This window comes from Carcharodon carcharias (genome assembly GCF_017639515.1).
Source record: "Carcharodon carcharias isolate sCarCar2 chromosome 39 unlocalized genomic scaffold, sCarCar2.pri SUPER_39_unloc_8, whole genome shotgun sequence".
In the NCBI taxonomy this organism is placed as follows: domain Eukaryota; kingdom Metazoa; phylum Chordata; class Chondrichthyes; order Lamniformes; family Lamnidae; genus Carcharodon; species Carcharodon carcharias.
The window spans coordinates 1,290-72,026 of NW_024470847.1; the positions used below are offsets into that span (position 1 = coordinate 1,290).

The 70,737-nt window shown below is 51.1% G+C and overlaps 5 long non-coding RNA genes across 5 annotated transcripts in view; 2 read left to right on the forward strand and 3 right to left on the reverse strand.

The window, feature by feature from the left end:
* Nucleotides 1-20,837: 20,837 nt before the first annotated feature.
* Nucleotides 20,838-24,480, reverse strand: LOC121275000. The gene is made up of 2 exons (XR_005942339.1): nt 24,300-24,480; nt 20,838-21,313 (listed from the first exon to the last, which is right to left on the reverse strand). It is a non-coding gene; the product is annotated as an uncharacterized LOC121275000 (long non-coding RNA).
* Nucleotides 24,481-34,012: 9,532 nt separating this feature from the next.
* On the reverse strand, nt 34,013-37,561 carry LOC121275002. The gene is made up of 2 exons (XR_005942341.1): nt 37,475-37,561; nt 34,013-34,488 (listed from the first exon to the last, which is right to left on the reverse strand). It is a non-coding gene; the product is annotated as an uncharacterized LOC121275002 (long non-coding RNA).
* An 8,329-nt stretch (nt 37,562-45,890) lies between these two features.
* Nucleotides 45,891-50,524, reverse strand: LOC121275001. The gene is made up of 2 exons (XR_005942340.1): nt 50,362-50,524; nt 45,891-46,366 (listed from the first exon to the last, which is right to left on the reverse strand). It is a non-coding gene; the product is annotated as an uncharacterized LOC121275001 (long non-coding RNA).
* A 1,966-nt stretch (nt 50,525-52,490) lies between these two features.
* Nucleotides 52,491-55,601, forward strand: LOC121275005. The gene is made up of 2 exons (XR_005942342.1): nt 52,491-52,520; nt 55,126-55,601. It is a non-coding gene; the product is annotated as an uncharacterized LOC121275005 (long non-coding RNA).
* A 13,963-nt stretch (nt 55,602-69,564) lies between these two features.
* Nucleotides 69,565-70,737, forward strand: part of LOC121274999 — a 3,412-nt gene continuing 2,239 nt past the window's right edge. The window contains exon 1 of the long non-coding RNA XR_005942338.1: nt 69,565-69,755. This is a non-coding gene — a long non-coding RNA (uncharacterized LOC121274999). The remainder of the gene's footprint in view (nt 69,756-70,737) is intronic.

Genomic DNA, 70,737 nt, shown 5'->3' on the forward strand with positions numbered 1-70,737 from the left:
GATGGTCAGTAATGAGGGAGTGCTGCACTGTCAGAGGGTCAGTACTGAGGGAGTGCTGCACTGTCAGAGGGTCAGTACTGAGTGAGTGCGGCACTGTCGGAGGCTCAATACTGAGGGAGTGCTGCACTGTCAGAGTGTCAGTACTGAGGGTGTGCTGCAATGTCAGAGCGTCAGTGCTGAGGCAGTGCAGCACTGTCAAAGTGTCAGTACTGAGGGAGTGCTGCACTGTCAGAGGGTCAGTACGGAGGGAGTGCTGCACTGTCAGAGGGTCAGTACTGAGTGAGTGCGGCACTGTCGGAGGCTCAATACTGAGGGAGTGCTGCACTGTCAGAGGGTCAGTGCTGAGGGTGTGCTGCAATGTCAGAGCGTCAGTGCTGAGGCAGTGCAGCACTGTCAGAGGGTCAGTACTGAGGGAGTGCTGCACTGTCAGAGGGTCAGTACGGAGGGAGTGCTGCACTGTCAGAGCGTCAGTACTGAGGGACTGTCACACTGTCAGAGGATCAGTAGTGATGGAGTGCCGCACTGTCAGAGGGTCAGTAATGAGGGAGTGCTGCACTGTCAAAGGGTCAGTACTGAGGGAGTGCCGCACTGTCAGAAGGTCTGTACTGAGGGAGTACTGCACTGTCAGAGTTTCAATACTGAGGGAGTGCTACACTGTCAGAGGGTCAATACTGAGGGAATGCTGCACTGAAAGAAGTTCAGTACTGAGGGAGTGCTGCATTGTCGGAGGGGCAGCAGTGAGAGAGTGCCGCATTGTCAGAGGGTCAGTACTGAGGGAGTGCTGCATTGTCAGAGGGTCAGTACTGAGGGAGTGCTGCATTGTCAGAGGGGCAGTACTGAGGGAGTGCTGCACTGTCAGAGGGTCAGTACTAAGGGAGTGCTGCATTGTCAGAGGGGCAGTACTGAGGGAGTGCTGCACTGTCAGAGGGTCAGTACTGAGGGAGTGCTGCACTGTCAGAGGGTCAGTACTGAGGGAGTGCTGCACTGTCAGAGGGTCAGTACTGAGGGAGTGCTGCACTGTCAGATGGTCAGTACTGAGGGAGTGCTGCACTGTCAGAGTGTCAGTACTGAGGGAGCGCTGCACTGGCAGAGGGTCAGTACTGAGGGATTGCTGCACTGTCAGAGGGTCAGTACTGAGGGAGTGCTGCACTGTTGGAGGGTCAGTACTGAGGGATTGCCGCACTGTCAGAGGGTCAGTACTGAGGGAGTGCTGCACTGTCAGAGGGACAGTGCTGAGGGAGTGCCGCACTGTCAGATGGTCAGTGCTGATGGAGGGCCACACTGTCAGTGGTTCAGTACTGAGGGAGTGCTGCACTGTCAGAGGGTCAGTACTGAGGGAGTGCTGCACTGTCAGAGGGTCAGTACTGAGGGAGTGCTGCACTGTCGTTGGCTCAATACTGAGGGAGTGCTGCACTGTCAGAGGGTCAGTACTGAGGGAGTGCTGCACTGTCAGATGGTCAGTACTGAGGGAGTGCTGCACTGTCAGAGTGTCAGTACTGAGGGATTGCTGCACTGTCAGAGGGTCAGTACTGAGGGAGTGCTGCAATGTCAGAGTGTCTGTATTGAGGCAGTGCAGCACTGTCAGAGGGTAAGTACTGAGGGAGTGCAGCACTGTCAGAGGGTCAGTACTGAGGGAGTGCCGCACTGTCAGAGGGTCAGTGCTGAGGGGGTGCCGCACTGTCAGAGGGTCAGTACTGAGGGAGTGCTGCACTGTCAGAAGTTCATTCTGAGGGAGTGCTGCACTGTCAGAGAGACAGTACTGAGGGAGTGCTGCACTGTCAGAGGGTCAGTACTGAGGGAGTGCTGCACTTTCAGAGGTTCAGTACTGAGGGAGTGCTGCATTGTCAGATGGTCAGTACTGAGGCAGTGCTGCACTGTCAGATGGTCAGTACTGAGGGAGTGCTGCACTGTCAGTGGGTTAGTACTGAGGGAGTGCTGCACTCTCAGAGGGTCAGTACTGAGGGAGTGCTGCAATGTCAGAGGGTCAGTACTGAGGGAGTGCCGCACTGTCAGATGGTCAGTGCTGAGGGAGGGCCACACTGTCAGTGGGCCAGTACTGAGGGAGTGCTGCACTGTCAGAGGGTCATTACTGAGGGAGTGCTGCACTGTCAGAGGGTCAGTAGTGAGGGAGTGCTGCACTGTCAGAGGGTCAGTACTGAGGGAGTGCCACACTGTCAGAGGGTCATTATTGAGGGAGTGCCGCACTGTCTGAGGGTCATTATTGTTGGAGTGCCGCACTGTCAGAGGGTCAGTACTGAGGGAGTTCTGCACTGTCAGAGGGTTAGTACTGAGGGAGTGCTGCACTGTCAGAGCGTCAGCACTGAGGGAGTGTCGCACTGTCAGAGGTTCAGTAGTGATGGAGTGCCGCACTGTCAGAGGGTCATTATTGAGGGAGTGCTGCACTGTCAGAGGGTCAGTACTGAGGGAGTGCCGCACTGTCAGAGAGTCAGTACTGAGGGAGTGCTGCACTGTCAGAGGGTCAGTGCTGAGGGAGTGCTGCACTGTCAGAGGGTCAGTGCTGAGGGAGTGCCGCACTGTCAGAGGGTCATTATTGAGGGAGTTCTGCACTGTCAGAGGGTCAGTACTGAGGGAGTGCTGCACTGTCAGAGGGTCAGTACTGAGGGAGTGCTGCACTGTCAGAGGGTCAGTAGTGATGGAGTGCCGCACTGTCAGAGGGTCAGTAATGAGGGAGTGCTGCACTGTCAGAGGGTCAGTACTGAGGGAGTGTTGCACTGTCAGAGGGTCAGTACTGAGGGAGTGCTGCACTGTCAGAGGGTCAGTACTGAGGGAGTGCTGCACTGTCAGAGGGTCAGTACTGAGGGAGTGCTGCACTGTCAGAGGGTCAGTGCTGAGGGAGTGCTGCACTGTCAGAGGGTCAGTACTGAGGGAGTGCTGCACTGTCAGAGGATCAGTACTGAGGGAGTGCAGTACTGTCAGAGGGTCAGTACTGAGGGAGTGCTGCACTGTCAGAGTGTCAGTACTGAGGGAGTGCTGCACTGTCAGAAGTTCATTACTGAGGGAGTGCTGCACTGTCAGATGTTCATTACTGAGGGAGTGCTGCATTGTCAGATGGTCAGTACTGAGGGAGTGCTGCACTGTCAGAGGGTCAGTACTGAGCGAGTGCCGCACTGTCAGAGAGTCAGTACTGAGGGAGTGCTGCTCTGTCAGAGGGTCAGTACTGAGGGAGTGCTGCACTGTCAGAGGGTCAGTACTGAGGGAGTGCTGCACTGTCAGAGGGTCAGTACTGAGGGAGTGCTGCACTTTCAAAGGGTCAGTACTGAGGGAGTGCTGCAATGTCAGAGTGTCTGTATTGAGGCAGTGCAGCACTGTCAGAGGGTCAGTACTGAGGGAGTGCAGCACTGTCAGAGGGTCAGTACTGAGGGAGTGCTGCACTGTCAGAGGGTCAGTATTGAGGGAGTGCTGCACTGTCAGAGCGTCAGTACTGAGGGAGTGTCGCACTTTCAGAGGGTCAGTAGTGATGGAGTGCCGCACTGTCAGATGATCAGTAATGAGGGAGTGCTGCACTGTCAGAGGGTCAGTACTGAGGGAGTGCTGCACTGTCAGAGGGTCAGTGCTGAGGGAGTGCCGCGCTGTCAGAGGGTCAGTACTGAGGGAGTGCTGCACTGTCAGAAGTTCATTCTGAGGGAGTGCTGCACTGTCAGAGGGACAGTACTGAGGGAGTGCTGCACTGTCAGAGGGTCAGTACTGAGGGAGTGCTGCACTTTCAGAGGTTCAGTACTGAGGGAGTGCTGCATTGTCAGATGGTCAGTACTGAGGCAGGGCTGCAGTGTGAGTGGGTCAGTACTGAGGGAGTGCCGCACTGTCAGATGGTCAGTGCTGAGCGAGGGCCACACTGTCAGTGGGCCAGTACTGAGGGAGTGCTGCACTGTCAGAGGGTCATTACTGAGGGAGTGCTGCACTGTCAGAGGGTCAGTACTGAGGGAGTGCTGCACTGTCAGAGGGTCAGTACTGAGGAGGTGCTGCACTCTCAGAGGGTCATTACTGAGGGATTGCCGCTCTGTCAGAGGGTCATTATTGAGGGAGTTCTGCACTGTCAGAGGGTCAGTACTGAGGGAGTGTCGCACTGTCAGAGGGTCAGTAGTGATGGAGTGCCGCACTGTCAGAGGGTCATTATTGAGGGAGTGCTGCACTGTCAGAGGGTCAGTACTGAGGGAGTGCCGCACTGTCAGAGAGTCAGTACTGAGGGAGTGCTGCACTGTCAGAGGGTCAGTACTGAGGGAGTGCCGCACTGTCAGAGGGTCATTATTGAGGGAGTTCTGCACTGTCAGATGGTCAGTACTGAGGGAGTGCTGCACTGTCAGAGGGTCAGTACTGAGGGAGTGCTGCACTGTCAGAGGGTCAGTAGTGATGGAGTGCCGCACTGTCAGAGGGTCAGTAATGAGGGAGTGCTGCACTGTCAGAGGGTCAGTACTGAGGGAGTGTTGCACTGTCAGAGGGTCAGTACTGAGGGAGTGCTGCACTGTCAGATGGTCAGTACTGAGGGAGTGCTGCACTGTCAGAGGGTCAGTACTGAGGGAGTGCTGCACTGTCAGAGGGTCAGTGCTGAGGGAGTGCTGCACTGTCAGAGGGTCAGTACTGAGGGAGTGCTGCACTGTCAGAGGTTCAGTACTGAGGGAGTGCAGTACTGTCAGAGGGTCAGTACTGAGGGAGTGCTGCACTGTCAGAGTGTCAGTACTGAGGGAGTGCTGCACTGTCAGAAGTTCATTACTGAGGGAGTGCTGCACTGTCAGAAGTTCATTACTGAGGGAGTGCTGCATTGTCAGATGGTCAGTACTGAGGGAGTGCTGCACTGTCAGAGGGTCAGTACTGAGCGAGTGCCGCACTGTCAGAGAGTCAGTACTGAGGGAGTGCTGCACTGTCAGAGGGTCAGTACTGAGGGAGTGCTGCACTGTCAGAGGGTCAGTACTGAGGGAGTGCTGCACTGTCAGAGGGTCAGTACTGAGGGAGTGCTGCACTGTCAAAGGGTCAGTACTGAGGGAGTGCTGCAATGTCAGAGTGTCTGTATTGAGGCAGTGCAGCACTGTCAGAGGGTCAGTACTGAGGGAGTGCAGCACTGTCAGAGGGTCAGTACTGAGGGAGTGCTGCACTGTCAGACGGTCAGTATTGAGGGAGTGCTGCACTGTCAGAGCGTCAGTACTGAGGGAGTGTCGCAATTTCAGAGGGTCAGTAGTGATGGAGTGCCGCACTGTCAGATGGTCAGTAATGAGGGAGTGCTGCACTGTCAGAGGGTCAGTACTGAGGGAGTGCTGCACTGTCAGAGGGTCAGTGCTGAGGGAGTGCCGCGCTGTCAGAGGGTCAGTACTGAGGGAGTGCTGCACTGTCAGAAGTTCATTCTGAGGGAGTGCTGCACTGTCAGAGGGACAGTACTGAGGGAGTGCTGCACTGTCAGAGGGTCAGTACTGAGGGAGTGCTGCACTTTCAGAGGTTCAGTACTGAGGGAGTGCTGCATTGTCAGATGGTCAGTACTGAGGCAGGGCTGCAGTGTGAGTGGGTTAGTACTTAGGGCGTGCTGCACTCTCAGAGGGTCAGTACTGAGGGAGTGCTGCAATGTCAGAGGGTCAGTACTGAGGGAGTGCCGCACTGTCAGATGGTCAGTGCTGAGGGAGGGCCACACTGTCAGTGGGCCAGTACTGAGGGAGTGCTGCACTGTCAGAGGGTCATTACTGAGGGAGTGCTGCACTGTCAGAGGGTCAGTACTGAGGGAGTGCTGCACTGTCAGAGGGTCAGTACTGAGGAGGTGCTGCACTCTCAGAGGGTCATTACTGAGGGATTGCCGCTCTGTCAGAGGGTCATTATTGAGGGAGTTCTGCACTGTCAGAGGGTCAGTACTGAGGGAGTGCTGCACTGTCAGAGCGTCAGTACTGAGGGAGTGCTGCACTGTCAGAGGGTCAGTACTGAGGGAGTGCCGCACTGTCAGAGAGTCAGTACTGAGGGAGTGCTGCACTGTCAGAGGGTCAGTGCTGAGGGAGTGCTGCACTGTCAGAGGGTCAGTGCTGAGGGAGTGCCGCACTGTCAGAGGGTCAGTACTAAGGGAGTGCCGCACTGTCAGATGGTCAGTACTGAGGGAGTGCCGAACTGTCAGAGGGTCAGTAATGAGGGAGTGCTGCACTGTCAGAGGGTCAGTACTGAGGGAGTGCCAACCTGTCTGATGGTCAGTACTGAGGGAGTGCTGCACTGTCAGAGGGTCAGTACTGAGGGAGTGTTGCACTGTCAGATGGTCAGTACTGAGGGAGTGCTGCACTGTCAGATGGTCAGTACTGAGGGAGTGCTGCACTGTCAGATGGTCAGTACTGAGGGAGAGCTGCACTGTCAGAGGGTCAGTGCTGAGGGAGTGCCGCACTGTCAGAGGGTCAGTACTGAGGGAGTGCTGCACTGTCAGAGGTTCAGTACTGAGGGAGTGCCGCACTGTCAGAAGGTCAGTACTGAGGGATTGCTGCACTGTCAGAGTGTCAGTACTGAGGGAGTGCTGCACTGTCAAAGGGTCAGTACTGAGGGAGTGCTGCAATGTCAGAGTGTCGGTGCTGAGGCAGTGCAGCACTGTCAGAGGGTCAGTACTGAGGGAGTGCAGCACTGTCAGAGGGTCAGTACTGAGGGAGTGCTGCACTGTCAGAGGTTCAGTACGGAGGGAGTGCTGCACTGTCAGAGCGTCAGTACTGAGGGAGTGTCACACTGTCAGAGGGTCAGTAGTGATGGAGTGCCGCACTGTCAGAGGGTCAGTAATGAGGGAGTGCTGCACTGTCAAAGGGTCAGTACTGAGGGAGTGCTGCACTGTCAGAGGGTCAGTACTGAGGGAGTGCCGCACTGTCAGAAGGTCAGTACTGAGGGATTGCTGCACTGTCAGAGGGTCAGTACAGAGGGAGTTTTGTACTGTCGGAGTGTCAGTACTGATGGAGTGCTGCACTGTCAGAGTTTCAATACTGAGGGTGTGCTACACTGTCAGCGGGTCAACACTGAGGGAATTCTGCACTGTCAGAAGTTCAGTACTGAGGGAGTGCTGCATTGTCGGAGGGGCAGTAGTGAGTGAGTGCCGCATTGTCAGAGGGTCAGTACTGAGGGAGTGCTGCATTGTCAGAGGGTCAGTACTGAGGGAGTGCTGCATTGTCAGAGGGGCAGTACTGAGGGAGTGCTGCACTGTCAGAGGGTCAGTACTGAGGGAGTGCTGCATTGTCAGAGGGGCAGTACTGAGGGAGTGCTGCACTGTCAGAGGGTCAGTACTGAGGGAGTGCTGCACTGTCAGAGGGTCAGTACTGAGGGAGTGCTACACTGTCAGAGGGTCAGTACTGAGGGAGTGCTGCACTGTCAGATGGTCAGTACTGAGGGAGTGCTGCACTGTCAGATGGTCAGTACTGAGGGAGTGCCGCACTGTCAGAGGGTCAGTACTGAGGGAGTGCTGCACTGTCAGAGGTTCAGTACTGAGGGAGTGCCGCACTTTCAGAAGGTAAGTACTGAGGGATAGCTGCACTGTCAGAGTGTCAGTACTGAGGGATTGCTGCACTTTCAGAGGGTCAGTACTGAGGGAGTGCTGCATTGTCAGAGGGGCAGTACTGAGGGAGTGCTGCACTGTCAGAGGTTCAGTACTGAGAGAGTGCCGCACTGTGAGAGGGTCAGTACTGAGAGAGTGCAGCACTGTCAGAGGGTCAGTACTGAGGGAGTGCTGCACTGTCAGAGGTTCAGTACGGAGGGAGTGCTGCACTGTCAGAGCGTCAGTACTGAGGGAGTGTCACACTGTCAGAGGGTCAGTAGTGATGGAGTGCCGCACTGTCAGAGGGTCAGTAATGAGGGAGTGCTGCACTGTCAAAGGGTCAGTACTGAGGGAGTGCTGCACTGTCAGAGGGTCAGTACTGAGGGAGTGCTGCACTGTCAGAGGGTCAGTACTGAGGGAGTGCCGCACTGTCAGAAGGTCAGTACTGAGGGAGTGCTGCACTGTCAGAGGGTCAGTACTGAGGGATTGCTGCACTGTGGGAGGGTCAGTACTGAGGGAGTGCTGAACTGTCAGAGGGTCAGTACAGAGGGAGTTTTGTACTGTCGGAGTGTCAGTACTGATGGAGTGCTGCACTGTCAGAGTTTCAATACTGAGGGTGTGCTACACTGTCAGCGGGTCAATACTGAGGGAATTCTGCACTGTCAGAAGTTCAGTACTGAGGGAGTGCTGCATTGTCGGAGGGGCAGTAGTGAGTGAGTGCCGCATTGTCAGAGGGTCAGTACTGAGGGAGTGCTGCATTGTCAGAGGGTCAGTACTGAGGGAGTGCTGCATTGTCAGAGGGGCAGTACTGAGGGAGTGCTGCACTGTCAGAGGGTCAGTACTGAGGGAGTGCTGCATTGTCAGAGGGGCAGTACTGAGGGAGTGCTGCACTGTCAGAGGGTCAGTACTGAGGGAGTGCTGCACTGTCAGAGGGTCAGTACTGAGGGAGTGCTACACTGTCAGAGGGTCAGTACTGAGGGAGTGCTGCACTGTCAGATGGTCAGTACTGAGGGAGTGCTGCACTGTCAGATGGTCAGTACTGAGGGAGTGCCGCACTGTCAGAGGGTCAGTACTGAGGGAGTGCTGCACTGTCAGAGGTTCAGTACTGAGGGAGTGCCGCACTTTCAGAAGGTAAGTACTGAGGGATAGCTGCACTGTCAGAGTGTCAGTACTGAGGGATTGCTGCACTTTCAGAGGGTCAGTACTGAGGGAGTGCTGCATTGTCAGAGGGGCAGTACTGAGGGAGTGCTGCACTGTCAGAGGGTCAGTACTGAGAGAGTGTTGCACTGTCAGAGGGTCAGTACTGAGGGAGTGTTGCACTGTCAGATGGTCAGTACTGAGGGACTGCTGCAGTGTCGGACCGTCAGTACTGTTGGAGTGCTGCACTGTCAGAGGGTCAGTACTGAGATAGTGCTGCACTGTCAGAGGGTCAGTACTGAGGGATTGCTGCACTGTCAGAGGGTCAGTGCTGAGGGATTATCGCACTGTCTGATGGTCAGTAATGAGGGAGTGCTGCACTGTCAGAGGGTCAGTACTGAGGGAGTGCTGCACTGTCAGAGGGTCAGTACTGAGTGAGTGCGGCACTGTCGGAGGCTCAATACTGAGGGAGTGCTGCACTGTCAGATGGTCAGTACTGAGGTTGTGCTGCAATGTCAGAGCGTCAGTGCTGAGGCAGTGCAGCACTGTCAGAGGGTCAGTACTGAGTGAGTGCTGCACTGTCAGATGGTCAGTACTGAGGGAGTGCTGCACTGTCTGAGGGTCAGTACTGAGGGAGTGCTGCACTGTCAGAGGGTCAGTACTGAGGGAGTGCCGCACTGTCAGAGGGTCAGTACTGAGTTAGTGCTGCAATTTCAGAGCATCAGTGCTAAGGCAGTGCTGCACTGTCAGAGGGTCAGTACTGAGGGAGTGCCGCACTGTCAGATGGTCAGTACTGAGGGAGTGCTGCACTGTCAGAGGGTCAGTACTCAGGGAGTGTTGCACTGTCAGAGGGTCAGTACTGAGGGAGTGCTGCACTGTCAGATGGTTAGTACTGAGGGAGTGCTGCACTGTCAGAGGGTCAGTACTGAGGGAGAGCTGCACTGTCAGAGGGTCAGTGCTGAGGGAGTGCCGCACTGTCAGAGGGTCCGTACTGAGGGAGTGCTGCACTGTCAGAGGTTCAGTACTGAGGGCGTGCCGCACTGTCAGAAGGTCAGTACTGAGGGATTGCTGCACTGTCAGAGTGTCAGTACTGAGGGAGTGCTGCACTGTCAGATTGTCAGTACTGAGGGAGTGCTGCACTGTCAGAAGTTCATTACTGAGGGAGTGCTGCACTGTCAGAAGTTCATTACTGAGGGAGTGCTGCACTGTCAGATGGTCAGTACTGAGGGAGTGCTGCACTGTCAGAGGGTCAGTACTGAGGGAGTGCTGCACTGTCAGATGGTCAGTACTGAGGGAGTGCTGCACTGTCACATGGTCAGTACTGATGGAGTGCTGCACTGTCAGTGGGTCAGTACTGAGGGAGTGCTGCACTGTCAAAGGGTCAGTACTGAGGGAGTGCTGCACTGTCAGAGGTCAGTACTGAGGGAGTGCCGCACTGTCAGATGGTCAGTGCTGAGGGAGGGCCACACTGTCAGTGGGTCAGTACTGAGGGAGTGCTGCACTGTCAGAGGGTCAGTACTGAGGGAGTGCTGCACTGTCAGAGGGTCAGTACTGAGGGAGTGCTGCACTGTCAGAGGGTCAGTGCTGAGGGAGTGCTGCACTGTCAGAGGGTCAGTGCTGAGGTAGTGCTGCACTGTCAGAAGTTCAGTACTGAGGGAGTGCTACACTGTCAGAGGGTCAGTACTGAGGGAGTGCTGCACTGTCATAGGGTCAGTACTGAGGGAGTGCTGCCCTGTCAGATGGTCAGTACTGTGGGAGTGCTGCACTGTCAGATGGTCAGTACTGAGGGAGTGCTGCACTGTCAGTGTGTCAGTGCTGAGGGAGTGCTGCACTGTCAGATGGTCAGTACTGAGGGAGTGCTGCACTGTCAGATGGTCAGTACTGAGGGAGTGCTGCACTGTCAGTGGGTCAGTGCTGAGGGACTTCTGCACTGTCAGATGGTCAGTACTGAGTGAGTGCTGCACTGTCAGATGGTCAGTACTGAGTGAGTGCTGCACTGTCAGAGTGTCAGTACTGAGGGAGTGCTGCACTGTCAGAGGGTCAGTACTGAGGGAGTGCTGCACTGTCAGAAGTTCATTACTGAGGGAGTGCTGCACTGTCAGAAGTTCATTACTGAGGGAGTGCTGCACTGTCAGATGGTCAGTACTGAGGGAGTGCTGCACTGTCAGAGGGTCAGTACTGAGGGAGTGCTGCACTGTCAGAGGTTCAGTGCTGAGGGAGTGCTGCACTGTCAGAAGTTCAGTACTGAGGGAGTGCTGCACTGTCAGAGGGTCAGTACTGAGGGAGTGCAGTACTGTCAGAGTGTCAGTACTGAGGGAGTGCTACACTGTCAGAGGGTCAGTACTGAGGGAGTGCTGCACTGTCATAGGGTCAGTACTGAGGGAGTGCTGCCCTCTCAGATGGTCAGTACTGTGGGAGTGCTGCACTGTCAGATGGTCAGTACTGAGGGAGTGCTGCACTGTCAGATGGTCAGTGCTGAGGGAGTTCTGCACTGTCAGATGGTCAGTACTGAGTGAGTGCTGCACTGTCAGATGGTCACTACTGAGTGTGTGCTGCACTGTCAGATGGTCAGTACTGAGGGAGTGCTGCACTGTCATATGGTCAGTACTGAGGGAGTGCTGCACTGTCAGATGGTCAGTACTGAGGAAGTGCTTTTTCCGTGATCCCTCTGATTCCCCGTTGAAATTCAAACACCCTCCCAGATAATCTCAAAATGCAATTGGAATCTCCAGGTATTTACTTGCACCTTGAACCTAACACCCACCCCAGACAATCTGACCTCGTTCATCCCCTCCCTGGGTAATTAAGTCTCATACCCACCAATACAGACACCCAGCATTCTGTACAGAATAACAAAATATTCCCCCAAAATGATTCAAAAATAACACTCATCATCGCACCTCCCTGCTTAACAAAAAAATCAACCATCATAGTCCCAAAAAGATGCTTTCATTTTCCTGCCCATTTCTGATTCCTTCCGACCCCTAACTGTACACACGGGGCTATTACACTCTAGTGTCCATGTATTAACCCTGAACATATACACACAAGCCTTTTGTAAAAATAGGTTTCATTCCTGTCCATTCTCCATTTACCAACAGCGAAGTTCGTTTGAACTTTAACTGATTCATTCATGGGATGTGGGTGTCGCTGGCCTGGCCCAGAATTTATTACCCATACTAATTGCCCCTTGAGAAGGTGGTGCTGAGCTTCCTTCTTAAACCGCTGCAGTCCCTGTGGTGTAGGTACACCCACGGCGCTGTTAGGGAGGGAGTTCCAGGATTTTGTCCGTGTGGTGTAGGTACACCCACGGCGCTGTTAGGGAGGGAGTTCCGGGATTTTGACCCAGTGACAGTGAAGGAACGGCCGATATATTTCCAAGTCAGGATGGTGATTGACTTGGAGGGGAACTTCCAGGTGGGGGTGTTCCCATGTGTCTGCTGCCCTTGTCCTTCTAGATGGTAGTGGTCGTGGGTTTGGAAGGTGCTGTCGAAGGAGCCTTGGTGAATTCCTGCAGTGCATCTTAAACTCTTGACAAATTACCTGCAGTGAAATCTCCTCCAGCCACATGTATAAATTGTAAATTAAACGGTTGCAATAATTATCTCCACCACAACAGTCATCACCTGACCCAACAACATCATTCCCTGGGGTAAATTGAACCCCTGCAATGGCTGATTTTTCCCACGACCCCGACAATCACTTCGCCTGTTTTCAAACCATTTTTTCCATTGACCTGCCACCAGTAATCGCTTCAGCATCTCCGTGAATTCGGCTCATGATCGCTCTTTCCGGCAATACTCCCGCTGGACAACAAGCTGCACTATTCCCTAACATTGTACACTGACCAGCCCCTGTGCCCCTTTGCCAGCTCCACGCTGTACACCAGGAAAGACTCTCCCTTCACACACAAAATCTTTCACCCTTCCTGTGACTGACCTTCAGTTCTCCCTGGGGTAAACTGTGACTACAGCCCCCACTCCTTTCCCTGCCATGGATTCTTCCTGCTCCTCCTGTACACAAACCCCTGGTTTATGCCTTGCCCCTGGATACCTGAACCCACATGACTCTTACTTCTCGATCCTCTCTGTGTTCTGACTGCAGCAATAGGTTTTCCCTGTCACCTTCAGCCCATTGGCTTTGTGGATGCCCAGCCCTATTACACTGAAAGCATTAAGATGTCGAGCCTCACGTCTCCCCTCAGCTCCTGGTCTGAGGAGAAGCTCCCTGAAAATTCCCAGCTGCTCCTCCTATTCCCCGACTACCTGTCTTCATTCCCCCTTCCCACGTTCTATCCCTCTCGGGTTTAAAGGGGTGACAGAGGAAGGGTTCTGACCTACAGACCTACAGCTCGTAGACATCAGCTGCCCCTTGCTGCTCTCCTGGACGCTCTAACCCCCTGTCCTTCCCCATGATTCCCACCTCCTGAAAGAGGGAATGATTCAATTCTTCCAAAAGAATTACTCCTCTCAGAGATCCATGCCTTGTCTCCCCTGTCAATGCCCCTTTCCGCTGCTCGAAATTCCTCTGTTTCACCCTCCCAAACTCAATAAAAGTCTGTCCGGGCTGTTTCCTCCCATTGCAAATCCTCTGCCGGTGAGCCCCAGCTCCCAACTCAGGTGCACTCAGAGCTCGGCACTTGTAGCTACGAAGAAGAGACATACAGGCTCGGAAACGTTAACTCTGTCCCTCTCTCTCTCCGCCGTCTGTCCAGGGGGCATTTATACCCGGGTGCCCAGAGCCTTACCCTGGGTCTCCAGGTCACCAGTCCTGTAACAACACCAGTCCCACCACCGTCTGCCCAGGACCTTGTCCAGGTTCCTGCCCCCTGGCCCTCGACATCACTGAGATGGTATCCCCACTCCCTCGACATTCGCTGTTGATTTAACTTTGGTGCAACACGTCCACGATTCTTCTTATTCCCCTCAGCAGCTGCTGATATGTCCAGCGAGAGAGAGAGAGAGAGAGAGAGAGACAGAGAGAGAGACTGTAGATGGCCCCTTCCCCGGAGAGTGTCATCGCCCACGGACCTCAAGCTGCTTCCACCGCCTCAGCCCCTGTGTGAGGATCCTCTTGGGACGAAGCAGACCGGGATCTTCCACCCTGTGTCTCTTTTCAATCCACTTCAAGAGTCGTAAAACCTCATTAAAATGCCGGCTCCTTTGAAACTGAAACTAAGACTCTAGTTCCCCCCTCCCTGAACACACCAAATTCAGAAAAACAGCTTGAACTTCAACTTGAAGCTAAGCCTCATTCCTAACAGCCAGTGATACAAATATATTTTGCTGAAACTATCTGTAACTCCCCGAGCAGCACAAAGGGAGCTGGGTGTCTTTGTACACCAGTCACTGACAGCAGGCGTGTAGCTGCACCAAGCAGTTAGCAAGGTAAATGCTATGTTGGCCTTCATTGTGAGAGGACTTGAGTACAGGAGCAAGGATGTCTTACTGCAGCTGTACAGGGCCTTGGTGAGACCACACCTGGAGTGTTGTGTGCAGCTTTGGTCTCCTTACCTAAGAAAGGATAGACTTGACACAGAGGGAGAGCAGCGAAGGTTCACCAGGCTGAGTCCTGGGATGGAGGGATTGTCGAGTGAGGAGAGATTGGGCTGACTAGGCCTGTATTCACTGGAGTTTAGAAGAATGAGAGGGGATCTCATTGAAACATATAAAATTCTGACAGGGATGGACAGACTGGACGCAGGGATGGACAGACTGGACGCAGAGATGGAGAGACTGGACGCAGAGACGGACAGACTGGACGCAGGGATGGAGAGACTGGACGCAGAGACGGACAGACTGGACGCAGAGATGGAGAGACTGGACGCAGTGATGGAGATACTGGACGCAGTGATGGAGATACTGGATGCAGTGATGGAGATACTGGATGCAGGGATGGACAGACTGGACACAGGGATGGAGATACTGGACATAGGGATGGACAGACTGGATGCAGGGATGGACAGACTGGACGCAGGGATGGAGATACTGGACACAGGGATGGACAGACTGGATGCAGGGATGGAGTGACTGGATGCAAGGATGGACAGACTGGACACAGGGATGGACAGACTGGATGCAGGGATGGACAGACTGGATGCAGGGATGGACAGACTGGACACAGGGATGGACAGACTGGACACAGGGAGGATGTTTCCTCTGACTGGGGGGGGTCTAGATCAAGGGGTCACAGTCTGAGGATACGGGGTAGAGCATTTAGGACTGAGATGAGGAGAAACTTCTTCACTCAGAGGCTGGTGAACCTGTGGAATTCTCTACCACAGAGGCTGTGGAGGCCAAGTCCCTGAATATATATTTAAGAAGGATATAGATAGGTTTCTGGACTCTAACAGTGTTAAGGGGGCGGGGAGAGAGCGGGAGTACGGCGTAGAGATAGAGGATCAGCCACATTCATAACGAGCAGGGCTGAAGGGCTGAATGGCCTCCTCCAGTCCTAATTTCGATGTTTCTATGTGCGGTTCCCTGAGAGGGTCAGTCCCCACTTCCTCATTGCTGCTGTAAACTGCAGGAACCTGCAGAGATTCTGGGACAGGAATAACTGGTTTCACATCAGACAGAAATAACCGGGGGCTAAAGAGGATCAGAAACTGAGCGAGAAGCAGCAGCGAAACCAAAGGAGGATTCTACACAGGGATTGGAGGCTGGGGTTACATCGTCATCTGACAGTGCAGCACTCCCTCAGTACTGACCCTCTGACAGTGCAGCACTCCCTCAGTACTGACCCTCTGACAGTGCAGCACTCCCTCAGTACTGACCCTCTGACAGTGCAGCACTCCCTCAGTACTGACCCTCCGACAGTGCAGCACTCCCTCAGTACTGACCCTCTGACAGTGCAGCACTCCCTCAGTACTGACCCTCTGATAGTGCAGCACTCCCTCAGTTATGACCCAATGACAGTGCGGCACTCCCTCAGTACTGACCCTCTGACAGTGCAGCACTCCCTCAGTACAGAACATCTGACAGTGCAGCACTCCCTCAGTACTGACCCTCCGACAGTGCAGCACTCCCTCAGTACTGACCCGCTGACAGTGCAGCACTCCCTCAGTACTGACCCTCTGACAGTGCAGCACTCCCTCAGTACTGACCCGCTGACAGTGCGGCACTCCTCAGTACTGACCCTCTGACAGTGCTGCACCGCCTCAGTACTGACCCTCCGACAGTGCAGCACTCCCTCAGTACTGACCCTCTGACAGTGCTGCACTCCCTCAGTACTGACCCTCCGACAGTGCAGCACTCCCTCAGTACTGACCCTCTGCCAGTGCGGCACTCCTCAGTACTGACCCCCTGACAGTGCAGCACTGCCTCAGTACTGCCCCTCTGACAGTGCAGCACTCCCTCAGTACTGACCATCTGACAGTGCAGCACTCCCTCAGTACTGACCCTCTGACAGTGCTGCACTCCCTCAGTACTGACCCTCTGACAGTGCAGCACTCCCTCAGTACTGACCCTCTGACAGTGAGGCACTCCCTCAGTACTGACCCTCTGACAGTGCAGCACTCCCTCAGTACTGACCCTCTGACAGTGCAGCACTCCCTCAGCACTGACCCTCTGACAGTGCAGCACTCCCTCAGTACTGCCCCTCTGACAGTGCAGCACTCCCTCAGTACTGACCATCTGACAGTGCAGCACTCCCTCAGTACTGACCCTCTGACAGTGCAGCACTCCCTCAGTACTGACCGTCTGACAGTGCAGCACTCCTTCAGTACTGCCCCTCTGAGAGTGCAGCACTCCCTCAGTACTGACCCTCTGACAGTGCAGCACTCCCTCAGTACTGACCATCTGACAGTGCGGCACTCCCTCAGTACTGACCCTTTGACAGTTCAGCACTCCCTCAGTACTGACCCTCTGACAGTGCGGCACTCCCTCAGTACTGACCCTCTGACAGTGCAGCACTCCCTCAGTACTGACCCTCCAACAGTGCGGCACTCCCTCAGTACTGACCCTCTGACAGTGCAGCACTCCCTCAGTACTGACCCTCTGACAGTGCATCACTCCCTCAGTACTGACCCGCTGACAGTGCAGCACTCCCTCAGTACTGACCCTCTGACAGTGCGGCACTCCCTCAGTACTGACCCTCTGACAGTGAGGCACTCCCTCAGTACTGACCCTCTGAAAGTGCAGCACTCCCTCATTACTGACTCTCTGACAGTGCGGCACTCCCTCAGTACTGACCCTCTGAGTGCAGCACTCCCTCAGTACTGACCCTCTGACAGTGCAGCACTCCCTCAGTACTGACCCTCTGACAGTGCAGCACTCCCTCAGTACTGACCCTCTGACAGTGCAGCACTCCCTCAGTACTTACCCTCTGACAGTGCGGCTCTCCCTCAGTACTGACCCTCTGACAGTGCAGCACGCCCTCAGTACTGACCCTCTGACAGTGCAGCACTCCCTCAGCACTGACCCTCTGACAGTGCAACACTCCCTCAGTACTGACCCTCCAACAGTGCAGCTCTCCCTCAGTACTGACCCTCCAACAGTGTAGCACTCCCTCAGTACTGACCGTCAGACAGTGGAGCACTCCCTCAGTACTGACCCTCTGACAGTGCGGCACTCCCTCAGTACTGACCATTTGACAGTTCAGCACTCCCTCAGTACTGACCCTCTGACAGTGCGGCACTCCCTCAGTACTGACCCTCTGACAGTGCAGCACTCCCTCAGTACTGACCCTCCAACAGTGCGGCACTCCCTCAGTACTGACCATCTGACAGTGCAGAACTCCCTCAGTACTGACCCTCTGACAGTGCAGCACTCCCTCAGTACTGACCCTCTGACAGTGCAGCACTCCCTCAGTACTGACCCTGTGACAGTGCGGCACTCCCTCAGTACTGACCCTCTGACAGTGCAGCACTCCCTCAGTACTGACCCTCTGACAGTGCTGCACTCCCTCAGCACTGACCATCTGACAGTGCAGTGCTCCCTCAGTACTGACCCTCTGACAGTGCAGCACTCCCTCAGTACTGACCCTCTGACAGTGAAGCACTCCCTCGTTACTGACCCTCTGACAGTGCATTACTCCCTCAGTACTGACCCTCTGACAGTGCAGCACTCCCTCAGTACTGACTCTCTGACAGTGCAGCACTCGCTCAGTACTGACCCTCTCACAGTGCGGCACTCCCTCAGTACTGACCCTCTGACAGTGCAGCACTCCCTCAGTACTGACCCTCCAACAGTGCGGCACTCCCTCAGTACTGACCCTCTGACAGTGCAGCACTCCCTCAGTACTTACCCTCTGACAGTGCGGCTCTCCCTCAGTTCTGACCCTCTGACAGTGCAGCACGCCCTCAGTACTGACCCTCTGACAGTGCAGCACTCCCTCAGCACTGACCCTCTGACAGTGCAACACTCCCTCAGTACTGACCCTCCAACAGTGCAGCTCTCCCTCAGTACTGACCCTCCAACAGTGTAGCACTCCCTCAGTACTGACCGTCAGACAGTGCAGCACGCCCTCAGTACTGACCATCTGACAGTGGAGCACTCCCTCAGTACTGACCCTCTGACAGTGCAGCACTCCCTCAGTACTGACCCTCTGACAGTGCAACACTCCCTCAGTACTGACCCTCTGACAAAGCGGCACTCCCTCAGTACTGACCCTCTGACAGTGCTGCACTCCCTCAGCACTGACCATCTGACAGTGCAGTGCTCCCTCAGTACTGACCCTCTGACAGTGCAGCACTCCCTCAGTACTGACCCTCTGACAGTGAAGCACTCCCTCGTTACTGACCCTCTGACAGTGCATTACTCCCTCAGTACTGACCCTCTGACAGTGCAGCACTCGCTCAGTACTGACCCTCTCACAGTGCGGCACTCCCTCAGTACTGACCCTCTGACAGTGCGGCACTCCCTCAGTACTGACCCTCTGACAGTGCAGCACTCCCTCAGTACTGACCCTCTGACAGTGCAGCACTCCCTCAGTACTGACTCTCTGACAGTGCAGCACTCGCTCAGTACTGACCCTCCCACAGTGCGGCACTCCCTCAGTACTGACCCTCTGACAGTGTTGCACTCCCTCAGTACTGACCCTCTGACAGTGTTGCACTCCCTCAGTACTGACCCTCTGACAGTGCAGCACTCCCTCAGTACTGACCCTCTGACAGTGCGGCACTCCCTCAGTACTGACCCTCTGACAGTGCAGCACTCCCTCAGTACTGACCCTCTGACAGTGCAGCACTCCCTCAGTACTGACCCTCTGACAGTGTTGCACTCCCTCAGTACTGACCCTCTGACAGTGCGGCACTCCCTCAGTACTGACCCTCTGACAGTGCAGCACTCCCTCAGTACTGACCCTCCAACAGTGCGGCACTCCCTCAGTACTGACCATCTGACAGTGCAGAACTCCCTCAGTACTGACCCTCTGACAGTGCAGCACTCCCTCAGTACTGACCCTCTGACAGTGCAGCACTCCCTCAGTACTGACCCTCTGACAGTGCGGCACTCCCTCAGTACTGACCCTCTGACAGTGCAGCACTCCCTCAGTACTGACCCTCTGACAGTGCTGCACTCCCTCAGCACTGCCCATCTGACAGTGCAGTGCTCCCTCAGTACTGACCCTCTGACAGTGCAGCACTCCCTCAGTACTGACCCTCTGACAGTGAAGCACTCCCTCGTTACTGACCCTCTGACAGTGCATTACTCCCTCAGTACTGACCCTCTGACAGTGCAGCACTCCCTCAGTACTGACTCTCTGACAGTGCAGCACTCGCTCAGTACTGACCCTCTCACAGTGCGGCACTCCCTCAGTACTGACCCTCTGACAGTGCAGCACTCCCTCAGTACTGACCCTCCAACAGTGCGGCACTCCCTCAGTACTGACCCTCTGACAGTGCAGCACTCCCTCAGTACTGACCCTCCAACAGTGCAGCTATCCCTCAGTACTGAACCTCCAACAGTGTAGCACTCCCTCAGTACTGACCGTCAGACAGTGGAGCACTCCCTCAGTACTGACCCTCTGACAGTGCGGCACTCCCTCAGTACTGACCCTTTGACAGTTCAGCACTCCCTCAGTACTGACCCTCTGACAGTGCGGCACTCCCTCAGTGCTGACCCTCTGACAGTGCAGCACTCCCTCAGTACTGACCCTCCAACAGTGCGGCACTCCCTCAGTACTGACCCTCTGACAGTGCAGCACTCCCTCAGTACTGACCATCTGACAGTGCAGCACTCCCTCAGTACTGACCCTCTGACAGTGCAGCACTCCCTCAGTACTGACCCTCTGACAGTGCAGCACTCCCTCAGTACTGACCCTCTGACAGTGCAGCACTCCCTCAGTACTGACCCTCTGACAAAGCGGCACTCCCTCAGTACTGACCCTCTGACAGTGCTGCACTCCCTCAGTACTGACCCTCTGACACTGCTGCACTCCCTCAGCACTGACCATCTGACAGTGCAGTGCTCCCTCAGTACTGACCCTCTGACAGTGCAGCACTCCCTCAGTACTGACCCTCTGACAGTGAAGCACTCCCTCGTTACTGACCCTCTGACAGTGCATTATTCCCTCAGTACTGACCCTCTGACAGTGCAGCACTCGCTCAGTACTGACCCTCTCACAGTGCGGCACTCCCTCAGTACTTACCCTCTGACAGTGCGGCACTCCCTCAGTACTGACCCTCTGACAGTGCTGCACTCCCTCGGTACTGACCCTCTGACGGCGCAGCACTCCCTCAGTACTGACCCTCTGACAGTGCAGCACTCCCTCAGTACTGACTCTCTGACAGTGCAGCACTCGCTCAGTACTGACCCTCCCACAGTGCGGCACTCCCTCAGTACTGACCCTCTGACAGTGTTGCACTCCCTCAGTACTGACCCTCTGACAGTGTTGCACTCCCTCAGTACTGACCCTCTGACAGTGCAGCACTCCCTCAGTACTGACCCTCTGACAGTGCGGCACTCCCTCAGTACTGACCCTCTGACAGTGCAGCACTCCCTCAGTACTGACCCTCTGACAGTGCAGCACTCCCTCAGTACTGACCCTCTGACAGTGTTGCACTCCCTCAGTACTGACCCTCTGACAGTGCAGCACTCCCTCAGTATTGACCCTCTGACAGTGTTGCACTCCCTCAGTACTGACCCTCTGACAGTGCTGCACTCCCTCAGTCCTGGTGTTGTTGTCTCTGCTACTCTCTGTCCCTGACACTGATGGATTGTGTGAGTGATGGGCTGTGTTGAAAGCTGCTGCAGTTGGAGAGAGTGAGGAGTCCGGGTGAAGTTTCATTGATCTGTTTATTGTATTTTGGGACACAGGGTGATCTTATCCTGACCTGGGGGAGGCACAGGATCAGGAATTACACATCCCTAATTTGCCTCTTTGATCTCGATTTTACCCGTCTCGTTTGACCTGGACAATGTGATGGTTTTTTCTGTAGTTATTGTCTTCTCTCCTTTCCATAATGTTGAAAACAGCCAAATTCCAGTCTGGAACTCAGCTCTGATGTTGACAGAATCACTAGAACGGTTTAACTGCTGTTTATTTCTGCCCTTTTCAGAGCTAATTTCAAAATCTGTCTTGTCACAGTGATCCACTCTGACCTGAACGGTCTGTCCGCAGTTGTTAATCACGGTCACTCGGGACATCTCCCAGTTCTCTTCCCGCTGATCCGATTGGTGTGCTGGGAATTCTGTCCAATGTGGACTCTCTCTGTCACAGACAGAAAACCAAATTCCCGACAGTGAGTCAAATCTGGGAGAGAGGGAGCAGAGCAAATTGGGAGAGAGTTATTGAATTGAAGATTGGCACAAGTACAGGAGAGAGAAAGCCTGAGAGAGGGAGAGACAGAGAGTTTGACCGAGAGGGAGAGACAGAGAGAGAAAGACAAAGAGTGAGATAGATAGATAGATAGAGAGAGATAGACAGACTGTGAGAGACAGCGAGAACCATAGAGAGACATTAAGACAGAGAGAGAGAGAGGGAGGCAGAGAGAGAGACAGGGAGGTAGAGAGAGAGAAAGAGAGGGAATGAGTTGGAGTGAGATAGACAGGGAGTGAGACAGAGGGAGAGAGAGACAGAGAGAGAGAGAGAGGCAGATTGTGAGAGAGAGAGAGAAACATAGAAGCCAGGAGCAGGAGGAGGCCATTCAGCCCTTCGAGCCTGCTCCCCCATTCATTATGATCATGGCTGATCATCCAACTCAATATCCTGCTCCCGCTTTCTCCCCATATCCTTAGATCCCTTTCACCCCAAGAGCTTTATCTGACTCCTTCTTCAAAACATACAATGTTTTGGCCTCAACTACTTTCTGTGGTAGTGAATTCCACAGGTTCACCACTCTCTGGGTGGAGACATTTCCCCTCATCTCAGTCCTAAATGGTCTACCCCGTACCCTCAGACTGTGACCCCTGGTTCTGGACTCCCCCCACCATCGGGAACATCCTTCCTGCATCTACCCTGTCTAGTCCTGTTAGAATTTTATAGGTTTCTATGAGATCCCCCCTCATTCTTCTGAACTCCAGCGAATATAATCCTAACCGACTCAATCTCTCCTCATATGTCAGTCCCACCATCCCAGGAATCAGTCTGGTAAACCTTCGCTGCTCTCCCTCTATAGCCAGAACATCCTTCCTCAGATAAGGAGACCAAAACTGTACACAATATTCCAGGTGAGGTCTCACCAAGGCCCTGTACAATTGCAGCAAGACTTCCCTGTTCCTGTACTCGAATCCTCTGACTATGAAGACCAACATACCATTTGCCTTCGTTACCGCCTGCTGTACCTGCATGTTTACCTTCAGCGACTGGTGTACAAGGACACCCAGGTCTCGGTGCACATTCCCCTCTCTCAATTTATAACCATTCAGATAATAATCTGCCTTCCTGTTTTTGCCACCAAAGTGGATAACCTCACACTGATCCACATTATACTGCATCTGCCATGCATTTGCCCACTCACTCAGCTTGTCCAAATCACACTGAAGCATCTCTGCATCCTCCTCACAGCTCACCCTCCCACCCAGCTTTGTGTCATCTGCAAATTTGGAGATATTACATTTAGTTCCTTCATCTAAATCATTAATATATATTGTGAATAACTGGGGTCCCAGCACCAATCCCTGCAGTACCCCACTAGTCACTGCCTGCCATTCAGAAAAAGACCCGTTTACTCCTACTCTTTGTTTCCTGTCTGCCAATCAGTTTTCTATCCATCTCGATACATTACCCCCAATCCCATGTGCTTTAATTTTACAGCCCAATCTCTTATGTGGGACTTTGTCGAAAGCCTTCTGAAAGTCCAAATAAACCACATCCACTGGCTCCCCCTCATCAACTCTACTAGTTACATCCTCGAAAAATTCCAGTAGATTTGTCAAGCATGATTTCCCTTTTGTAAATCCATGCTGACTCTGTCCGATTCTGTCTCTGTTTTCCACCTGCTCAGCTATTAAATCTTTTATAATGGACTCTAGAATTTTCCCCACTACCGACGTCAGGCTGACTGGTCTATAATTCCCTGTTTTCTCTCTGCCTCCCTTTTTAAATACTGGGGTTACATTAGCTACCCTCCAATCTGTAGGAACTGTCCCTGAGTCTATACAATCTCGGAACCAATGATCCACTATTTCTAGGGCCACTCCCTTCAGGACTCTGGGGTGTAGATTATCAGGCCCTGGGGATTTATCGGCCTTCAATCCCATCAGTTTCCCCAACACCATTTCTCTTCTAATAATGATTTCTTTCAGTTCCTCCCTTTCACTAACCCCTGTGTTCCCCAACATTTCTGGTATGTTATTAGTTCCTCCTTTGTGAAGACAGAACCAAAGTCTGTATTTAGTTGGTCAGCCATTTCTTTGTTCCCCATTATAAATTCCCCTGTTTCTGACTGTAAGGGACCTACATTTGTCTTCACCAATCTTTATCTCTTCACATACCTTTAGAAACTTTTACAGTCAGTTTTTATGTTCCCCGCAAGCTTACTCACTTAATCTATTTCCCCTTCTTAATCAATCCCTTGATCCTCCTTTACTGAATTCTAAACTGCTCCCAGTCCTCAGGTCTGTTGTTTTTTTTAGCCAATTTGTATGCCTCTTCCTTGGATCTTGGAGAGAGAGAGAGGGAGAGAGAGGGCGAGACAGAGGGAGTGAAAGAGACAGACAGCGAGGCAGAGAAAGGGAGAGAAATGATGAGAGAGAGAGACAGAGGGACAGGGAGAGTAAGACAGAGAGAGATAAAGATATAGGGACAGAGAGGGAGAGAGATGATTTGGAGAATAGAGAGAGAGAGAAAGAGAGCGAGACAGAGCGACACAGGCAGAGAGAACAGAGAGAGAGTAAAACAGAGACAAAGACAGAGATTGAGCGAGAGAGTGAGAAAGAGAGACAAAGACTGAGAGTGAGATAGAAACAGACAGAGAGAGAGGGAGACAGACAGACAGAGATAGGATGAGAGCGACAGAGAGAGAGAAAAAGAGAAGAAAGAGACAGACAGACAGGGAGAGAGAAATACAGAGAAAGACCGAGAGAGGCTGAGACAGAGAAGCAGAGAGAGACGGAAAGAGATACAGAGAGAGAGAAAGAGGGAGAAAGAGAGAGGGAGAGTGACAGAGAGAGATAGAGAGAGAGGGAGAGAGACAGAGGGGAGAGAGAGAGAGAGAGACAGAGAGAGGGGGAGATTGGTGGGGGAGAGACTCAGGGGGCTGCTGAGAGATTCCCCAACATCTCACTAAGAGACTTACTGACAACGTCGAGATTCCCGTCTGGTCTGAAAGTCTGGGGACTCTGGGTAAGGCTGCTCTTTATAAAGGATCCGGTGAGGAACTGATCCCACCCCCTGATTTTCATATTGGGAATTCACCGTCAGCTGGTTTAAGGGGAATTCTCAGTCAGTGAGTAGCCCGAGGCTCCGACTGGGAATGTTCTCTGTTTCCAATAAAGATCCAGAGAGTCAGGAACAGGGAGAGAATGAGACTGAACAGAAAACACACATCAGAGTGAACTAAAGGGAGGGAGAGAGAGAGAATCTGCAAACTGAAAGAGAGATAGACATGGAGCCCAGGGAGAATGAAGATGGAATTAACACAGGGGAGAGTGTAGAGGGAGATTTACTCTGTATCTAACCCCGTGCTGTACCTGTCCTGGGAGTGTTTGATGGAGACAGTGTAGAGGGAGATTTACTCTGTATCTAACCCCGTGCTGTACCTGTCCTGGGAGTGTTTGATGGGGTCAGTGTAGAGGGAGATTTACTCTGTATCTAACCCCGTGCTGTACCTGTCCTGGGAGTGTTTGATGGAGACAGTGTAGAGGGAGATTTACTCTGTATCTAACCCCGTGCTGTACCTGTCCTGGGTGTGTTTGATGTGGTTAGTGTAGAGGGAGATTTACTCTGTATCTAACCCCGTGCTGTACCTGTCCTGGGAGTGTTTGATGGGGACGGTGTAGAGGGAGATTTACTCTGTATCTAACCCCGTGCTGTACCTGTCCTGGGAGTGTTTGATGGGGACAGTGTAGAGGGAGATTTACACTGTATCTAATCCCGTGCTGTACCTGTCCTGGGAGTGTTTGATGGGGACAGTGTAGAGGGAGGTTAACTCTGTTTCACACCATGGCCCCTCACCCCCTCCCTCCCTATCTCTGTAACCACCTCCAGCCCCTACAATTCTCATCCTCCTGTTCAAATCCATCCCTCACCCCCTCCCTCCATATCGCTGTTACCTCCTCCAGCCCCTACAATTCTCATCCTCCTGTTCAAATCCCTCCCTCACCCCCTCCCTCCCTATCTCTGTAACCTCCTCCAGCCCCTACAATTCTCACCCTCCTGTTCAAATCCCTCCCTCACCCTCTCCCTCCCTATCTCTGTAACCTCCTCCAGCCCCTACAATTCTCACCCTCCTGTTCAAATCCCTCCCTCACCCTTCTCTTCCTAATAGGACAGAGTGTTTGGAAAGGGCTAGGAATCTAACTTCAAGCACATCAGATAAAGGGACGACAATGAGAAAGGGGATGGGAAATACAGGACTGAGTGTGTTGTGTCTGAATGCACGCAGTATACGAAATAAGGTAAATGAGCTTGTGGCGCAGATTGAAATTGGCAGTACGATGTGGTGGGCATTACAGAGACATGGCTGCAAGGGGATCAGGACTGGGAGCTAAATATCCAAGGATATACATCCTATCGAAAAGATAGGCATGTTGGCAGAGGGGGTGGGGTTGCTTTGTTAGTAAGAAATGAAATTAAATCGATAGCAAGAAATGACGTAGGGCCAGATGATGTAGAATCTGTGTGGGTAGAGTTGAGGAACCGCAAAGGTAAAAAAACCATAATGGGAGTTATGTACAGGCCCCCGAACAGTAGTCAGGATGTGGGGCACAAGATACACCAGGAGATAGAAAAGGTGTGTAAGAAAGGCAAGGTTACAGTGATCATGGGGGATTTCAATATACAGGTAGACTGGGAAAATCAGGTTGGTAGTGGATCCCAAGAAAAGGAATGTGTGGAATGTCTACGAGATGGCTTTTTGGAGTAGCTTGTGGTGGCGCCCACTAGGGAACAGGCAATTCTAGATTTAGTGATGTGTAATGAGGCAGATTTGATAAGGGAGCTTAAGGTGAAGGAACCCTTAGGAGGAAGTGACCATAATATGATAGAACTTACCCTGCAACTTGAGAGGAAAAAGCTGGAATCAGATGTAACGGTATTACAGTTGAATAAAGGCAACTACAGAGGCATGAGGGAGGAGCTGCCCAGAATTGACTGGGAGATGAGCCTAGCAGGAAAGACAGTGGAACAGCAATGGCAGGAGTTTCTGGGAGTAATTTGGGAGACACAGCAAAAATTCATCCCTAGGAAGAAGAAGCGTACTAAAGGGAGGATGAGGCAACCATGGCTGACAAGGGAATTCAGGGACAGCATAAAAGCTAAAGAGAAAGCATACAATGTGGCGAAGAGCAGTGGGTAACCAGGGGATTGGGAAGCCTACAAAGACCAACAGAGGACAACTAAAACAGAAATAAGGAGGGAGAAGACTAAATATGAGGGTAAACTAGCCAGTAATATAAAAGAAGATGGCAAGAGTTTTTTTAGACATATAAAGGGTAAGAGAGGCAAAAGTGGACATTGGGCCGCTGGAAAATGACGCTGGAGAAGTAGTAGTGGGGAACAAAGAAATGGCGGAGGAACTGAATAGGTACTTTGCGTCAGTCTTCACGGTGGAAGACACGAGTAACATCCCCAAAGTTCAAGAGAGTCGGGGGGGCAGATGTGAGTATGGTGGCCATTACCAAGGAGAAGGTGCTAGGAAAACTGAAAGGTCTGAAGGTGGATAAATCACCCGGACCAGATGGATTACAGCCCAGAGTTCTGAAGGAGATAGCTGAAGAGATAGTGGAGGCGTTAGTGGAGATCTTTGAGGAATCACTGGAGTCAGGCAGGGTCCCAGAGGACTGGAAAATCGCTAATGTAACCCCCCTGTTTAAGAAGGGAGTGAGGCAAAAGACGGGAAATTACAGGCCGATTAGCCTGACCTCGGTCGTTGGTAAGATTTTAGAGTCCATTATTAAGGATGAGATTTCAGAATACTTGGAAGTGCATGGTAAAATAGGGCAAAGTCAGCATGGTTTCATCAAGGGAAGGTCATGCCTGACAAACCTGTTAGAATTCTTTGAGGAGGTAACGAGTAGGTTAGACAAAGGAGAGCCAATGGATGTTATCTACTTGGACCTCCAGAAGGCCTTTGACAAGGTGCCGCACAGGAGGCTGCTCAGTAAGATGAGTCCATGGTGTTAGAGGCAAGGTACTAGCATGGATAGAAGATTGGCTGTCTGGCAGGAGGCAGAGAGTGGGGATAAGGGGGTCCTTCTCAGGATGGCGGCCGGTGACTAGAGGGGTTCCGCAGGGGTCAGTGTTGGGACCACAATTTTTCACTTTATACATTAATGATCTAGATGAAGGAACTGAGGGCATCCTGCCTAAGTTTGCAGATGATACAAAGATAGGTGGAGGGACAGGTAGTATCGAGGAGGCGGGGAGGCTGCAGAAGGATTTGCACAGGTTAGGAGAATGGGCAAAGAAGTGGCAGATGGAATACAACGTGGGGAAGTGTGAGGTCATGCACTTTGGTAGGAAGAATAGAGCTATAGACTATTTTCTAAATGGGGAGAGAATTCAGAAATCTGGAATGCAAAGGGACTTGGGAGTCCTAGTCCAGGATTCTCTTAAGGTTAACTTGCAGGTTGAGTCAGTAGTTAGGAAGGCAAATGCAATGTTGACATTTATTTCGAGAGGACTAGAATATAAAAGCAGGGATGTGCTGCTGAGGCTTTATAAGGTCTGGTCAGACCACATTTAGAATATTGTGAGCAATTTTGGGCCCCGTATCTCAGGAAGGATGTGCTGGTCCTGGAGAGGGTCCAGAGGAGGTTCACGAGAATGATCCCAGGAATGAAAGGCTTAACATATGAGGAACGTTTGAGGACTCTGGGTCTATACTGGATGGAGTTTAGAAGGATGAGGGGGGATCTGATTGAAACTTACAGAATACTGAAAGGCCTGGATAGAGTGGATGTGGGGAAGATGTTTCCATTAGTAGGAGAGATTAGGACCCGAGGGCACAGCCTCAGAGTAAAGGGAAGACCTTTTAGAACAGAGATTAGGAGAAACTTCTTTAGCCAGAGAGTGGTGAATCTATGGAATTCATTGCCACAGAAGGCTGTGGAGACCAGGTCATTGAGTGTATTTAAGACTGAGATAGATAGGTTCTTGATTGGTAAGGGGATCAAAGGTTACGGGGAGAAGGCGGGAGAATGGGGCTGAGAAACCTATCAGCCATGATTGAATGGTGGAGCAGACTCGATGGACTGACTGGCCTAATTTCTGCCCCTATGTCTTATGCTTCCTGTATCTGCCCTTCAAGTCTCCCTGGGGTTAACTGTGCCCACATCCCCAGTTCTTTACCTGCCATGTCTCCCCTCAGCTCCTGGTCTGAGGAGAAGCTCCCTGAAAATTCCCAGCTGCTCCTCCTATTCCCCGACTACCTGTCTTCATTCCCCCTTCCCACGTTCTGTCCCTCTCGGGTTTAAAGGGGTGACAGAGGAAGGGTTCTGACCTACAGACCTACAGCTCGTAGACATCAGCTGCCCCTTGCTGCTCTCCTGGACGCTCTAACCCCCTGTCCTTCCCCATGATTCCCACCTCCTGAAGGAGGGAATGATTCAATTCTTCCAAAAGAATTACTCCTCTCAGAGATCCATGCCTTGTCTCCCCTGTCAATGCCCCTTTCCGCTGCTCGAAATTCCTCTGTTTCACCCTCCCAAACTCAATAAAAGTCTGTCCGGGCTGTTTCCTCCCATTGCAAATCCTCTGCCGGTGAGCCCCAGCTCCCAACTCAGGTGCACTCAGAGCTCGGCACTTGTAGCTACGAAGAAGAGACATACAGGCTCGGAAACGTTAACTCTGTCCCTCTCTCTCTCTGCCGTCTGTCCAGGGGGCATTTATACCCGGGTGCCCAGAGCCTTACCCTGGGTCTCCAGGTCACCAGTCCTGTAACAACACCAGTCCCACCACCGTCTGCCCAGGACCTTGTCCAGGTTCCTGCCCCCTGGCCCTCGACATCACTGAGATGGTATCCCCACTCCCTCGACATTCGCTGTTGATTTAACTTTGGTGCAACACGTCCACGATTCTTCTTATTCCCCTCAGCAGCTGCTGATATGTCCAGCGAGAGAGAGGGAGAGAGAGAGACAGAGAGAGAGACTGTAGATGGCCCCTTCCCCGGAGAGTGTCATCGCCCACGGACCTCAAGCTGCTTCCACCGCCTCAGCCCCTGTGTGAGGATCCTCTTGGGACGAAGCAGACCGGGATCTTCCACCCTGTGTCTCTTTTCAATCCACTTCAAGAGTCGTAAAACCTCATTAAAATGCCGGCTCCTTTGAAACTGAAACTAAGACTCTAGTTCCCCCCTCCCTGAACACACCAAATTCAGAAAAACAGCTTGAACTTCAACTTGAAGCTAAGCCTCATTCCTAACAGCCAGTGATACAAATATATTTTGCTGAAACTATCTGTAACTCCCCGAGCAGCACAAAGGGAGCTGGGTGTCCTTGTACACCAGTCACTGACAGCTGGCGTGTAGCTGCACCAAGCAGTTAGCAAGGTAAATGCTATGTTGGCCTTCATTGTGAGAGGACTTGAGTACAGGAGCAAGGATGTCTTACTGCAGCTGTACAGGGCCTTGGTGAGACCACACCTGGAGTGTTGTGTGCAGCTTTGGTCTCCTTACCTAAGAAAGGATAGACTTGACACAGAGGGAGAGCAGCGAAGGTTCACCAGGCTGAGTCCTGGGATGGAGGGATTGTCGAGTGAGGAGAGATTGGGCTGACTAGGCCTGTATTCACTGGAGTTTAGAAGAATGAGAGGGGATCTCATTGAAACATATAAAATTCTGACAGGGATGGACAGACTGGACGCAGGGATGGACAGACTGGACGCAGAGATGGAGAGACTGGACGCAGAGACGGACAGACTGGACGCAGGGATGGACAGACTGGACGCAGGGATGGACAGACTGGACGCAGAGATGGAGAGACTGGACGCAGAGACGGACAGACTGGACGCAGAGATGGAGAGACTGGACGCAGTGATGGAGATACTGGACGCAGTGATGGAGATACTGGATGCAGTGATGGAGATACTGGATGCAGGGATGGACAGACTGGACACAGGGATGGAGATACTGGACACAGGGATGGACAGACTGAATGCAGGGATGGACAGACTGGACACAGGGATGGAGATACTGGACACAGGGATGGACAGACTGGATGCAGGGATGGAGTGACTGGATGCAAGGATGGACAGACTAGACACAGGGATGGACAGACTGGACACAGGGAGGATGTTTCCTCTGGCTGGGGGGGGTCTAGAACAAGGGGTCACAGTCTGAGGATACGGGGTAGAGCATTTAGGACTGAGATGAGGAGAAACTTCTTCACTAAGAGGCTGGTGAACCTGTGGAATTCTCTACCACAGAGGCTGTGGAGGCCAAGTCCCTGAATATATATTTAAGAAGGATATAGATAGGTTTCTGGACTCTAACAGTGTGAAGGGGGCGGGGAGAGAGCGGGAGTACGGCGTAGAGATAGAGGATCAGCCACATTCATAAGGAGCAGGGCTGAAGGGCTGAATGGCCTCCTCCTGTCCTAATTTCGATGTTTCTATGTGCTGTTCCCTGAGAGGGTCAGTCCCCACTTCCTCATTGCTGCTGTAAACTGCAGGAACCTGCAGAGATTCTGGGACAGGAATAACTGGTTTCACATCAGACAGAAATAACCGGGGGCTAAAGAGGATCAGAAACTGAGCGAGAAGCAGCAGCGAAACCAAAGGAGGATTCTACACAGGGATTGGAGGCTGGGGTTACATCGTCATCTGACAGTGCAGCACTCCCTCAGTTATGACCCACTGACAGTGCGGCACTCCCTCAGTACTGACCCTCTGACAGTGCAGCACTCCCTCAGTACAGACCATCTGACAGTGCAGCACTCCCTCAGTACTGACCCTCCGACAGTGCAGCACTCCCTCAGTACTGACCCGCTGACAGTGCAGCACTCCCTCAGTACTGACCCTCTGACAGTGCAGCACTCCCTCAGTACTGACCCGCTGACAGTGCAGCACTCCTCAGTACTGACCCTCTGACAGTGCTGCACCGCCTCAGTACTGACCCTCCGACAGTGCAGCACTCCCTCAGTACTGACCCTCTGACAGTGCTGCACTCCCTCAGTACTGACCCTCCGACAGTGCAGCACTCCCTCAGTACTGACCCTCTGCCAGTGCGGCACTCCTCAGTACTGACCCCCTGACAGTGCAGCACTCCCTCAGTACTGACCCACTGACAGTGCAGCACTCCCTCAGTACTGACCCTCTGACCGTGCAGCACTCCCTCAGTACTGCCCCTCTGACAGTGCAGCACTCCCTCAGTACTGACCATCTGACAGTGCAGCACTCCCTCAGTACTGACCCTCTGACAGTGCTGCACTCCCTCAGTACTGACCCTCTGACAGTGCAGCACTCCCTCAGTACTGACCCTCTGACAGTGAGGCACTCCCTCAGTACTGACCCTCTGACAGTGCAGCACTCCCTCAGTACTGACCCTCTGACAGTGCAGCACTCCCTCAGCACTGACCCTCTGACAGTGCAGCACTCCCTCAGTACTGCCCCTCTGACAGTGCAGCACTCCCTCAGTACTGACCATCTGACAGTGCAGCACTCCCTCAGTACTGACCCTCTGACAGTGCTGCACTCCCTCAGTACTGACCGTCTGACAGTGCAGCACTCCTTCAGTACTGCCCCTCTGAGAGTGCAGCACTCCCTCAGTACTGACCCTCTGACAGTGCAGCACTCCCTCAGTACTGACCCTCTGACAGTGCGGCACTCCCTCAGTACTGACCCTTTGACAGTTCAGCACTCCCTCAGTACTGACACTCTGACAGTGCGGCACTCCCTCAGTACTGACCCTCTGACAGTGCAGCACTCCCTCAGTACTGACCCTCCAACAGTGCGGCACTCCCTCAGTACTGACCCTCTGACAGTGCAGCACTCCCTCAGTACTGACCCTCTGACAGTGCATCACTCCCTCAGTACTGACCCGCTGACAGTGCAGCACTCCCTCAGTACTGACCCTCTGACAGTGCGGCACTCCCTCAGTACTGACCCTCTGACAGTGAGGCACTCCCTCAGTACTGACCCTCTGACAGTGCAGCACTCCCTCATTACTGACTCTCTGACAGTGCGGCACTCCCTCAGTACTGACCCTCTGAGTGCAGCACTCCCTCAGTACTGACCCTCCAACAGTGCGGCACTCCCTCAGTACTGACCCTCTGACAGTGCAGCACTCCCTCAGTACTTACCCTCTGACAGTGCGGCTCTCCCTCAGTACTGACCCTCTGACAGTGCAGCACGCCCTCAGTACTGACCCTCTGACAGTGCAGCACTCCCTCAGCACTGACCCTCTGACAGTGCAACACTCCCTCAGTACTGACCCTCCAACAGTGCAGCTCTCCCTCAGTACTGACCCTCCAACAGTGTAGCACTCCCTCAGTACTGACCGTCAGACAGTGGAGCACTCCCTCAGTACTGACCCTCTGACAGTGCGGCACTCCCTCAGTACTGACCCTTTGACAGTTCAGCACTCCCTCAGTACTGACCCTCTGACAGTGCGGCACTCCCTCAGTACTGACCCTCTGACAGTGCAGCACTCCCTCAGTACTGACCCTCCAACAGTGCGGCACTCCCTCAGTACTGACCATCTGACAGTGCAGAACTCCCTCAGTACTGACCCTCTGACAGTGCAGCACTCCCTCAGTACTGACCATCTGACAGTGCAGCACTCCCTCAGTACTGACCCTCTGACAGTGCAGCACTCCCTCAGTACTGACCCTCTGACAGTGCAGCACTCCCTCAGTACTGACCCTCTGACAGTGCTGCACTCCCTCAGCACTGACCATCTGACAGTGCAGTGCTCCCTCAGTACTGACCCTCTGACAGTGCAGCACTCCCTCAGTACTGACCCTCTGACAGTGAAGCACTCCCTCGTTACTGACCCTCTGACAGTGCATTACTCCCTCAGTACTGACCCTCTGACAGTGCAGCACTCCCTCAGTACTGACCCTCTGACAGTGCAGCACTCCCTCAGTACTGACCATCTGACAGTGCAGCACTCCCTCAGTACTGACCCTCTGACAGTGCAGCACTCGCTCAGTACTGACCCTCTCACAGTGCGGCACTCCCTCAGTACTGACCCTCTGACAGTGCGGCACTCCCTCAGTACTGACCCTCTGACAGTGCTGCACTCCTTCGGTACTGACCCTCTGACGGCGCAGCACTCCCTCAGTACTGACCCTCTGACAGTGCAGCACTCCCTCAGTACTGACTCTCTGACAGTGCAGCACTCGCTCAGTACTGACCCTCCCACAGTGCGGCACTCCCTCAGTACTGACCCTCTGACAGTGTTGCACTCCCTCAGTACTGACCCTCTGACAGTGTTGCACTCCCTCAGTACTGACCCTCTGACAGTGCAGCACTCCCTCAGTACTGACCCTCTGACAGTGCGGCACTCCCTCAGTACTGATCCTCTGACAGTCCAGCACTCCCTCAGTACTGACCCTCTGACAGTGCAGCACTCCCTCAGTACTGACCCTCTGACAGTGTAGCAACCCCTCACTACTGACCCTCTGACAGTGCAGCACTCCCTCAGTACTGACCCTCTGACAGTGTTGCACTCCCTCAGTACTGACCCTCTGACAGTGTTGCACTCCCTCAGTACTGACCCTCTGACAGTGCTGCACTCCCTCAGTCCTGGTGTTGTTGTCTCTGCTACTCTCTGTCCCTGACACTGATGGATTGTGTGAGTGATGGGCTGTGTTGAAAGCTGCTGCAGTTGGAGAGAGTGAGGAGTCCGGGTGAAGATTCATTGATCTGTTTATTGTATTTTGGGACACAGGGTGATCTTATCCTGACCTGGGGGAGGCACAGGATCAGGAATTACACATCCCTAATTTGCCTCTTTGATCTCGATTTTACCCGTCTCGTTTGACCTGGACAATGTGATGGTTTTTTCTGTAGTTATTGTCTTCTCTCCTTTCCATAATGTTGAAAACAGCCAAATTCCAGTCTGGAACTCAGCTCTGATGTTGACAGAATCACTAGAACGGTTTAACTGCTGTTTATTTCTGCCCTTTTCAGAGCTAATTTCAAAATCTGTCTTGTCACAGTGATCCACTCTGACCTGAACGGTCTGTCCGCAGTTGTTAATCACGGTCACTCGGGACATCTCCCAGTTCTCTTCCCGCTGATCCGATTGGTGTGCTGGGAATTCTGTCCAATGTGGACTCTCTCTGTCACAGACAGAAAACCAAATTCCCGACAGTGAGTCAAATCTGGGAGAGAGGGAGCAGAGCAAATTGGGAGAGAGTTATTGAATTGAAGATTGGCACAAGTACAGGAGAGAGAAAGCCTGAGAGAGGGAGAGACAGAGAGTTTGACCGAGAGGGAGAGACAGAGAGAGAAAGACAAAGAGTGAGATAGATAGATAGATAGAGAGAGATAGACAGACTGTGAGAGACAGCGAGAACCATAGAGAGACATTAAGACAGAGAGAGAGAGAGGGAGGCAGAGAGAGAGAGAGGGAGGTAGAGAGAGAGAAAGAGAGGGAATGAGTTGGAGTGAGATAGACAGGGAGTGAGACAGAGGGAGAGAGAGACAGAGAGAGAGAGAGAGGCAGATTGTGAGAGAGAGAGAGAAACATAGAAGCCAGGAGCAGGAGGAGGCCATTCAGCCCTTCGAGCCTGCTCCCCCATTCATTATGATCATGGCTGATCATCCAACTCAATATCCTGCTCCCGCTTTCTCCCCATATCCTTAGATCCCTTTCACCCCAAGAGCTTTATCTGACTCCTTCTTCAAAACATACAATGTTTTGGCCTCAACTACTTTCTGTGGTAGTGAATTCCACAGGTTCACCACTCTCTGGGTGGAGACATTTCCCCTCATCTCAGTCCTAAATGGTCTACCCCATATCCTCAGACTGTGACCCCTGGTTCTGGACTCCCCCCACCATCGGGAACATCCTTCCTGCATCTACCCTGTCTAGTCCTGTTAGAATTTTATAGGTTTCTATGAGATCCCCCCTCATTCTTCTGAACTCCAGCGAATATAATCCTAACCGACTCAATCTCTCCTCATATGTCAGTCCCACCATCCCAGGAATCAGTCTGGTAAACCTTCGCTGCTCTCCCTCTATAGCCAGAACATCCTTCCTCAGATAAGGAGACCAAAACTGTACACAATATTCCAGGTGAGGTCTCACCAAGGCCCTGTACAATTGCAGCAAGACATCCCTGTTCCTGTACTCGAATCCTCTGACTATGAAGACCAACATACCATTTGCCTTCTTTACCGCCTGCTGTACCTGCATGTTTACCTTCAGCGACTGGTGTACAAGGACACCCAGGTCTCGGTGCACATTCCCCTCTCTCAATTTATAACCATTCAGATAATAATCTGCCTTCCTGTTTTTGCCACCAAAGTGGATAACCTCACACTGATCCACATTATACTGCATCTGCCATGCATTTGCCCACTCACTCAGCTTGTCCAAATCACACTGAAGCATCTCTGCATCCTCCTCACAGCTCACCCTCCCACCCAGCTTTGTGTCATCTGCAAATTTGGAGATATTACATTTAGTTCCCTCATCTAAATCATTAATATATATTGTGAATAACTGGGGTCCCAGCACCAATCCCTGCAGTACCCCACTAGTCACTGCCTGCCATTCAGAAAAAGACCCGTTTACTCCTACTCTTTGTTTCCTGTCTGCCAATCAGTTTTCTATCCATCTCGATACACTACCCCCAATCCCATGTGCTTTAATTTTACAGCCCAATCTCTTATGTGGGACTTTGTCGAAAGCCTTCTGAAAGTCCAAATAAACCACATCCACTGGCTCCCCCTCATCAACTCTACTAGTTACATCCTCGAAAAATTCCAGTAGATTTGTCAAGCATGATTTCCCTTTTGTAAATCCATGCTGACTCTGTCCGATTCTGTCTCTGTTTTCCACCTGCTCAGCTATTAAATCTTTTATAATGGACTCTAGAATTTTCCCCACTACCGACGTCAGGCTGACTGGTCTATAATTCCCTGTTTTCTCTCTGCCTCCCTTTTTAAATACTGGGGTTACATTAGCTACCCTCCAATCTGTAGGAACTGTCCCTGAGTCTATACAATCTCGGAACCAATGATCCACTATTTCTAGGGCCACTCCCTTCAGGACTCTGGGGTGTAGATTATCAGGCCCTGGGGATTTATCGGCCTTCAATCCCATCAGTTTCCCCAACACCATTTCTCTTCTAATAATGATTTCTTTCAGTTCCTCCCTTTCACTAACCCCTGTGTTCCCCAACATTTCTGGTATGTTATTAGTTCCTCCTTTGTGAAGACAGAACCAAAGTCTGTATTTAGTTGGTCAGCCATTTCTTTGTTCCCCATTATAAATTCCCCTGTTTCTGACTGTAAGGGACCTACATTTGTCTTCACCAATCTTTATCTCTTCACATACCTTTAGAAACTTTTACAGTCAGTTTTTATGTTCCCCGCAAGCTTACTCACTTAATCTATTTCCCCTTCTTAATCAATCCCTTGATCCTCCTTTACTGAATTCTAAACTGCTCCCAGTCCTCAGGTCTGTTGTTTTTTTTAGCCAATTTGTATGCCTCTTCCTTGGATCTTGGAGAGAGAGAGAGGGAGAGAGAGGGCGAGACAGAGGGAGTGAAAGAGACAGACAGCGAGGCAGAGAAAGGGAGAGAAATGATGAGAGAGAGAGACAGAGGGACAGGGAGAGTAAGACAGAGAGAGATAAAGATATAGGGACAGAGAGGGAGAGAGATGATTTGGAGAATAGAGAGAGAGAGAAAGAGAGCGAGACAGAGCGACACAGGCAGAGAGAACAGAGAGAGAGTAAAACAGAGACAAAGACAGAGATTGAGCGAGAGAGTGAGAAAGAGAGACAAAGACTGAGAGTGAGATAGAAACAGACAGAGAGAGAGGGAGACAGACAGACAGAGATAGGATGAGAGCGACAGAGAGAGAGAAAAAGAGAAGAAAGAGACAGACAGACAGGGAGAGAGAAATACAGAGAAAGACCGAGAGAGGCTGAGACAGAGAAGCAGAGAGAGACGGAAAGAGATACAGAGAGAGAGAAAGAGGGAGAAAGAGAGAGAGAGAGTGACAGAGAGAGATAGAGAGAGAGGGAGAGAGACAGAGGGGAGAGAGAGAGAGAGAGACAGAGAGAGGGGGAGATTGGTGGGGGAGAGACTCAGGGGGCTGCTGAGAGATTCCCCAACATCTCACTAAGAGACTTACTGACAACGTCGAGATTCCCGTCTGGTCTGAAAGTCTGGGGACTCTGGGTAAGGCTGCTCTTTATAAAGGATCCGGTGAGGAACTGATCCCACCCCCTGATTTTCTTATTGGGAATTCACCGTCAGCTGGTTTAAGGGGAATTCTCAGTCAGTGAGTAGCCCGAGGCTCCGACTGGGAATGTTCTCTGTTTCCAATAAAGATCCAGAGAGTCAGGAACAGGGAGAGAATGAGACTGAACAGAAAACACACATCAGAGTGAACTAAAGGGAGGGAGAGAGAGAGAATCTGCAAACTGAAAGAGAGATAGACATGGAGCCCAGGGAGAATGAAGATGGAATTAACACAGGGGAGAGTGTAGAGGGAGATTTACTCTGTATCTAACCCCGTGCTGTACCTGTCCTGGGAGTGTTTGATGGAGACAGTGTAGAGGGAGATTTACACTGTATCTAACCCCGTGCTGTACCTGTCCTGGGAGTGTTTGATGGAGACAGTGTAGAGGGAGATTTACTCTCTATCTAACCCCGTGCTGTACCTGTCCTGGGAGTGTTTGATGGGGACAGTGTAGAGGGAGATTTACTCTGTATCTAACCCCGTGCTGTACCTGTCCTGGGAGTGTTTGATGGGGACAGTGTAGAGGGAGATTTACTCTCTATCTAACCCCGTGCTGTACCTGTCCTGGGAGTGTTTGATGGGGACAGTGTAGAGGGAGATTTACTCTGTATCTAACCCCGTGCTGTACCTGTCCTGGGAGTGTTTGATGGGGACAGTGCAGAGGGAGATTTACTCTGTATCTAACCCCGTGCTGTACCTGTCCTGGGAGTGTTTGATGGGGACGGTGTAGAGGGAGATTTACTCTGTATCTAACCCCGTGCTGTACCTGTCCTGGGAGTGTTTGATGGGGACAGTGTAGAGGGAGATTTACTCTGTATCTAACCCCGTGCTGTACCTGTCCTGGGAGTGTTTGATGGGGACAGTGTAGAGGGAGATTTACTCTCTATCTAACCCCGTGCTGTACCTGTCCTGGGAGTGTTTGATGGGGACAGTGTAGAGGGAGATTTACTCTGTATCTAACCCCGTGCTGTACCTGTCCTGGGAGTGTTTGATGGAGACAGTGTAGAGGGAGATTTACTCTGTATCTAACCCCGTGCTGTACCTGTCCTGGGTGTGTTTGATGGGGACGGTGTAGAGGGAGATTTACTCTGTATCTAACCCCGTGCTGTACCTGTCCTGGGAGTGTTTGATGGGGACAGTGTAGAGGGAGGTTAACTCTGTTTCACACCATGGCCCCTCACCCCCTCCCTCCCTATCTCTGTAACCACCTCCAGCCCCTACAATTCTCATCCTCCTGTTCAAATCCATCCCTCACCCCCTCCCTCCATATCGCTGTTACCTCCTCCAGCCCCTACAATTCTCATCCTCCTGTTCAAATCCCTCCCTCACCCCCTCCCTCCCTATCTCTGTAACCTCCTCCAGCCCCTACAATTCTCACCCTCCTGTTCAAATCCCTCCCTCACCCTCTCCCTCCCTATCTCTGTAACCTCCTCCAGCCCCTACAATTCTCATCCTCCTGTTCAAATCCCTCCCTCACCCTTCTCTTCCTAATAGGACAGAGTGTTTGGAAAGGTCTAGGAATCTAACTTCAAGGACATCGGATAAAGGGACGACAATGAGAAAGGGGATGGGAAATACAGGACTGAATGTGTTGTGTCTGAATGCACGCAGTATACGAAATAAGGTAAATGAGCTTGTGGCGCAGATTGAAATTGGCAGTACGATGTGGTGGGCATTACAGAGACATGGCTGCAAGGGGATCAGGACTGGGAGCTAAATATCCAAGGATATACATCCTATCGAAAAGATAGGCATGTTGGCAGAGGGGGTGGGGTTGCTTTGTTAGTAAGAAATGAAATTAAATCGATAGCAAGAAATGACGTAGGGCCAGATGATGTAGAATCTGTGTGGGTAGAGTTGAGGAACCGCAAAGGTAAAAAAACCATAATGGGAGTTATGTACAGGCCCCCGAACAGTAGTCAGGATGTGGGGCACAAGATACACCAGGAGATAGAAAAGGTGTGTAAGAAAGGCAAGGTTACAGTGATCATGGGGGATTTCAACATGCAGATAGACTGGGAAAATCAGGTTGGTAGTGGATCCCAAGAAAAGGAATTTGTGGAATGTCTACGAGATGGCTTTCTGGAGTAGCTTGTGGTGGCGCCCACTAGGGAACAGGCAATTCTAGATTTAGTGATGTGTAATGAGGCAGATTTGATAAGGGAGCTTAAGGTGAAGGAACCCTTAGGAGGAAGTGACCATAATATGATAGAACTTACCCTGCAACTTGAGAGGAAAAAGCTGGAATCAGATGTAACGGTATTACAGTTGAATAAAGGCAACTACAGAGGCATGAGGGAGGAGCTGGTCAGAACTGACTGGGAGATGAGCCTAGCAGGAAAGACAGTGGAACAGCAATGGCAGGAGTTTCTGGGAGTAATTTGGGAGACACAGCAAAAATTCATCCCTAGGAAGAAGAAGCATACTAAAGGGAGGACGAGGCAACCATGGCTGACAAGGGAATTCAGGGACAGCATAAAAGCTAAAGAGAAAGCATACAATGTGGCGAAGAGCAGTGGGTAACCAGGGGATTGGGAAGCCTACAAAGACCAACAGAGGACAACTAAAACAGAAATAAGGAGGGAGAAGACTAAATATGAGGGTAAACTAGCCAGTAATATAAAAGAAGATGGCAAGAGTTTTTTTAGACATATAAAGGGTAAGAGAGGCAAAAGTGGACATTGGGCCGCTGGAAAATGACGCTGGAGAAGTAGTAGTGGGGAACAAAGAAATGGCGGAGGAACTGAATAGGTACTTTGCGTCAGTCTTCACGGTGGAAGACACGAGTAACATCCCCAAAGTTCAAGAGAGTCGGGGGGGCAGATGTGAGTATGGTGGCCATTACCAAGGAGAAGGTGCTAGGAAAACTGAAAGGTCTGAAGGTGGATAAATCACCCGGACCAGATGGATTACAGCCCAGAGTTCTGAAGGAGATAGCTGAAGAGATAGTGGAGGCGTTAGTGGAGATCTTTCAGGAATCACTGGAGTCAGGGAGGGTCCCAGAGGACTGGAAAATCGCTAATGTAACCCCCCTGTTTAAGAAGGGAGTGAGGCAAAAGACGGGAAATTACAGGCCGATTAGCCTGACCTCGGTCGTTGGTAAGATTTTAGAGTCCATTATTAAGGATGAGATTTCAGAATACTTGGAAGTGCATGGTAAAATAGGGCAAAGTCAGCATGGTTTCATCAAGGGAAGGTCATGCCTGACAAACCTGTTAGAATTCTTTGAGGAGGTAACGAGTAGGTTAGACAAAGGAGAGCCAATGGATGTTATCTACTTGGACCTCCAGAAGGCCTTTGACAAGGTGCCGCACAGGAGGCTGCTCAGTAAGATAAGAGTCCATGGTGTTAGAGGCAAGGTACTAGCATGGATAGAAGATTGGCTGTCTGGCAGGAGGCAGAGAGTGGGGATAAGGGGGTCCTTCTCAGGATGGCGGCCGGTGACTAGAGGGGTTCCGCAGGGGTCAGTGTTGGGACCACAATTTTTCACTTTATACATTAATGATCTAGATGAAGGAACTGAGGGCATCCTGCCTAAGTTTGCAGATGATACAAAGATAGGTGGAGGGACAGGTAGTATCGAGGAGGCGGGGAGGCTGCAGAAGGATTTGCACAGGTTAGGAGAATGGGCAAAGAAGTGGCAGATGGAATACAACGTGGGGAAGTGTGAGGTCATGCACTTTGGTAGGAAGAATAGAGCTATAGACTATTTTCTAAATGGGGAGAGAATTCAGAAATCTGGAATGCAAAGGGACTTGGGAGTCCTAGTCCAGGATTCTCTTAAGGTTAACTTGCAGGTTGAGTCAGTAGTTAGGAAGGCAAATGCAATGTTGACATTTATTTCGAGAGGACTAGAATATAAAAGCAGGGATGTGCTGCTGAGGCTTTATAAGGTCTGGTCAGACCACATTTAGAATATTGTGAGCAATTTTGGGCCCCGTATGTCAGGAAGGATGTGCTGGTCCTGGAGAGGGTCCAGAGGAGGTTCACGAGAACGATCCCAGGAATGAAAGGCTTAACATATGAGGAACGTTTGAGGACTCTGGGTCTATACTGGATGGAGTTTAGAAGGATGAGGGGGGATCTGATTGAAACTTACAGAATACTGAAAGGCCTGGATAGAGTGGAAGTGGGGAAGATGTTTCCATTAGTAGGAGAGACTAGGACGCGAGGGCACAGCCTCAGAGTAAAGGGAAGACCTTTTAGAACAGAGATTAGGAGAAACTTCTTTAGCCAGAGAGTGGTGAATCTATGGAATTCATTGCCACAGAAGGCTGTGGAGACCAGGTCATTGAGTGTATTTAAGACTGAGATAGATAGGTTCTTGATTGGTAAGGGGATCAAAGGTTACGGGGAGAAGGCGGGAGAATGGGGCTGAGAAACCTATCAGCCATGATTGAATGGTGGAGCAGACTCGATGGACTGACTGGCCTAATTTCTGCCCCTATGTCTTATGCTTCCTGTATCTGCCCTTCAAGTCTCCCTGGGGTAAACTGTGCCCACATCCCCAGTTCTTTACCTGCCAGGTCTCCCCTCAGCTCCTGGTCTGAGGAGAAGCTCCCTGAAAATTCCCAGCTGCTCCTCCTATTCCCCGACTACCTGTCTTCATTCCCCCTTCCCACGTTCTGTCCCTCTCGGGTTTAAAGGGGTGACAGAGGAAGGGTTCTGACCTACAGACCTACAGCTCGTAGACATCAGCTGCCCCTTGCTGCTCTGCTGGACGCTCTAACCCTCTGTCCTTCCCCATGATTCCCACCTCCTGAAGGAGGGAATGATTCAATTCTTCCAAAAGAATTACTCCTCTCAGAGATCCATGCCTTGTCTCCCCTGTCAATGCCCCTTTCCGCTGCTCGAAATTCCTCTGTTTCACCCTCCCAAACTCAATAAAAGTCTGTCCGGGCTGTTTCCTCCCATTGCAAATCCTCTGCCGGTGAGCCCCAGCTCCCAACTCAGGTGCACTCAGAGCTCGGCACTTGTAGCTACGAAGAAGAGACATACAGGCTCGGAAACGTTAACTCTGTCCCTCTCTCTCTCCGCCGTCTGTCCAGGGGGCATTTATACCCGGGTGCCCAGAGCCTTACCCTGGGTCTCCAGGTCACCAGTCCTGTAACAACACCAGTCCCACCACCGTCTGCCCAGGACCTTGTCCAGGTTCCTGCCCCCTGGCCCTCGACATCACTGAGATGGTATCCCCACTCCCTCGACATTCGCTGTTGATTTAACTTTGGTGCAACACGTCCACGATTCTTCTTATTCCCCTCAGCAGCTGCTGATATGTCCAGCGAGAGAGAGGGAGAGAGAGAGACAGAGAGAGAGACTGTAGATGGCCCCTTCCCCGGAGAGTGTCATCGCCCACGGACCTCAAGCTGCTTCCACCGCCTCAGCCCCTGTGTGAGGATCCTCTTGGGACGAAGCAGACCGGGATCTTCCACCCTGTGTCTCTTTTCAATCCACTTCAAGAGTCGTAAAACCTCATTAAAATGCCGGCTCCTTTGAAACTGAAACTAAGACTCTAGTTCCCCCCTCCCTGAACACACCAAATTCAGAAAAACAGCTTGAACTTCAACTTGAAGCTAAGCTTCATTCCTAACAGCCAGAGATACAAATATATTTTGCTGAAACTATCTGTAACTCCCCGAGCAGCACAAAGGGACCTGAGTGTCCTTGTACACCAGTCACTGACAGCAGGCGTGTAGCTGCACCAAGCAGTTAGCAAGGTAAATGCTATGTTGGCCTTCATTGTGAGAGGACTTGAGTACAGGAGCAAGGATGTCTTACTGCAGCTGTACAGGGCCTTGGTGAGACCACACCTGGAGTGTTGTGTGCAGCTTTGGTCTCCTTACCTAAGAAAGGATAGACTTGACACAGAGGGAGAGCAGCGAAGGTTCACCAGGCTGAGTCCTGGGATGGAGGGATTGTCGAGTGAGGAGAGATTGGGCTGACTAGGCCTGTATTCACTGGAGTTTAGAAGAATGAGAGGGGATCTCATTGAAACATATAAAATTCTGACAGGGATGGACAGACTGGACGCAGGGATGGACAGACTGGACGCAGAGATGGAGAGACTGGACGCAGAGACGGACAGACTGGACGCAGGGATGGACAGACTGGACGCAGGGATGGACAGACTGGACGCAGAGATGGAGAGACTGGACGCAGAGACGGACAGACTGGACGCAGAGACGGAGAGACTGGACGCAGTGATGGAGATACTGGACGCAGTGATGGAGATACTGGATGCAGTGATGGAGATACTGGATGCAGGGATGGACAGACTGGACACAGGGATGGAGATACTGGACACAGGGATGGACAGACTGAATGCAAGGATGGACAGACTGGACACAGGGATGGAGATACTGGGCACAGGGATGGACAGACTGGATGCAGGGATGGAGTGACTGGATGCAAGGATGGACAGACTGGACACAGGGATGGACAGACTGGACACAGGGAGGATGTTTCCTCTGGCTGGGGGGGGGTCTAGAACAAGGGGTCACAGTCTGAGGATACGGGGTAGAGCATTTAGGACTGAGATGAGGAGAAACTTCTTCACTCAGAGGCTGGTGAACCTGTGGAATTCTCTACCACAGAGGCTGTGGAGGCCAAGTCCCTGAATATATATTTAAGAAGGATATAGATAGGTTTCTGGACTCTAACAGTGTGAAGGGGGCGGGGAGAGAGCGGGAGTACGGCGTAGAGATAGAGGATCAGCCACATTCATAAGGAGCAGGGCTGAAGGGCTGAATGGCCTCCTCCTGTCCTAATTTCGATGTTTCTATGTGCGGTTCCCTGAGAGGGTCAGTCCCCACTTCCTCATTGCTGCTGTAAACTGCAGGAACCTGCAGAGATTCTGGGACAGGAATAACTGGTTTCACATCAGACAGAAATAACCGGGGGCTAAAGAGGATCAGAAACTGAGCGAGAAGCAGCAGCGAAACCAAAGGAGGATTCTACACAGGGATTGGAGGCTGGGGTTACATCGTCATCTGACAGTGCAGCACTCCCTCAGTACTGACCCACTGACAGTGCGGCACTCCCTCAGTACTGACCCTCTGACAGTGCAGCACTCCCTCAGTACTGACCATCTGACAGTGCAGCACTCCCTCAGTACTGACCCTCCGACAGTGCAGCACTCCCTCAGTACTGACCCGCTGACAGTGCAGCACTCCCTCAGTACTGACCCTCTGACAGTGCAGCACTCCCTCAGTACTGACCCGCTGACAGGGCGGCACTCCTCAGTACTGACCCTCAGACAGTGCTGCACCGCCTCAGTACTGACCCTCCGACAGTGCAGCACTCCCTCAGTACTGACCCTCTGACAGTGCTGCACTCCCTCAGTACTGACCCTCCGACAGTGCAGCACTCCCTCAGTACTGACCCTCTGGCAGTGCGGCACTCCTCAGTACTGACCCCCTGACAGTGCAGCACTCCCTCAGTACTGACCATCTGACAGTGCAGTGCTCCCTCAGTACTGACCCTCTGACAGTGCAGCACTCCCTCAGTACTGACCCTCTGACAGTGAAGCACTCCCTCGTTACTGACCCTCTGACAGTGCATTACTCCCTCAGTACTGACCCTCTGACAGTGCAGCACTCGCTCAGTACTGACCCTCTCACAGTGCGGCACTCCCTCAGTACTGACCCTCTGACAGTGCGGCACTCCCTCAGTACTGACCCTCTGACAGTGCTGCACTCCCTCGGTACTGACCCTCTGACGGCGCAGCACTCCCTCAGTACTGACCCTCTGACAGTGCAGCACTCCCTCAGTACTGACTCTCTGACAGTGCAGCACTCGCTCAGTACTGACCCTCCCACAGTGCGGCACTCCCTCAGTACTGACCCTCTGACAGTGTTGCACTCCCTCAGTACTGACCCTCTGACAGTGTTGCACTCCCTCAGTACTGACCCTCTGACAGTGCAGCACTCCCTCAGTACTGACCCTCTGACAGTGCAGCACTCCCTCAGTACTGACCCTCTGACAGTGCGGCACTCCCTCAGTACTGACCCTCTGACAGTGCAGCACTCCCTCAGTACTGACCCTCTGACAGTGCAGCACTCCCTCAGTACTGACCCTCTGACAGTGTTGCACTCCCTCAGTACTGACCCTCTGACAGTGCAGCACTCCCTCAGTATTGACCCTCTGACAGTGTTGCACTCCCTCAGTACTGACCCTCTGACAGTGCTGCACTCCCTCAGTCCTGGTGTTGTTGTCTCTGCTACTCTCTGTCCCTGACACTGATGGATTGTGTGAGTGATGGGCTGTGTTGAAAGCTGCTGCAGTTGGAGAGAGTGAGGAGTCCGGGTGAAGATTCATTGATCTGTTTATTGTATTTTGGGACACAGGGTGATCTTATCCTGACCTGGGGGAGGCACAGGATCAGGAATTACACATCCCTAATTTGCCTCTTTGATCTCGATTTTACCCGTCTCGTTTGACCTGGACAATGTGATGGTTTTTTCTGTAGTTATTGTCTTCTCTCCTTTCCATAATGTTGAAAACAGCCAAATTCCAGTCTGGAACTCAGCTCTGATGTTGACAGAATCACTAGAACGGTTTAACTGCTGTTTATTTCTGCCCTTTTCAGAGCTAATTTCAAAATCTGTCTTGTCACAGTGATCCACTCTGACCTGAACGGTCTGTCCGCAGTTGTTAATCACGGTCACTCGGGACATCTCCCAGTTCTCTTCCCGCTGATCCGATTGGTGTGCTGGGAATTCTGTCCAATGTGGACTCTCTCTGTCACAGACAGAAAACCAAATTCCCGACAGTGAGTCAAATCTGGGAGAGAGGGAGCAGAGCAAATTGGGAGAGAGTTATTGAATTGAAGATTGGCACAAGTACAGGAGAGAGAAAGCCTGAGAGAGGGAGAGACAGAGAGTTTGACCGAGAGGGAGAGACAGAGAGAGAAAGACAAAGAGTGAGATAGATAGATAGATAGAGAGAGATAGACAGACTGTGAGAGACAGCGAGAACCATAGAGAGACATTAAGACAGAGAGAGAGAGAGGGAGGCAGAGAGAGAGAGAGGGAGGTAGAGAGAGAGAAAGAGAGGGAATGAGTTGGAGTGAGATAGACAGGGAGTGAGACAGAGGGAGAGAGAGACAGAGAGAGAGAGAGAGGCAGATTGTGAGAGAGAGAGAAACATAGAAGCCAGGAGCAGGAGGAGGCCATTCAGCCCTTCGAGCCTGCTCCCATTCTTTAGGATCATGGCTGATCATCCAACTCAATATCCTGCTCCCACTTTCTCCCCATATCCTTTGGTCCCTTTCACCCCAAGAGCTTTATCTAACTCCTTCTTCAAAACATACAATGTTTTGGCCTCAACTACTTTCTGTGGTAGTGAATTCCACAGGTTCACCACTCTCTGGGTGGAGACATTTCCCCTCATCTCAGTCCTAAATGGTCTACCCCATATCCTCAGACTGTGACCCCTGGTTCTGGACTCCCCCCACCATCGGGAACATCCTTCCTGCATCTACCCTGTCTAGTCCTATTAGAATTTTATAGGTTTCTATGAGATCCCCCCTCATTCTTCTGAACTCCAGCGAATATAATCCTAACCGACTCAATCTCTCCTCATATGTCAGTCCCACCATCCCAGGAATCAGTCTGGTAAACCTTCGCTGCTCTCCCTCTATAGCCAGAACATCCTTCCTCAGATAAGGAGACCAAAACTGTACACAATATTCCAGGTGAGGTCTCACCAAGGCCCTGTACAATTGCAGCAAGACATCCCTGTTCCTGTACTCGAATCCTCTGACTATGAAGACCAACATACCATTTGCCTTCTTTACCGCCTGCTGTACCTGCATGTTTACCTTCAGCGACTGGTGTACAAGGACACCCAGGTCTCGGTGCACATTCCCCTCTCTCAATTTATAACCATTCAGATAATAATCTGCCTTCCTGTTTTTGCCACCAAAGTGGATAACCTCACATTGATCCACATTATACTGCATCTGCCATGCATTTGCCCACTCACTCAGCTTGTCCAAATCACACTGAAGCATCTCTGCATCCTCCTCACCCTCCCAACCAGCTTTGTGTCATCTGCAAATTTGGAGATATTACATTTAGTTCCCTCATCTAAATCATTAATATATATTGTGAATAACTGGGGTCCCAGCACCAATCCCTGCAGTACCCCACTAGTCACTGCCTGCCATTCAGAAAAAGACCCGTTTACTCCTACTCTTTGTTTCCTGTCTGCCAATCAGTTTTCTATCCATCTCGATACACTACCCCCAATCCCATGTGCTTTAATTTTACAGCCCAATCTCTTATGTGGGACTTTGTCGAAAGCCTTCTGAAAGTCCAAATAAACCACATCCACTGGCTCCCCCTCATCAACTCTACTAGTTACATCCTCGAAAAATTCCAGTAGATTTGTCAAGCATGATTTCCCTTTTGTAAATCCATGCTGACTCTGTCCGATTCTGTCTCTGTTTTCCACCTGCTCAGCTATTAAATCTTTTATAATGGACTCTAGAATTTTCCCCACTACCGACGTCAGGCTGACTGGTCTATAATTCCCTGTTTTCTCTCTGCCTCCCTTTTTAAATACTGGGGTTACATTAGCTACCCTCCAATCTGTAGGAACTGTCCCTGAGTCTATACAATCTCGGAACCAATGATCCACTATTTCTAGGGCCACTCCCTTCAGGACTCTGGGGTGTAGATTATCAGGCCCTGGGGATTTATCGGCCTTCAATCCCATCAGTTTCCCCAACACCATTTCTCTTCTAATAATGATTTCTTTCAGTTCCTCCCTCTCACTAACCCCTGTGTTCCCCAACATTTCTGGTATGTTATTAGTTCCTCCTTTGTGAAGACAGAACCAAAGTCTGTATTTAGTTGGTCAGCCATTTCTTTGTTCCCCATTATAAATTCCCCTGTTTTTGACTGTAAGGGACCTACATTTGTCTTCACCAATCTTTATCTCTTCACATATCTATAGAAACTTTTACAGTCAGTTTTTATGTTCCCCGCAAGCTTACTCTCGAAATCTATTTCCCCTTCTTAATTCCCTTGGTCCTCCTTTACTGAATTCTAAACTGCTCCCAATCCTCAGGTCTGTTTTTTTTTTAGCTAATTTGTATGTCTCTTCCTTGGATCTTGGAGAGAGAGAGAGGGAGAGAGAGAATGAGACAGAGGGAGAGAGAGACACAGAGAGAGAAAGACAGAGAGGTAGAAAAAGAGAGAGAGACTGAGAGAGTGAAAGAGTTGGAGAGAGAGAGACAAAATAGAGAAAGACAGAGGGACAGAGAAATAGACAGAGAGAGAGACAGAGCGAGGGAGATAGAAAGCGGGACAGAGACAGAGAGAGAGACAGAGAGAGAGACAGAGCGGGAACGAAAAAAAGAGAGAGAAAGGGAGAGAGAGATAGAGAGAGAAAGACAGAGTGAGACACGAAACAGCGAGGGAGAGACAGAGATAGAGAGGGAGGGAACAGAGAGAGTGAGGAAGACAGAGAGTGAGACTTGGAGGTGGATGGAGAGAGAAAGAGAGAGATGGAGAGAAAGAGACAGAGAGAGGGACAGAGAGAGAGAGGCAGAGAGACAGAGAAAGTGGGACAGTGAGAGGACTGAAACACAGAGACTGAAACAGAGAGTGAGGGGACAGAGAGAGACAGAGAGAGAGGGGACAGAGAGAGACGGGGGAAGACAGAGCGTGAGACAGAGAGGTGGATGGAGAGAAAAAGAGAGAGATGTAGAGAAAGAGTCAGAGAGAGAGACACAAAGAGACAGAGAGAGAGAGAGACATAGAGAGTGAGACAGAGAGAGAGACAGAGAGTGAAAGAAGCAAAGACAGGGACATAGAGAAACGAAGGGGTGAGATGGATGGAGAGACAGAGGGAGAATGACAGACAGGGAGAGACAGATAGAGAGAAAGAGAGAGACAGAGAGAGAGAGAGACAGACAGACAGATAGAGACAGAGAGAGATGTGGGAGTGAGAGGGAAAGAGAGGATTGTAAGAGTGAGAGAGACAGAGAGTGGGAGACAGAGGGTTAATGGGGTGGGTCTGGAGCCAGGACAGAGAGCAGAGCAAAATTTAGAGAGAGAGAGAGAGGCACAGGCAGGGAGACCGACATCCAAACAGAGATAGAAAAAGACAGACAGAGTGAGATAGACTGAGAGACTGATAGAGTGACAGATAGAGAGTGGCACAGAGAAAAAGAGGGGGAAAGTGAGGGGAAAGTGAGAGAGTGGGACACAGGAGAGAGACTGGGGAGAGAAACAGAGAGTGATGGGGAGAGAGCAAGGCTCAGAGATACAAAGAGAGAGAGAGAGAGAAAGGGACACACAATGATAGGGCTGAGAGAGAGAGAGGGCTCAGAGAGACAGAGAGAGACAGATAGAGAGAGAGAGGTGGGAGTGGTGGAGCAGAGAGGGGAAAGAGAGAGAGAGAGGGTAGAGAAAGAGGAAAGAGAGATTGGGAGAGGGGGAGACAGGCAGATATACGAGGGGAAAGCAACAGAAAGAGAGGCAAGGAGAGAGAGAAAGAGGGAGAGACACATCGTGACACAGAAACACAGACAGACGGAGATACAAATAGAGAGAAAAATAGCGATATGAAGAGAGACAAAGATAGAGTGGGAGACAGAGAGACAGATAGAGAGACAGACAGGGGGAGAGATAAGACAGATAGAGAGGTAGAGAGAGATACAGAGAGTCAGAGGGGGGAGATAGAGAGACAGAGAGAGGGGGAGATTGGTGGGGGAGAGACTCAGGGGGCTGCTGAGAGATTCCCCAACATCTCACTAAGAGACTTACTGACAACGTCGAGATTCCCGTCTGGTCTGAAAGTCTGGGGACTCTGGGTAAGGCTGCTCTTTATAAAGGATCCGGAGAGGAACTGATCCCACCCCCTGATTTTCATATTGGGAATTCACCGTCAGCTGGTTTAAGGGGAATTCTCAGTCAGTGAGTAGCCCGAGGCTCCGACTGGGAATGTTCCCTGTTTCCAGTAAATATCCAGGGAGTCAGGAACAGGGAGAGAATGAGACTGAACAGAAAACACACATCAGAGTGAAATAAAGGGAGGGAGAGAGAGAGAATCTGCAAACTGAAAGAGAGATAGACATGGAGCCCAGGGAGAATGAAGAGGGAATTAACACAGGGGAGAGTGTAGAGGGAGATTTACACTGTATCTAACCCCGTGCTGTACCTGTCCTGGGAGTGTTTGATGGGGATAGTGTAGAGGGAGATTTACACTGTATCTAACCCCGTGCTGTACCTGTCCTGGGAGTGTTTGATGGGGACGGTGTAGAGGGAGATTTACTCTGTATCTAACCCCGTGCTGTACCTGTCCTGGGAGTGTTTGATGTGGACAGTGTAGAGGGAGATTTACTCTGTATCTAACCCCGTGCTGTACCTGTCCTGGGAGTGTTTGATGGGGAAGGTGTAGAGGGAGCTTTACTCTGTATCTAACCCCGTGCTGTACCTGTCCTGGGAGTGTTTGATGGGGACAGTGTAGAGGGAGATTTACTCTGTATCTAACCCCGTGCTGTACCTGTCCTGGGAGTGTTTGATGGGGACAGTGTAGAGGGAGATTTACTCTGTATCTAACCCCGTGCTGTACCTGTCCTGGGAGTGGTGATGGGGACAGTGTCTTTCCTGCTAGGCTCATCTCCCAGTCAATTCTGGGCAGCTCCTCCCTCATGCCTCTGTAGTTGCCTTTATTTAACTGTAATACCGTTACATCTGATTCCAGCTTTTTCCTCTCAAGTTGCAGGGTAAGTTCTATCATATTATGGTCACTTCCTCCTAAGGGTTCCTTCACCTTAGCTCCCTTATCAAATCTGCTTCATTACACATCACTAAATCTAGAATTGCCTGTTCCCTAGTGGGCCCCACCACAAGCTACTCCAAAAAGCCATCTCGTAGACATTCCACAAATTCCTTTTCTTGGGATCCACTACCAACCTGATTTTCCCAGTCTATCTGCATGTTGAAATCCCCCATGATCACTGTAACCTTGCCTTTCTTACACACCTTTTCTATCTCCTGGTGTATCTTGTGCCCCACATCCTGACTACTGTTCGGGGGCCTGTACATAACTCCCATTATGGTTTTTTTACCTTTGCGGTTCCTCAACTCTACCCACACAGATTCTACATCATCTGGCCCTACGTCATTTCTTGCTATCGATTTAATTTCATTTCTTACTAACAAAGCAACCCCACCCCCTCTGCCAACCTGCCTATCTTTTCGATAGGGTGTCTATCCTTGGATATTTAGCTCCCAGTCCTGATCCCCTTGCAGCCATGTCTCTGTAATGCCCACCACATCGTACTGCCAATTTCAATCTGCGCCACAAGCTCATTTACCTTATTTCGTATACTGCGTGCATTCAGACACAACACATTCAGTCCTGTATTTCCCATCCCCTTTCTCATTGTCGTCCCTTTATCTGATGTGCTTGAAGTTAGATTCCTAGACCTTTCCAAACACTCTGTCCTATTAGGAAGAGAAGGGTGAGGGAGGGATTTGAACAGGAGGGTGAGAATTGTAGGGGCTGGAGGAGGTTACAGAGATAGGGAGGGAGGGGGTGAGGGAGGGATTTGAACAGGAGGATGAGAATTGTAGGGGCTGGAGGAGGTTACAGAGATAGGGAGGGAGGGGGTGAGGGAGGGATTTGAACAGGAGGATGAAAATTCTCTCCCTCCCTTTATTTCAATCTGACGTGTGTTTTAAGCTTGGTCTCTTCCTCTTTCTGGTGCTGACTCTCTAGATCTTTACAGGGAACAGAACATTCCCAGTCGGGGCCTCGGGCTACTCACTGACTGAGAATTCCCCTTAAACCAGCTGACAGTGAATTCCCAATATGAAAATCAGGGGGTGGGATCTGTTCCTCTCCGGATCCTTTATAAAGAGCAGCCTTACCCAGAGTCCCCAGACCCTCAGACCAGACAGGAATCTCCACATTGTCAGTAAGTCTCTTAGTGAGATGTTGGGGAATCTCTCAGCAGCCCCCTGAGTCTTTCCTCCACCAATCTCCCCCTCTCTCTGTCTCTCTTTCTCTCACAACATCCCTCTCTGTCTATCTCCCCGTCTCTAAGCCTTGCTCTCCTTCTCTGTCTCTCTCTCTCTTTCTCCCCCTCTGTCAGCCTTTCTCTCTCTCAGCCTCTCTCTCTCCCTTTCTCCCGCTTTCTCTCTCTCTATATCTCTCTCTCTGCTTCCCTGTCTCTCAGCCTCTCTCTGTGTCTCTCTCCCTGTCTGTCTGTCTCTGTCTTCTCTTTTTCTCTCTCGTTCCATCGCTCTCTCCCTATCTCTGTCTGTTTGTCTCCCTCTCTCCACAACAGACCTGAGGATTGGGAGCACTATAGAATTCAGTAAAGGAGGATCAAGGGATTGATTAAGAAGGGGAAATAGAGTATGAGAGTAAGCTTGCGGGGAACATAAAAACTGAGTGTAAAAGTTTCTATAGGTATGTGAAGAGATAAAGATTGGTGAAGACAAATGTAGGTCCCTTACAGTCAGAAACAGGGGAAGTTATAGTGGGGAACAAAGAAATGGCTGACCAACTAAATACAGACTTTGGTTCTGTCTTCGCAAAGGAGAAACTAATAACATACCAGAAATGTTGGGGAACACAGGGGTTAGTGAGAGGGAGGAACTGAAATAAATCATTATTAGTAGGGAAATGGTGTTGGGGAAATTGATGGGATTGAAGGCCGATAAATCCCCAGGGCCTGATAATCTACACCCCAGAGTCCTGAAGGGAGTGGCCCTAGAAATATTGGAGGCATTGGTGGTCATCTTCCGAGATTGTATAGACTCAGGGGCAGTTCCTACAGATTGGAGGGTAGCTAATGTAACCCCACTATTTAAAAAGGGAAGTAGAGAAAAAACAGGGAATGTCACATCTCCAAATTTGCAGATGACACAAAGCTGGGTGGGAGGGTGAGCTGTGAGCGGGATGCAGAGATGCTTCAGTGTGATTTGGACAAGCTGAGTGAGTGGGCAAATGCATGGCAGATGCAGTATAATGTGGATAAATGTGAGGTTATCCACTTTGGTAGCAAAAACAGGAAGGCAGATTATTATCTGAATGGTTATAAATTGAGAGAGGGGAATGTGCACCGAGACCTGGGTGTCCTTGTACACCAGTCGCTGAAGGTAAACATGCAGGTACAGCAGGCGGTAAAGAAGGTAAATGGTATGTTGGCCTTCATAGTCAGAGGATTCGAGTACAGGAACAGGGATGTCTTGCTGCAATTGTACAGGGCCTTGGTGAGACCACACCTGGAATATTGTGTACAGTTTTGGTCTCCTTATCTGAGGAAGGATGTACTTGCTATAGAGGGAGAGCAGCGAAGGTTTACCAGACTGACTCCTGGGATGGTGGGACTGACATATGAGGAGAGATTGAGTCGGTTAGGATTATATTCGCTGGAGATCAGAAGAATGAGGTGGGATCTCATAGAAACCTATAAAATTCTAACAGGACTAGACAGGGTAGATGCAGGAAGGATGTTCCCGATGGTGGGGGGAGTCCAGAACCAGGGGTCACAGTCTGAGGATATGGGGTAGACCATTTAGGACTGAGATGAGGGGAAATGTCTCCACCCAGAGAGTGGTGAACCTGTGGAATTCACTACCACAGAAAGTAGTTGTGGCCAAAACATTGTATGTTTTGAAGAAGGAGTCAGATACAGCTCTTGGGGTGAAAGGGATCTAAGGATATGGGGAGAAAGCGGGAGAAGGATATTGAGTTGGATGATCAGCCATGATCATAATGAACGGCAGAACAGCCTCGAAGGGCTGAATGGCCTCCTCCTGCGCCTGGCTTCTTTGTTCCTCTCTCTCTGTCTCTAACAGTCTGTCTCTCTCTCTGTCTCTCTCTCTGTCTTTCTCGCTGCCTCTCACTCCTTCTCTCTCTCTGTCTTCCTTTCTCTCTCTCTCTCTCTCTCCGTATCTCTCTCACCCTGTCTCTATACCCTCTCTTGCTCAGTTCTTCTGTCCCTCTCTCGCTCTCTGCCTCTCTCTCTCTCTTGCCCAGTCTCTCTGTCTTTCTCTTTCTCTGTGTCTCTCTGTCTCAGAGGCTCTGTCTCGCTCTCTATCTCTCGTTCTCTCTGTTCTCTCAATCTGTCTCTCTCTCTCTGTCTCTCCATCTCTGTCTCTCTCTACCCTCTCCATGTCTCTCTCAGCCTCTCTCTCTTTCTCTGCCTCTCTGTCATTCTCTCTCTGTCTCTCTGAAACTCCCTCTCCCTCTGTCTCTCTCTCTTTATCTCTCTGTCTTTCTCTCTCTCTCCTTCACTTCCTCTGTGTCTCGCTCTCAGTCTCTCGATCTCTGTCTCTCTACATCTCTCTGTCTCTCTATATCTCTCTCAATGCCTGCCTCTCTCTCTCTCTCTGTCCCTCCCTCTCTCTCTCCATCTCTCGCTCTCTCTCTGTCTCTGTCTCTCTCTCTCTCCATCTCTCTCACTTTGAATCTCTCGGTCTCTCTTTCTTTCTGTCTCTGTCTCTCCTGTACTTGTGCCAATCTTCAATTCAATAACTCTCTCCCAATTTGCTCTGCTCCCTCTCTCCCAGATTTGACTCACTGTCGGGAATTTGGTTTTCTGTCTGTGACAGAGAGAGTCCACATTGGAGAGAATTCCCAGCACACCAATCGGATCAGCGGGAAGAGAACTGGGAGATGTCCCGAGTGACCGTGATTAACAACTGTGGGCAGACCGTTCAGGTCAGAGTGGATCACTGTGACAAGACAGATTTTGAAATTAGCTCTGAAAATGGCAGAAATAAACAGCAGTTAAACCGTTCTAGTGATTCTGTCAACATCAGAGCTGAGTTCCAGACTGGAATTTGGCTGTGTTCAACATTATGGAAAGGAGAGAAGACAATAACTACAGAAAAAACCATCACATTGTCCAGGTCAAACGAGACTGGTAAAATCGAGATCAAAGAGGCAAATTAGGGATGTGTAATTCCTGATCCTGTGCCTCCCCCAGGTCAGGATAAGATCACCCTGTGTCCCAAAATACAATAAACTGATCAATGAAACTTCACCCGGACTCATCACTCTCTCCAACTGCAGCAGCGTTCAACACAGCCCATCACTCACACAATCCATCAGTGTCAGGGACAGAGAGTAGCAGAGACACCAACACCAGGACTGAGGGAGTGCAGCACTATCAGAGGGTCAGTACTGAGGGAGTGCAACACTGTCAGACGGTCAGTACTGAGGGAGTACTGCACTGTCAGAGGGTCAGTACTGAGGGAGTGCCGCACTGTCAGAGGGTCAGTATTGAAAGGGTGCTGCACTGTCAGAGGGTCACCACTGAGGGAGTGCTGCACTGTCAGAGAGTCAGTACTGAGGGAGTGCTGCACTGTCAGAGAGTCAGTACTGAGGGAGTGCTGCACTGTCTGAGGGTCATTACTGTGGGAGTGCCGCACTGTCAGAGGGTCAGTACTGAGGGAGTGCTGCACTGTCAGAGGGTCAGTACTGAGGGAGTGCTGCAGTGTCAGAGGGTCAGTACTGAGGGAGTGCTGCACTGTCAGAGGGTCAGTACTGAGGGAGTGCTGCAGTGTCAGAGGGTCAGTACTGAGGGAGTGCTGCACTGTCAGAGGGTCAGTACTGAGGGAGTGCCGCACTGTCAGAGGGTCAGTACTGAGGGAGTGCTGCACTGTCAGAGGGTCAGTACTGAGGGAGTGCTGCACTGTCAGAGGGTCAGTACTGAGGGAGTGCAGTGCAGAGGTTTCATATGTAGGGAGGGAGGGTGCAAGGGAGGGATTTGAAAAGGAGGATGAGAATTGTCGGGGCTGGAGGAGGTTACCAAGATAGGGAGGGAAGGGGTGAGGGGCCATGGTGCGAAACTGAGTAAAGCACCCTCTACACCGTCCCCATCAAACACTCCCAGGACAGGTACAGCACGGGGTTAGATACAGAGTAAATCTCCCTCTACACCGTCCCCATCAAACACTCCCAGGACAGGTACAGCACGGTGTTAGATACAGAGTAAATCTCCCTCTACACTGTCCCCATCAAACACTCCCAGGACAGGTACAGCACGGGGTTAGATACAGAGTAAATCTCCCTCTACACTGTCCCCATCAAACACTCCCAGGACAGGTACAGCATGGGGTAAGATACAGAGTAAATCTCCCTCTACACTGTCCCCATCAAACACTCCCAGGACAGGTACAGCACGGGGTTAGATACAGAGTAAATCTCCCTCTACACCGTCCCCATCAAACACTCCCAGGACAGGTACAGCACGGTGTTAGATACAGAGTAAATCTCCCTCTACACTGTCCCCATCAAACACTCCCAGGACAGGTACAGCACGGGGTTAGATACAGAGTAAATCTCCCTCTACACTGTCCCCATCAAACACTCCCAGGACAGGTACAGCACGGGTTTAGATACAGAGTAAATCTCCCTCTACACTGTCCCCATCAAACACTCCCAGGACAGATACAGCACGGGGTTAGATACAGAGTAAAGCTCACTCTACACTGTCTCCATCAAACACTCCCAGGACAGGTACAGCACGGGGTTAGATACAGAGTAAATCTCCCTCTACACTGTCCCCATCTAACACTCCCAGGACAGGTACAGCACGGGGTTAGATACAGAGTTAATCTCCCTCTACACCGTCCCCATCAAACACTCCCAGGACAGGTACAGCACGGGGTTAGATACAGAGTAAATCTCCCTCTACACTCTCCCCTGTGTTAATTCCCTCTTCATTCTCCCTGGGCTCCATGTCTATCTCTCTTTCAGTTTGCAGATTCTCTCTCTCTCCCTCCCTTTAGTTCACTCTGATGTGTGTTTTCTGTTCAGTCTCATTCTCTCCCTGTTCCTGACTCTCTGGATCTTTATTGGAAACAGAGAACATTCCCAGTCGGAGCCTCGGGCTACTCACTGACTGAGAATTCCCCTTAAACCAGCTGACGGTGAATTCCCAATATGAAAATCAGGGGGTGGGATCAGTTCCTCTCCGGATCCTTTATAAAGAGCAGCCTTACCCAGAGTCCCCAGACTTTCAGACCAGACGGGAATCTCGACGTTGTCAGTAAGTCTCTTAGTGAGATGTTGGGGAATCTCTCAGCAGCCCCCTGAGTCTCTCCCCCACCAATCTCCCCCTCTCTCTGTCTCTCTCTCTCTCTCTCCCCTCTGTCTCTCTCTCTTTCTCTCTCTCTCTCTCTGTCTCTCTCTCTATCTCCCCCCTCTGTCTCTCTCTCTTTCTCTCTCTCTCCGTCTCTCTCTCTTTCTCTCTGTCTCCGTCTCTCTCTCCGTCTCTCTCTCTGTCTCTCTCTTTGTCTCTCTGTCTCTGTCTCTCTCTCTGTCTCTCTCTCTCTGTCTCTTTCTGTGTCTGTCTCTCTCTCTATCTGTCTTCTCTCTCTCTCTCTCTCTCTGGCTCTCTCTCTCTCTCTGTCTCTCTCTCTGTCTCTCTCTCTGTCTCTCTCTCTGTCTCTCTCTCTGTCTCTCACTCTCTGTCTCTCTCTCTCTCTCTGTCTCTCTCTTTCTGTCTCTCTTTCTGTCTCTCTCTATGTCTCTGTCTCTCACAACCTCCCTCTCTCTCTATCTCTCTCTGTCACTCTCTCTCTCTTTCTCCCTCTTTCTCTCTCTCTGTATCTCTTTCCGTCTCTCTCTGCTTCTCTGTCTCAGTCTCTCTCGGTCTTTCTCTGTATTTCTCTCTCCCTGTCTGTCTGTCTCTTTCTTCTCTTTTTCTCTCTCTCTGTCGCTCTCATCCTATCTCTGTCTGTCTGTCTCCCTCTCTCTCTGTCTGTTTCTATCTCACTCTCAGTCTTTGTCTCTCTTTCTCACTCTCTCGCTCAATCTCTGTCTTTGTCTCTGTTTTACTCTCTCTCTGTTCTCTCTGCCTGTGTCGCTCTGTCTCGCTCTCTTTCTCTCTCTCTCTATTCTCCAAATCATCTCTCTCCCTCTCTGTCCCTATATCTTTATCTCTCTCTTTCTTACTCTCCCTGTCCCTCTGTCTCTCTCTCTCATCATTTCTCTCCCTTTCTCTGCCTTGCTGTCTGTCTCTCTCACTCCCTCTGTCTCGCCCTCTCTCTCCCTCTCTCTCTCTCCAAGATCCAAGGAAGAGGCTTACAAATTGGCTAAAAAAAAAACAGACCTGAGGACTGGGAGCAGTTTAGAATTCAGTAAAGGAGGATCAAGGGATTGATTAAGAAGGGGAAATAGATTAAGTGAGTAAGCTTGCGGGGAACATAAAAACTGACTGTAAAAGTTTCTAAAGGTATGTGAAGAGATAAAGATTGGTGAAGACAAATGTAGGTCCCTTACAGTCAGAAACAGGGGAATTTATAATGGGGAACAAAGAAATGGCTGACCAACTAAATACAGACTTTGGTTCTGTCTTCACAAAGGAGGAACTAATAACATACCAGAAATGTTGGGGAACACAGGGGTTAGTGAGAGGGAGGAACTGAAAGAAATCATTATTAGAAGAGAAATGGTGTTGGGGAAACTGATGGGATTGAAGGCCGATAAATCCCCAGGGCCTGATAATCTACACCCCAGAGTCCTGAAGGGAGTGGCCCTAGAAATAGTGGATCATTGGTTCCGAGATTGTATAGACTCAGGGACAGTTCCTACAGATTGGAGGGTAGCTAATGTAACCCCAGTATTTAAAAAGGGAGGCAGAGAGAAAACAGGGAATTATAGACCAGTCAGCCTGACGTCGGTAGTGGGGAAAATTCTAGAGTCCATTATAAAAGATTTAATAGCTGAGCAGGTGGAAAACAGAGACAGAATCGAACAGAGTCGGCATGGATTTACAAAAGGGAAATCATGCTTGACAAATCTACTGGAATTTTTCGAGGATGTAACTAGTAGAGTTAATGAGGGGGAGCCAGTGGATGTGGTTTATTTGGACTTTCAGAAGGCTTTCGACAAAGTCCCACATAAGAGATTGGGCTGTAAAATTAAAGCGCATGGGACTGGGGGTAGTGTATCGAGATGGATAGAAAACTGATTGGCAGACAGGAAACAAAAAGTAGGATTAAACGGGTCTTTTTCTGAATGGCCGGCAGTGACTAGTGGGGTACTGCAGGGATTGGTGCTGGGACCCCAGTTATTCACAATATATATTAATGATTTAGATGAGGGAACTAAATGTAATATCTCCAAATTTGCAGATGACACAAAGCTGGGTGGGAGGGTGAGCTGTGAGGAGGATGCAGAGATGCTTCAGTGTGATTTGGACAAGCTGAGTGAGTGGCAAATGCATGGCAGATGCAGTATAATGTGGATCAATGTGAGGTTATCCACTTTGGTAGCAAAAACAGGAAGGCAGATTATTATCTGAATGGTTATAAATTGAGAGAGGGGAATGTGCAACGAGATCTGGGTGTCCTTGTACACCAGTCGCTGAAGGTAAACATGCAGGTACAGCAGGCGGTAAAGAAGGTAAATGGTATGTTGGCCTTCATAGTCAGAGGATTCGAGTACAGGAACAGGGATGTCTTGCTGTAATTGTACAGGGCCTTGGTGAGACCACACCTGGAATATTGTGCACAGTTTTGGTCTCCTTACCTGAGGAAGGATGTACTTGCTATAGAGGGAGAGCAGCGAAGGTTTACCAGACTGATTCCTGGGATGGTGGGACTGACATATGAGGAGAGATTGAGTCGGTTAGGATTATATTCACTGGAGATCAGAAGAATGAGGTGGGATCTCATAGAAACCTATAAAATTCTAACAGGACTAGACAGGGTAGATGCAGGAAGGATGTTCCCGATGGTGGGGGGAGTCCAGAACCAGGGGTCACAGTCTGAGGATATGGGGTAGACCATTTAGGACTGAGATGAGGGGAAATGTCTCCACCCAGAGAGTGGTGAATCTGTGGAATTCACTACCACAGAAAGTAGTTGAGGCCAAAACATTGTATGTTTTGAAGAAGGAGTCAGATAAAGCTCTTGGGGTGAAAGGGATCTAAGGATATGGGGAGAAAGCGGGAGCAGGATATTGAGTTGGATGATCAGCCATGATCATAATGAATGGGGGAGCAGGCTCGAAGGGCTGAATGGTCTCCTCCTGCTCCTGTTTCTCTCTCTCTGTATCTCTCTGTCTCTCTCTCTCTCTCTCTCTGTCTCTCTCGGTCTCTGTCTCTCTCTCTGTCTCTCTCTGTCTCTCTCTGTCTCTGCCTCTCTCTCTCTCTCTGTCTCTCTGTCTCGCTCTCTCTGTCTCTCTCTGTCTCTCTGTATCTCTGTCTCTCTCTCTCGGTCTCTCCATCTCCCTCACTTTGACTCTGTCTGTCTCTCTCTCTTGCTCTCTCTCTCTCTGTCTCTGTCTCTCTCTCTCTCTCTATCTATCTCTCTCTCTCTCTCTCTCTGTCTCTCTCTCTCTCTGTCCCTCTCTCCTGTACTAGTGCCAATCTTCAATTCATTAACTCTCTCCCAATTTGCTCTGCTCCCTCTCTCCCAGGTTTGATTCGCTGTCGGGAATTTGGTTTTCTGTCTGTGACATTGAGAGTCCACATTGGAGAGAATCGGCAGGAAGAGGACTGGGAGATGTCCCGAAAGACAGTGGCTAACTACGGCGGACAGGCTGGTCGTGCCAAAGTGCAAGTTGCTCACAAATCAAATTTGGAAATCAAATGTGATAAGGGCAGAAACCCAATAGTCAGAAGCTGTGAACAATCAAGCATCAGTGCCGAGATCAAGACTAAAAGTGGGGACTCTACAATAGTATGGAAAGGAAAGACAACAGTGACTAGAGAAGAAAGCGTCACAGTCACCAGGTCCAACAAGCCTGGTACACTGCAGATCAAAGGGAAAAACTAGGGATGTGTAATTCCTGATCCTGCGCCTCCCCCAGGTCAGGATAAGATCATCATGTGTCCCAAAATACAATAAACAGATCAATTAAACTTCACCCGGACTCCTCACTCTCTCCAACTGCAGCAGCTTTCAACACAGCCCATCACTCACACAATCCATCAGTGTCAGGGACAGAGAGTAGCAGAGACAACAACACCAGGACTGAGGGAGTGCAACACTGTCAGACGGTCAGTACTAAGAGAGTGCTGCACTGTCAGAGGGTCAGTACTGAGGGAGTGCAGCACTGTCAGAGGGACAGTACTAAGGGAGTGCTGCACTGTCAGAGGGTCAGTACTGAGGGAGTGCTGCACTGTCTGAGGGTCAGTACTGAGGGAGTGCTGCACTGTCAGAGTGTCAGTTCTGAGGGACAGCGGCACTGTCAGAGGGTCAGTACTGAGGGAGAGCCGCACTGTCAGAGGGTCAGTACTGAGGGAGTGCTGCACTGTCAGAGGGTCATAATTGAGGGAGTGCCACACTGTCAGAGGGTAATAATTGAGGGAGTGCTGCACTGTCAGAGGGTCAGTACTGAGGGAGTGCCACACTGTCAGAGGGTCAGTACCGAGGGAATGCCGCACTGTCAGAGGGTCAGTACTGAGGGAGTGCTGCACTGTCTGAGGGTCAGTACTGAGGGAGTGCCGCACTGTCAGAGGCTCAGTACTGAGGGAGGGCTACACTGTCTGAGGGTCAGTACTGAGGGAGTGCTACACAGTTGGAGGGTCAGTACTGAGGGAGAGCTGCACTGTTGGAGGGTCAGTACTGAGGGAGTGTTGCACTGTCAGAGGGTCAGTACTGATGGAGTGCTGCACTGTCAGAGGGTCAATACTGAGGGAGGGCTGCACTGTCAGAGGGTAAGTACTGAGGGAGTGCTGCACTGTCAGAGGGTCAGTACTGAGGGAGTGCCGCACTGTTGGAGGGTCAGTACTGAGGGAGTGCTGCACTGTCAGAGGGTCAGTACTGAGGGAGTGCCGCACTGTCAGAGGGTCAGTACTGAGGGAGTGCTGAACTGTCAAAGGGTCAGTACTGAGGGAGTGCCGCACTGTCAGAGGGGCAGTACTGAAGGAGTGCTGCACTGTCAGAGGGTCAGTACTGAGGGAGTGCTGCACTGTCAGAGGGTCAGTATTGAGGGAGTGCTGCACTGTCAGAGGGTCAGTACTGAGGGAGTGCTGCACTGTCAGAGGGGCAGTACAGAAGGAGTGCTGCACTGTCAGAGGGTCAGTACTGAGGGAGTGCCACACTGTCAGAGGGTCAGTATTGAGGGAGTGCTGCACTGTCAGAGGGTCAGTACTGAGGGAGTGCCACACTGTCAGAGGGTCAGTACCGAGGGAATGCCGCACTGTCAGAGGGTCAGTACTGAGGGAGTGCTGCACTGTCTGAGGGTCAGTAGTGAGGGAGTGCCGCACTGTCAGAGGCTCAGTACTGAGGGAGTGCTCCACTGTCTGAGGGTCAGTACTGAGGGAGTGCTGCACTGTCTGAGGGTCAGTACTGAGGGAGTGCCGCACTGTCAGAGGCTCAGTACTGAGGGAGTGCTCCACTGTCTGAGGGTCAGTACTGAGGGAGTGCTACACTGTTGGAGGGTCAGTACTGAGGGAGAGCTGCACTGTTGGAGGGTCAGTACTGAGGGAGTGTTGCACTGTCAGAGGGTCAGTACTAAGGGAGTGCTGCACTGTCAGAGGGTCAGTACTGAGGGAGGGCTGCACTGTCAGAGGGTAAGTACTGAGGGAGTGCTGCACTGTCAGAGGGTCAGTACTGAGGGAGTGCCGCACTGTTGGAGGGTCAGTACTGAGGGAGTGCTGCACTGTCAGAGGGTCAGTACTGAGGGAGTGCCGCACTGTCAGAGGGTCAGTACTGAGGGAGTGCCGCACTGTCAGAGGGTCAGTATTGAGGGAGTGCTGCACTGTCAGAGGGTCAGTACTGAGGGAGTGCTGCACTGTCAGAGGGTAAGTACTGAGGGAGTGCTGCACTGTCTGAGGGTCAGTACTGAGGGAGTGCCGCACTGTCAGAGGGTCAGTACTGAGGGAGTGCTGCACTGTCAGAGGGTCAGTACTGAGGGAGTGCTGCACTGTCAGAGGGTCAGTACTGAGGGAGTGCTGAAATGTCAAAGGGTCAGTACTGAGGGAGTGCCGCACTGTCAGAGGGTCAGTACTGAGGGAGTGCTGCACTGTCAGAGGGTCAGTATTGAGGGAGTGCTGCACTGTCAGAGGGTGAGTACTGAGGGAGTGCTGAACTGTCAAAGGGTCAGTACTGAGGGAGTGCCGCACTGTCAGAGGGTCAGTACTGAGGGAGTGCTGCACTGTCAGAGGGGCAGTACTGAAGGAGTGCTGCACTGTCAGAGGGTCAGTACTGAGGGAGTGCCGCACTGTCAGAGGGTCAGTACTGAGGGAGTGCTGCACTGTCAGAGGGTCAGTACTGAGGGAGTGCCGCACTGTCAGATGACGATGTAACCCCAGCCTCCAATCCCTGTGTAGAATCCTCCTTTGGTTTCGCTGCTGCTTCTCGCTCAGTTTCTGATCCTCTTTAGCCCCCGGTTATTTCTGTCTGATGTGAAACCAGTTATTCCTGTCCCAGAATCTCTGCAGGTTCCTGCAGTTTACAGCAGCAATGAGGAAGTGGGGACTGACCCTCTCAGGGAACAGCACATAGAAACATCGAATTTAGGACTGGAGGAGGCCATTCAGCCCTTCAGCCCTGCTCCTTATGAATGTGGCTGATCCTCTATCTCTACGCCGTACTCCCGCTCTCTCCCCGCCCCCTTAACACTGTTAGAGTCCAGAAACCTATCTATATCCTTCTTAAATATATATTCAGGGACTTGTCCTCCACATCCTCTGTGGTAGAGAATTCCACAGGTTCACCAGCCTCTGAGTGAAGAAGTTTCTCCTCATCTCAGTCCTAAATGCTCTACCCCGTATCCTCAGACTGTGACCCTTTGTTCTAGACCCCCCCCCAGCCAGAGTAAACATCCTCCCTGTGTCCAGTCTGTCCATCCCTGTGTCCAGTCTGTCCATCCCTGTGTCCAGTCTGTCCATCCCTGCATCCAGTCTGTCCATCCCTGTGTCCAGTATCTCCATCCCTGTGTCCAGTCTGTCCATCCCTGCATCCAGTATCTCCATCACTGCGTCCGGTATCTCCATCACTGCGTCCAGTATCTCCATCACTGCGTCCAGTCTCTCCATCTCTGCGTCCAGTCTGTCCGTCTCTGCGTCCAGTCTCTCCATCTCTGCGTCCAGTCTGTCCATCCCTGCGTCCAGTCTGTCCATCCCTGTCAAAATTTTATATGTTTCAATGAGATCCCCTCTCATTCTTCTAAACTCCAGTGAATACAGGCCTAGTCAGCCCAATCTCTCCTCACTCGACAATCCCTCCATCCCAGGACTCAGCCTGGTGAACCTTCGCTGCTCTCCCTCTGTGTCAAGTCTATCCTTTCTTAGGTAAGGAGACCAAAACTGCACACAACACTCCAGGTGTGGTCTCACCAAGGCCCTGTACAGCTGCAGTAAGACATCCTTGCTCCTGTACTCAAGTCCTCTCACAATGAAGGCCAACATAGCATTTACCTTGCTAACTGCTTGGTGCAGCTACACGCCTGCTGTCAGTGACTGGTGTACAAGGACACTCAGGTCCCTTTGTGCTGCTCGGGGAGTTACAGATAGTTTCAGCAAAATATATTTGTATCTCTGGCTGTTAGGAATGAGGCTTAGGTTCAAGTTGAAGTTCAAGCTGTTTTTCTGAATTTGGTATGTTCAGGGAGGGGGGAACTAGAGTCTTAGTTTCAGTTTCAAAGGAGCCGGCATTTTAATGAGGTTTTACGACTCTTGAAGTGGATTGAAAAGAGACACAGGGTGGAAGATCCCGGTCTGCTTCGTCCCAAGAGGATCCTCACACAGGGGCTGAGGCGGTGGAAGCAGCTTGAGGTCCGTGGGCGATGACACTCTTCGGGGAAGGGGCCATCTACAGTCTCTCTCTCTGTCTCTCTCTCTCTCTCTCTCTCTCTCGCTGGACATATCAGCAGCTGCTGAGGGGAATAAGAAGAATCGTGGACGTGTTGCACCAAAGTTAAATCAACAGCGAATGTCGAGGGAGTGGGGATACCATCTCAGTGATGTCGAGGGCCAGGGGGCAGGAACCTGGACAAGGTCCTGGGCAGACGGTGGTGGGACTGGTGTTGTTACAGGACTGGTGACCTGGAGACCCAGGGTAAGGCTCTGGGCACCCGGGTATAAATGCCCCCTGGACAGACGGCGGAGAGAGAGAGGGACAGAGTTAACGTTTCCGAGCCTGTATGTCTCTTCTTCGTAGCTACAAGTGCCGAGCTCTGAGTGCACCTGAGTTGGGAGCTGGGGCTCACCGGCAGAGGATTTGCAATGGGAGGAAACAGCCCGGACAGACTTTTATTGAGTTTGGGAGGGTGAAACAGAGGAATTTCGAGCAGCGGAAAGGGGCATTGACAGGGGAGACAAGGCATGGATCTCTGAGAGGAGTAATTCTTTTGGAAGAATTGAATCATTCCCTCTTTCAGGAGGTGGGAATCATGGGGAAGGACAGGGGGTTAGAGCGTCCAGGAGAGCAGCAAGGGGCAGCTGATGTCTACGAGCTGTAGGTCTGTAGGTCAGAATCCTTCCTCTGTCACCCCTTTAAACCCGAGAGGGATAGAACGTGGGAAGGGGGAAGGAAGACAGGTAGTCGGGGAATAGGAGGAGCAGCTGGGAATTTTCAGGGAGCTTCTCCTCAGACCAGGAGCTGAGGGGAGACATGGCAGGTAAAGAACTGGGGATGTGGGCACAGTTTACCCCAGGGAGACTTGAAGGGCAGATACAGGAAGCATAAGACATAGGGGCAGAAATTAGGCCAGTCAGTCCATCGAGTCTGCTCCACCATTCAATCATGGCTGATAGGTTTCTCAGCCCCATTCTCCCGCCTTCTCCCCGTAACCTTTGATCCCCTTACCAATCAAGAACCTATCTATCTCAGTCGTAAATACACTCAATGACCTGGTCTCCACAGCCTTCTGTGGCAATGAATTCCATAGATTCACCACTCTCTGGCTAAAGAAGTTTCTCCTCATCTCTGTTCTAAAAGGTCTTCCCTTTACTCTGAGGCTGTGCCCTCGCGTCCTAGTCTCTCCTACTAATGGAAACATCTTCCCCACGTCCACTCTATCCAGGACTTTCAGTATTCTGTAAGTTTCAATCAGATCCCCCCTCATCCTTCTAAACTCCATCCAGTATAGACCCAGAGTCCTCAAACGTTCCTCATATGTTAAGCCTTTCATTCCTGGGATCGTTCTCGTGAACCTTCTCTGGACCCTCTCCAGGACCAGCACATCCTTCCTGAGATACGGGGCCCAAAATTGCTCACAATATTCTAAATGTGGTCTGACCAGACCTTATAAAGCCTCAGCAGCACATCCCTGCTTTTATATTCTAGTCCTCTCGAAATAAATGTCAACATTGCATTTGCCTTCCTAACTACTGACTCAACTTGCAAGTTAACCTTAAGAGAATCCTGGACTAGGACTCCCAAGTCCCTTTGCATTCCAGATTTCTGAATTCTCTCCCCATTTAGAAAATAGTCTATAGCTCTATTCTTCCTACCAAAGTGCATGACCTCACACTTCCCCACGTTGTATTACATCTGCCACTTCTTTGCCCATTCTCCTAACCTGTCCAAATCCTTCTGCAGCCTCCCCGCCTCCTCGATACTACCTGTCCCTCCACCTATCTTTGTATCATCTGCAAACTTAGGCAGGATGCCCTCAGTTCCTTCATCTAGATCATTAATGTATAAAGTGAAAAGTTGTGGTCCCAACACTGAACCCTGCAGAACCCCTCTAGTCACCGGCCGCCATCCTGAGAAGGACCCCCTTATCCCCACTCTCTGCCTCCTGCCAGACAGCCAATCTTCTATCCATGCTAGTACCTTGCCTCTAACACCATGGACTCTTATCTTACTGAGCAGCCTCCTGTGCGGCACCTTGTCAAAGGCCTTCTGGAAGTCCAAGTAGATAACATCCATTGGCTCTCCTTTGTCTAACCTACTCGTTACCTCCTCAAAGAATTCTAACAGGTTTGTCAGGCATGACCTTCCCTTGATAAAACCATGCTGACTTTGCCCTATTTTACCATGCACTTCCAAGTATTCTGAAATCTCATCCTTAATAATGGACTCTAAAATCTTACCAACGACCGAGGTCAGGCTAATCGGCCTGTAATTTCCCATCTTTTGCCTCACTCCTTTCTTAAACAGGGGGGTTACATTAGCGATTTTCCAGTCCTCTGGGACCCTGCCTGACTCCAGTGATTCCTCAAAGATCTCCACTAACGCCTCCACTATCTCTTCAGCTATCTCCTTCAGAACTCTGGGCTGTAATCCATCTGGTCCGGGTGATTTATCCACCTTCAGACCTTTCAGTTTTCCTAGCACCTTCTCCTTGGTAATGGCCACCATACTCACATCTGCCCCCCCGACTCTTTATTCAACTGTAATACCGTTACATCTGATTCCAGCTTTTTCCTCTCAAGTTGCAGGGTAAATTCTATCATATTATGGTCACTTCCTCCTAAGAGTTCCTTCACCTTAAGCTCCCTTATCAAATCTGCCTCATTACACATCACTAAATCTAGAATTGCCTGTTCCCTAGTGGGCGCCACCACAAGCTACTCCAAAAAGCCATCTCGTAGACATTCCACACATTCCTTTTCTTGGGATCCACTACCAACCTGATTTTCCCAGTCTACCTGTATATTGAAATCCCCCATGATCACTGTAACCTTGCCTTTCTTACACACCTTTTCTATCTCCTGGTGTATCTTGTGCCCCACATCCTGACTACTGTTCGGAGGCCTGTACATAACTCCCATTATGGTTTTTTTACCTTTGCGGTTCCTCAACTCTACCCACACAGATTCTACATCATCTGACCCTACGTCATTTCTTGCTAAAGATTTAATTTCATTTCTTACTAACAAAGCAACCCCACCCCCTCTGCCAACCTGCCTATCTTTTCGATAGGGTGTCTATCCTTGGATATTTAGCTCCCAGTCCTGATCCCCTTGCAGCCATGTCTCTGTAATGCCCACCTCATCGTACTGCCAATTTCAATCTGCGCCACAAGCTCATTTACCTTATTTCGTATACTGCGTGCATTCAGACACAACACATTCAGTCCTGTATTTCCCATCCCCTTTCTCATTGTCGTCCCTTTATCTGATGTGCTTGAAGTTAGGTTCCTAGACCTTTCCAAACATTCTGTCCTATTAGGAAGAGAAGGGTGAGGGAGGGATTTGAACAGGAGGGTGAGAATTGTAGGGGCTGGAGGTGGTTACAGAGATAGGGAGGGAGAGGGTGAGGGAGGGATTTGAACAGGAGGATGAGAATTGTAGGGGCTGGAGGAGGTTACAGAGATAGGGAGGGAGAGGGTGAGGGAGGGATTTGAACAGGAGGATGAGAATTGTAGGGGCTGGAGGAGGTTACAGAGATAGGGAGGGAGGGGGTGAGGGAGGGATTTGAACAGGAGGATGAGAATTGTAGGGGCTGGAGGTGGTTACAGAGATAGGGAGGGAGGGGTTGAGGGGCCATGGTGTGGAACAGAGGAAAGCTCCCTCTACACTAACCACATCAAACACTCCCAGGACAGGTACAGCACGGGGTTAGATAGAGAGTAAATCTCCCTCTACACCGTCCCCATCAAACACTCCCAGGACAGGTACAGCACGGGGTAAGATACAGAGTAAATCTCCCTCTACACCGTCCCCATCAAACACTCCCAGGACAGGTACAGCACGGGGTTAGATAGAGAGTAAATCTCCCTCTACACTGTCCCCATCAAACACTCCCAGGACAGGTACAGCACGGGGTTAGATACAGAGTAAATCTCCCTCTACGCTGTCTCCATCAAACACTCCCAGGACAGGTACAGCACGGGGTTAGATACAGAGTAAATCTCCCTCTACACCGTCCCCATCAAACACTCCCAGGACAGATACAGCACGGGGTTAGATACAGAGTTAATCTCCCTCTACACTCTCCCCTGTGTTAATTCCCTCTTCATTCTCCCTGGGCTCCATGTCTATCTCTCTTTCAGTTTGCAGATTCTCTCTCTCTCCCTCCCTTTATTTCACTCTGATGTGTGTTTTAAGCTTGGTCTCTTCCTCTTTCTGTTCCTGACTCTCTTGGTCTTTATTGGAAACAGAGAACATTCCCAGTCGGAGCCTCGGGCTACTCACTGACTGAGAATTCCCCTTAAACCAGCTGACGGTGAATTCCCAATATGAAAATCAGGGGGTGGGATCAGATCCTCTCCGGATCCTTTATAAAGAGCAGCCTTACCCAGAGTCCCCAGACTTTCAGACCAGACGGGAATCTCGACGTTGTCAGTAAGTCTCTTAGTGAGATGTTGGGGAATCTCTCAGCAGCCCCCTGAGTCTCTCCCCCACCAATCTCCCCCTCTCTCTGTCTCTCTCTCTATCTCCCCCCTCTGTCTCTCTCTCTTTCTCTCTCTCTCTCTCTGTCTCTCTCTCTCTCCCCCTCTCTCTGTCTCTCTCTCTATCTCCCCCCTCTGTCTCTCTCTCTTTCTCTCTGTCTCTCTCTGTCTCTCTCTCTATCTCCCCCCTCTGTCTCTCTCTCTTTCTCTCTCTCTCCGTCTCTCTCTCCGTCTCTCTCTCTCCGTCTCTCTCTCCGTCTCTCTCTCTGTCTCTCTCTTTGTCTCTCTGTCTCTGACTCTCTCTCTCTGTCTCTCTCTGTCTCTCTCTCTACCTTTCTATCTGTCTTATCTCTCCCCCTCTCTGTTTCTCTCTCTGTCTGTCTTCTCTCTCCCCCTCTCTCTGTCTCTCTCTCTCTCTCCCCCCTCTGTCTCTCTCTCTCTGTCTCTCTCTCTGTCTCTCTCTCTCTCTCTCTCTCTCTGTCTCTGTCTCTCTCTCTGTCTCTGTCTCTCTCTCTCTCTGTCTCTGTCTCTCTGTCTCTCTCTGTCTCTCTCTCTGTGTCTCTCTCTCTCTGTCTCTCTCTGTCTCTCTCTGTCTCTCTCTCTCTCTCTCCCTCTGTCTCCCACTCATTCTTTGTCTCTCTTCATATCGCTATTTTTCTCTCTATTTGTATCTCTGTCTGTCTGTGTTTCTGTGTCACGATGTGTCTCTCCCTCTTTCTCTCTCTCCTTGCCTCTCTCTCTGTTGCTCTCCCCTTGTATATCTGCCTGTCTCCCCCTCTCCCAATCTCTCTTTCCTCTTTCTCTACCCTCTCTCTCTCTCTCTCTCTTCCCCTCTCTGCCCCATCACTCCCACCTCTCTCTCTCTATCTGTCTCTCTCTGTCTCTCTGAGCCCTCTCTCTCTCTCTCTGCCCTATCTCTGTGTCCCTGTCTCTCT